The following is a 72,089-nucleotide window of genomic DNA, read 5'->3' on the forward strand; positions in this document are numbered from 1 at the left end:
AAGACACTGTTAGAAAAAAAAATTGTATCAAAATCCAAAACCCGAGTAATTTCGCACACGTACGCAACCCGACTGATTAGTATAAGCCAGTACTACTAAGGCAAAAGAAGAGAAGACAAGTTGTAAATATTGTAGGGGTGGTACATGTATTGGTGAATAGAATTGAACGAAGAATTGCGTGAAAAAGAGAAAGCAATCACTGATCTTGAGAAAAAAAATATTCCTGCTCAAAAAATGTGAGAAAAGACAACAAGTTACAAAGACGTAGGGAAAACAGAACCAAAGTTTTTGGGAAGGGAGTCAGTCGAAAATGAATAATGCTACTTTTGTGGGTTACACTTTATAGAAGGGCTAGCAGATCACGCGGGACGAAGAAAGACGGGGAAATGGTGAATCGGATTTCAAAAGAGATTGAAGAAGAGGCGTGAAGTGGAAATTAGTGTGAACGCAACCACATCAGATTCAGAGAGCGAAGGCAATAGTGGGGGAGATGTAGAGAGCGATGAAGGGGAAAGCAAGAACGAAGATAGCAGCGAAAGTGAAGAGGAGGCTGAGGAGCAAAAGGTGCCATCCCTCAGGATGCTAGTGCGCCACCCATCTACTGAAGACCAATTAGGGGTGACATGTTTTGTCAAGAAGCCCAGCCTGGGAATCACAATGCTGAAATGCGTATCCATTACTATGGAGACTTTTATAAATGTTCGGGGACAAAGCGTGCTGCACGAAAGAAAGATCAGCAAGTTCTACCCGCACGATGAGATGTCTGATTCTGAATACTTAAAAAATAATATGTTGTTTTCACTTGAAAAGTGGATGCATTAATTATGCAGACAGTCATTCCGAGGATGAAGGAAAAAAAAATGAAAAAATAGAAGAAAAACTAGATGAATGCAGTGTGAGGCTTGTCAAGGCATGTGTTCAAAATAGAAACACAAAGAAGAGGAATGAGAAAATGTTGAATGGTAGAAAAGAAAAGAAAGAAGAAAATTGTTTTGTCTTGGGGGCAAGAGCAGGGTAGGAGGTACAGCTGAAGAAATGCTTGATACAATGAAGACAGTTTTAGAGGATGTGTGTTCAGCTATTGGTAATGGTAGTAAAGTAAATGATGTAGTTAAACAAATAAAAAATACAATCAGTGATAGACACATCGTGCAGAAAAAAATTCAACAAACTTCTGCAAAACTACAGGCGAGAGATCTTGCCAACAGTTGTAGGAGAATGGGTATATTCAACGGATTTGGAAAGGGAGTCACTGTCGAAAATGAATATTACTTTTGTGGGTTACACTTTATAGTAGGGATGTCAGATCAGGCGGGACAAACAAAGTATGGGAAGATATGGTATTTAACAGAGAACACGTAGGGGCGCAGAAGGTCAGAGTGGCCTCAAAAGGGGGAGAAGGTGGAGTAGTTAGATTAATAAGAACGGTGTATAAATCAAGGGGCAAAATGTCAGTTCCATGAGAACCCTAAAAAGGGTAACAGGTTAATCATGCTATTTCATAATGAAGGGGGTGTTTATTACTTAAGACATGATTTGAAGGATTTTTTTGCAGACCATAAGGAAGAAACCTTTCACTTAAAGCAGGTAGAATTTCAATTTAATTTTATTTTCCCAGCATAATTGTCCCATTGAAGACACTGTTAGAAAAAAAAATTGTATCAAAATCCAAAACCCGAGTGATTTCGCACACGTACGCAATCCGACTGATTAGTATAAGCCAGTACTACTAAGGCAAAAGAAGAGGAGACAAGTTGTAAATATTGTAGGGGTGGTATTGGTGAATAGAATTGAACGAAGAATTCTGTGAAAAAAAAGAAAGCAAACACTGATCTTGAGAAAAAAAATATTCCTGCTAAAAAAATATGAGAAAAGACAACGAGTTACAAAGACGTAGGCAACAGAACCAAAGTTTTTGGAAAGGGAGTCAGTCGAAAATGAATAATGTTACTTTTGTGGGTTACAATTTATAGTAGGGCTAGCAGATCACGCGGGACAAAAGAAAGACGGGAAATGGCGAAGCGATTTCAAAACAGATTGAAGAAGAAAAGAAGAGGCGTGAAGCGGAAATTAGTGTGAACGCAACCACATCAGATTCTGAGAGCGAGGGCAATAGTGGGGGAGATGTTGAGAGCGATGAAGGGGAAAGCAAGAACGAAGATAGCAGCGAAAGTGAAGAGGAGGCTGAGGAGCAAAAGGTGCCATCCCTCAGGATGCTAATGCGCCACCCATCTACTGAAGACCAATTTGGGGTGACATGTTTTGTCAAGAAGCCTAGCCTGGGAAACACAATGCTGAAATGCATATCCATTACCACGGAGACTTTCATAAATGTTTGGGGACAAAGCGTGTTGCACGAAAGAAAGATCAGCAAGTTCTACCCACACGACGAGATGTCTGATTCGGAATAATTCAAAAATAATATGTTGTTTTCACTTTTGATATTTGTAAATATTTGGACTCTTTATATCTGTATTTATATTACAGAATAAGAATGTATAATATATTCGTTCGCTGAAGACAGCAAATTTTGAAAGGCGGGGGTAATAAGACGGTTTCCCCCTTGAAAAAAAAGAATCTTATTATGAACGATGCTGTTATGAAATGTTATTATTTATTGTATGATGATTATGTAAAGATGTCATGTTGAGTCGTCACCCTGTTATCGTGAACTGAAGAATCTATCGGGTGATAGAGAGATTTTGAAAAGGAAAAATTGATTCTAGAACCCCGGATTTTTAAAATGAGGGTTTTGTAGGAAATTACATTCAAGGGGTACTTTAATATTTAATGGATATAATTTAAATGATCTTAAAAAATGTAAATGATCTTAAAAAATGAAAATACATATTTCTGCCATCACTTTCATAGGAACCGGAGTCAGCATTTGGAGTTGAGACTGGTGAAGGTGACATCAACGAACTCCTGGATGCCATCAGATGTGGTTTCCACGAGATAGAAGAGAAGAAGCTGGCTGCTGAGAAGAGGGCTCAGACCATCGAGCAAAAAAACCTTGATTTAGCCACAAGCATTCAGATCTTGGAGCAGGAGCTAGCTGAAGCCAGAGAACAGGGTTCAAGTCTTAAGAAACAAACATGAGTGGTGGGAGGCACAGCAGTCGGAAAGTTAGCAATCACAAAAAGAATGGAAGAAGAGTTCTTACAAACAAACTCATGAGATAACTAGTTTGATATCAGACAAGCATTCTCCAAAGAATTTGTTTAGGTATGACAGTCCATGGTACAAAGGCCTATGTGTCCATACATTTTTTTTTAATTTATTTAAAACGGTTTAATTCAACAAGGGTGTCTATAGCGGCTGAAAAGCCGAATTGCATTACCCTTTACAATCATTTACATAAAAAATACAATCAAAATCAAACAAAGAACAACTGAATTTACACGAATTCTACATCTTAAATACACTTATATCACGATATAAATTAAATTAAATAATAAATTGATACTAATACTGATAGTACATGGTTGCTAATTCCATCTTACCTAATAAGAAATGAAAAAAGGAATAGAAAAAAATATGTAAGAATATAATTCAGGAAGAATGTTTCAAGTGTGTGCCGTCAGTGCAGACGAAGCTCTGTTCGCCCTCGACAGAGAAGGGGATTGAAAGTGGATGCATTAGTCATGCAGAAAGCCATACTGAGGATGAAGAAAAAAAATAGAAGAAAAAATAGGTGAATGCAGTGTGAGGATGTTCAAGGCATATGCCAAAAATAGAAACATTAAGAAGAGGAACGAGAGAAATATTGAATATGTTTAATGTTAGAACAGAAAAAGAAAAGAAAATTGTTTTGTCTTGGGGGCAAAAGCAGGGTAGGAGGTACAGGAAATGCTTGATACAATGAAGACAGTTATAGAGGATGTGTGTTCAGCTATTGGTGATGGTAGTAAAGTAAATAATGTAGTTAAAAGATTAAAAATACAATCAGTGATAGACACATTGTGCAGAAAAAATTAAATGAACTTGCCAACAGTTGTGAGAGAATGGGTATATTTAACGGATTTGGAAAGGGAGTCACTGTCCAAAATGAATAATGTTACTTTAGTGGGTTACACTTTATAGTAGGGCTAGCAGATCATGTGGGACAAAGAAAGACGGGAAATGGCGAGCGAGGCGGATTTCAAAAGAGATTAAAGAAGAAAAGAAGAGGCGTGAAGCGGAAATTAGTGTGAACGCAACCACATCAGATTCAGAGAGGGAAGGCAATAGTGGGGGAGATGTAGAGAGCGATGAAGTAGAAAGCAAGAACGAAGATAGCAGCGAAAGTGAAGAGGAGGCTGAGGAGCAAAAGGTGCCATCCCTCAGGATGCTAGTGCGCCACCCATCTACTGAAAACCAATTTGAGGTGACATGTTTTGTCAAGAAGCCCAGCCTGGGAAACACAATGCTGAAATGCGTATCCATTACCCAGAGACTTTTATAAATGTTCGGGGACAAAGCGTGCTGCACAAAAGAAAGATCAGCAAGTTCTACCCGCACGACGAGATGTCTGATTCTGAATAATTCAAAAATAATATGTTGTATTCACTTGAAAAGTGGATGAATTAATTATGCAGACAGTCATTCTGAGGATGAAGAAAAAAATAAATGGAAAAATAGAAGAAAAAATAGATGAATGCAGTGTGAGAATGTTCAAGGCATATGCCAAAACTAGAAACACAAAGACAAGGAATGAGAGAATGATGAATATGTTGAATGTTAGAAAAGAAAAGAAAAAAGAAAATTGTTTCGTCTTGGGGGCAAGAGCAGGGTAGGAGGTACAGCTGAAAAATGCTCGATACAATGAAGACATTTATAGAGGATGTGTGTTCAGCTATTGGTGATGGTAGTAAAGTAAATAATGTAGTTAAAAAATCAAAAATACAATCAGTGATAGACACATTGTGCAGAAAAAATTAAATGAACTTGCCAACAGTTGTGAGAGAATGGGTATATTTAACGGATTTGGAAAGGGAGTCACTGTCCAAAATGAATAATGTTACTTTAGTGGGTTACACTTTATAGTAGGGCTGTCAGATCAGGCGGGACAAAGAAAGACGGGAAATGGCGAAGCGGATTTCAAAAGAGATTGAAGAAGAAAAGAAGAGGCGTGAAGCGGAAATTAGTGTGAACGCAACCACATCAGATTCAGAGAGCAAAGGCAATAGTGGGGGAGATGTAGAGCGATGAAGTAGAAAGCAAGAACGAAGATAGCAGCGAAAGAGAAGAGGGGGCTGAGGAGCAAATGGTGCCATCCCTCAGGATGCTAGTGCGCCACCCATCTACTGAAGACCAATTTGGGGTGACATGTTTCGTCAAGAAGCCCAGCCTGGGAAACACAATGCTGAAATGCGTATCCATTACCCAGAGACTTTTATAAGTGTTTGGGGGCAAAGCGTGCTGCACGAAAGAAAGATCAGCAAGTTCTACCCGCACGACGAGATGTCTGATTCTGAATAATTCAAAAATAATATGTTGTATTCGCTTGAAAAGTGGATGCATTAATTATGCAGACAGTCATTCTGAGGATGAAGAAAAAAATAAATGGAAAAATAGAAGAAAAAATAGATGAATGCAGTGTGAGAATGTTCAAGGCATATGCCAAAACTAGAAACACAAAGAAGAGGAATGAGAGAATGATGAATATGTTGAATGTTAGAAAAGAAAAGAAAAAGAAAATTGTTTTGTCTTGGGGGCAAAAGCAGGGTAGGAGGTACAGCTGAAGAAATGCTTGATACAATGAAGACAGTTATAGAGGATGTGTGTTCAGCTATTGGTGATGGTAGTAAAGTAAATAATGTAGTCAAAAGATCAAAAATACAATCAGTGATAGACACATTGTGCAGAAAAAATTCAACGAACTTTTGCAAAACTACAGGCGAGAGATCTTGCCAACAGTTGTAAGAGAATGGGTATATTCAACGGATTTGGAAAGGGAGTCACTGTCGAAAATGAATATTACTTTTGTGGGTTACACTTTATAGTAGGGCTGTCAGATCAGGCGGGACAAACAAAGTATGGGAAGATATGGTATTTAACGAAGAACACGTAGGGGCGCAGAAGGTCAGAGTGGCCTCAAAAGGGGGAGAAGGTGGAGTAGTTAGATTAACAAGAACGGTGTATAAATCAAGGGGCAAAATGTCAGTTCCATGAGAACCCTAACAAGGGTAACAGGTTCAACATGTTATTTCATAATGGAGGGGGTGTTTATTACTTAAGACATGATTTGAAGGATTTTTTGCAGACCAAAAGGAAGAAACCTTTCACTTAAAGCAGGTAGAATTTCAATTTCATCTTATTTTCCCAGCATGTTTGTCCCATTGAAGACACTATTAGAAAAAAAAATTGTATCAAAATCCAAAACCCGAGTGATTTCGCACACGTACGCAATCCGACTGATTAGTATAAGCCAGTACTACTAAGGCGAAAGAAGAGAAAACAAGTTGTAAATATTGTAGGGGTGGTATAGGTGAATAGAATTGAACGAAGAATTTCGTGAAAAAAAGAAAGCAATCACTGATCTTGAGAAAAAAATATTCCTGCTCAAAAAATGTGAGAAAAGACAACGAGTTACAAAGACGTAGGCAACAGAACCAAAGTTTTTGGAAAGGGAGTCAGTCGAAAATGAATAATGTTACTCTTGTGGGTTACACTTTATAGTAGGGCTAGCATATCACACGGGACAAAGAAAGACGGGAAATGGTGAAGAAGATTTCAAAAGAGATTGAAGAAGAAAAGAAGAGGCGTGAAGCGGAAATTAGTGTGAACGCAACCACATCAGATTCAGAGAGCGAAGGCAATAGTGGGGGAGATGTAGAGAGCGATGAAGGGGAAAGCAAAAACGAAGATAGCAGCTAAAGTGAAGAGGAGGCTGAGGAGCAAAAGGTGCCATCCCTCAGGATGCTAGTGCGCCACCCATCTACTGAAGATCAAATTGGGGTGACATGTTTTGTCAAGAAGCCCAGCCTGGGAAACACAATGCTGAAATGCGTATCCATTACCACGGAGACTTTTATAAATGTTCGGGGACAAAGCGTGCTGCACGAAAGAAAGATCAGCAAGTTCTACCCGCACGACGAGATGTCTGATTCTGAATAATTAAAAAAATAAAATGTTGTTTTCACTTGAAAAGTGGATGCATTAATTATGCAGACAGTCATTCCGAGGATGAAGGAAAAAAAAAAGAAAAAATAGAAGAAAAACTAGATGAATACAGTGTGAGGCTTGTCAAGGCATGTGCAAAAAATAGTAACACAAAGAAGAGGAATGAGAGAATATGTTGAATGTTAGAAAAGAAAAGAAAAAGAAAATTGTTTTGTCTTGGGGGCAAAAGCAGGGTAGGAGGTACAGCTGAAGAAATGCTCGACACAATGAAGACAGTTATAGAGGATGTGTGTTCAGCTATTGGCGATGGTGGTAAAGTAAATAATGTAGTTAAAAAAATCAAAAATACAATCAGTGATAGACACATTGTGCAGAAAAAAATTCAACTTCTGCAAAACTACAGGCGAGAGATCTTGCCAACAGTTGTAAGAGAATGGGTATATTCAACGGATTTGGAAAGGGAGTCACTGTCGAAAATGAATATTACTTTTGTGGGTTACACTTTATAGTAGGGCTGTCAGATCAGGCGGGACAAACAAAGTATGGGAAGATATGGTATTTAACGAAGAACACGTAGGGGCGCAGAAGGTTAGAGTGGCCTCAAAAGGGGGAGAAGGTGGAGTAGTTAGATTAATAAGAACGGTGTATAAATCAAGGGGCAAAATGTCAGTTCCATGAGAACCCTAAAAAGGGTAACAGGTTCAACATGTTATTTCATAATGGAGGGGGTGTTTATTACTTAAGACATGATTTGAAGGATTTTTTTGCAGACCATAAGGAAGAAACCTTTCACTTAAAGCAGGTAGAATTTCAATTTAATTTTATTTTCCCAGCATAATTGTCCCATTGAAGACACTGTTAGAAAAAAAAATTGTATCAAAATCCAAAACCCGAGTGATTTCGCACACGTACGCAATCCGACTGATTAGTATAAGCCAGTACTACTAAGGCAAAAGAAGAGGAGACAAGTTGTAAATATTGTAGGGGTGGTATTGGTGAATAGAATTGAACGAAGAATTCTGTGAAAAAAAAGAAAGCAAACACTGATCTTGAGAAAAAAAATATTCCTGCTAAAAAAATATGAGAAAAGACAACGAGTTACAAAGACGTAGGCAACAGAACCAAAGTTTTTGGAAAGGGAGTCAGTCGAAAATGAATAATGTTACTTTTGTGGGTTACAATTTATAGTAGGGCTAGCAGATCACGCGGGACAAAAGAAAGACGGGAAATGGCGAAGCGATTTCAAAACAGATTGAAGAAGAAAAGAAGAGGCGTGAAGCGGAAATTAGTGTGAACGCAACCACATCAGATTCTGAGAGCGAGGGCAATAGTGGGGGAGATGTTGAGAGCGATGAAGGGGAAAGCAAGAACGAAGATAGCAGCGAAAGTGAAGAGGAGGCTGAGGAGCAAAAGGTGCCATCCCTCAGGATGCTAATGCGCCACCCATCTACTGAAGACCAATTTGGGGTGACATGTTTTGTCAAGAAGCCTAGCCTGGGAAACACAATGCTGAAATGCATATCCATTACCACGGAGACTTTCATAAATGTTTGGGGACAAAGCGTGTTGCACGAAAGAAAGATCAGCAAGTTCTACCCACACGACGAGATGTCTGATTCGGAATAATTCAAAAATAATATGTTGTTTTCACTTTTGATATTTGTAAATATTTGGACTCTTTATATCTGTATTTATATTACAGAATAAGAATGTATAATATATTCGTTCGCTGAAGACAGCAAATTTTGAAAGGCGGGGGTAATAAGACGGTTTCCCCCTTGAAAAAAAAGAATCTTATTATGAACGATGCTGTTATGAAATGTTATTATTTATTGTATGATGATTATGTAAAGATGTCATGTTGAGTCGTCACCCTGTTATCGTGAACTGAAGAATCTATCGGGTGATAGAGAGATTTTGAAAAGGAAAAATTGATTCTAGAACCCCGGATTTTTAAAATGAGGGTTTTGTAGGAAATTACATTCAAGGGGTACTTTAATATTTAATGGATATAATTTAAATGATCTTAAAAAATGTAAATGATCTTAAAAAATGAAAATACATATTTCTGCCATCACTTTCATAGGAACCGGAGTCAGCATTTGGAGTTGAGACTGGTGAAGGTGACATCAACGAACTCCTGGATGCCATCAGATGTGGTTTCCACGAGATAGAAGAGAAGAAGCTGGCTGCTGAGAAGAGGGCTCAGACCATCGAGCAAAAAAACCTTGATTTAGCCACAAGCATTCAGATCTTGGAGCAGGAGCTAGCTGAAGCCAGAGAACAGGGTTCAAGTCTTAAGAAACAAACAAGAGTGGTGGGAGGCACAGCAGTTGGAAAGTTAGCAATCACAAAAAGAATGGAAGAAGAGTTCTTACAAACAAACTCATGAGATAACTAGTTTGATATCAGACAAGCATTGTCCAAAGAATTTTTTTAGGTATGACAGTCCATGGTACAAAGGCCTATGTGTCCATACATGGTTGCTAATTCCATCTTACCTAATAAGAAATGAAAAAAGGAATAGAAAAAAATATGTAAGAATATAATTCAGGAAGAACGTTTCAAGTGTGTGCCGTCAGTGCAGACGAAGCTCTGTTCGCCCTCGACAGAGAAGGGGATTGAAAGTGGATGCATTAGTCATGCAGAAAGCCATACTGAGGATGAAGAAAAAAAATAGAAGAAAAAATAGGTGAATGCAGTGTGAGGATGTTCAAGGCATATGCCAAAAATAGAAACATAAAAAAGAGGAATGAGAGAAATATTGAATATGTTTAATGTTAGAAAAGAAAAAGAAAAGAAAATTGTTTTGTCTTGGGGGCAAAAGCAGGGTAGGAGGTACAGCTGAAGAAATGCTTGATACAATGAAGACAGTTATAGAGGATGTGTGTTCAGCTATTGGTGATGGTAGTAAAGTAAATAATGTAGTTAAAAGATTAAAATACAAACAGTGATAGAAATATCGTACAGAAAAAATTCAATGAACTTCTACAAAACTACAGGCGAGAGATCTTGCCAACAGTTGTGAGAGAATGGGTATATTTCAGGGATTTGGAAAGGGAGTCACTGTCAAAAATGAATAATGCTACTTTTGTGGGTTACACTTTATAGTAGGGCTAGCAGATCACGCGGGACAAAGAAAGACGGGAAATGGCGAAGCGGATTTCAAAAGAGATTGAAGAAGAAAAGAAGAGGCGTGAAGTGGAAATTAGTGTGAACGCAACCACATCAGATTCAGAGAGCGAAGGCAATAGTGGGGGAGATGTAGAGAGCGATGAAGGGGAAAGCAAGAACGAAGATAGCAGCGAAAGTGAAGAGGAGGCTGAGGAGCAAAAGGTGCCATCCCTCAGGATGCTAGTGCGCCACCCATCTACTGAAGATCAAATTGGGGTGACATGTTTTGTCAAGAAGCCCAGCCTGGGAAACACAACGCTGAAATGCGTATCCATTACCACGGAGACTTTTATAAATGTTCGGGGACAAAGCGTGCTGCACGAAAGAAAGATCAGCAAGTTCTACCCGCACGACGAGATGTCTGATTCTGAATAATTAAAAAATAATATGTTGTATTCACTTGAAAAGTGGATGCATTAATTATGCAGACAGTCATTCCGAGGATGAAGGAAAAAAACATGAAAAAATAGAAGAAAAACTAGATGAATGCAGTGTGAGGCTTGTCAAGGCATGTGCCAAAAATAGAAACACAAAGATGAGGAATGAGAGAATGATGAATATGTTGAATGTTAGAAAAGAAAGTGAAAATTGTTTTTTTCTTGGGGGCAAAAGCAGGGTAGGAGGTACAGCTGAAGAAATGCTCGACACAATGAAGACAGTTATAGAGGATGTGTGTTCAGCTATTGGTGATGGTAGTAAAGTAAATAATGTAGTTAAAAAAATCAAAAATACAATCAGTTATAGACATATCGTACAGAAAAAATTAAATGAACTTCTGCAAAACTACAGGCGAGAGATCTTGCCAACAGTTGTGAGAGAATGGGTACATTAAACAGATTTGGAAAGGGAGTCACTGTCGAAAATGAATAATATTACTTTTGTGGGTTACACTTTACAGTAGGGCTAGCAGATCAGGCGGGACAAACAAAGTACGAGAAGATATGGTATTTAACAGAGAACACGTAGGGGCGCAGAAGGTTGGAGTGGCGTCAAAAGGGGGAGAAGGTGGAGTAGTTACATTAATAAGAACAGTGTATAAATCAAGGGGCAAAATGTTAGTTCCATGAGAACCCTAGAAGGGTAACAGGTTGAACATCTTATTTCATAATGGAGGGGGTGTTTATTATTTAAGACATGATTTGAAGGATTTTTCTGCAGACCATTGGAAAAGACAACTTGTTACCTAAAGCTGGTAGACTCCGATCTAAAATGTTCCACAATTCTTAACTGGGTGTAGGGCTTTCGGGTTAGTCAATAAGTATGTAACAGCGCCTTTGTGGCGAGAAATGGAGGGTATTAAAGGACAACAGAACTACCATGGACAAGAGATACAAAATAGTGTTGACAAAATTTGAAGAAAACAAGGGACAGACAGACTTTGCATTTCAGACAGACAGACTCTGAGTTCATCTTTCTTGTAAGAAACAAGTAAGTGATTGTTGGAGGCACTGCATTTGGGAAGTCAGTAAACACAAAAAGAATGGATGAAGAGTTCTTGCAAAGCAAGGGACAGACTTTCTATCTGAGACAGATTCTGAGTTCATCTTTCTTGTAAGAAACAAGTGATCGTTGGAGGCACTGCAGGTGGAAAGTAAGCAATCACAAAACGATATAATATTACTTTTGTGGGTTACACTTTAAAGTAAGGCTAGCAGATCAGGCGGGACAATCAGTATGGGAAGATATGGTATTTAACAGAGAACACGTAGGGGCGCAGAAGGTTGGAGTGGCATCAAAAGGGGAGAAGGTGGAGTAGTTAGATAAATAAGAACGGTGTATAAATCAGGCGCAAAATGTTAGTTCCACGAGAACCCTTCAAGGGTAACAGGTGCAACATGTTATTTCATAATGGAGGGGGTGTTTATTATTTAAGACATGATTTGAAGGATTTTTCTGCAGACCATTGGAAAAGACAACTTGTAACCTAAAGCTGGTAGAGTCTGAACTATGTTCCACAATTCTTAACTGGGTGTAGGGCTTTTGGGTTAGTCAATAAGTATGTAACAGCGCCTTTGTGGCGAGAAATGGAGGGTATTAAAGGACAACAGAACTACCATGGACAAGAGATACAAAATAGTGTTGACAAAATTTGAAGAAAACAAGGGACCGCCAGACTTTGCATTTCAGACAGACAGACTCTGAGTTCATCTTTCTTGTAAGAAACAAGTAAGTGATTGTTGGAGGCACTGCATTTGGGAAGTCAGTAAACACAAAAAGAATGGATGAAGAGTTCTTGCAAAGCAAGGGACAGACTTTCTATCTGAGACAGATTCTGAGTTCATCTTTCTTGTAAGAAACAAGTGATCGTTGGAGGTACTGCAGTTGGAAAGTCAGCAATCACAAAACGATATAATATTACTTTTGTGGGTTACACTTTAAAGTAAGGCTAGCAGATCAGGCGGGACAAACAAAGTATGGGAAGATATGGTATTTAACAGAGAAAACGTAGGGGCGCAAAAGGTTGGAGTGGCATCAAAAGGGGAGAAGGTGGAGTAGTTAGATAAATAAGAACGGTGTATAAATCAGGGGCAAAATGTTAGTTCCAAGAGAACCCTTCAAGGGTAACAGGTGCAACATGTTATTTCATAATGGAGGGGGTGTTTATTATTTAAGACATGATTTGAAGGATTTTTTTTAACACCAAAAGGAAGAAACCTTTCACTTAAAGCAGGTAGAATTTCAATTTCATTTTATTTTCCCAGCATGTTTGTCCCATTGAAGACACCGTTAGAAAAAAAATTGTATCAAAATCCAAAACCCGAGTGATTTCGCACACGTACGCAACCCGACTGATTAGTATAAGCCAGTACTACTAAGGCAAAAGAAGAGAAGACAAGTTGTAATTATTGTAGGGGTGGTATTGGTGAATAGAATTGAACGAAGAATTGCGTGAAAAAAAGAAAGCAATCACTGATCTTGAGAAAAAAAATATCCCTGCTCAAAAAATGTGAGAAAAGACAACGAGTTACAAAGACGTAGGCAACAGAACCAAAGTTTTTGGAAAGGGAGTCAGTCGAAAATGAATAATGCTACTTTTGTGGGTTACACTTTATAGTAGGGCTAGCAGATCACACGGGACAAAGAAAGATGGGAAATGGCGAAGCGGATTTCAAAAGAGATTGAAGAAGAAAAGAAGAGGCGTGAAGTGGAAATTAGTGTGAACGCAACCACATCAGATTCAGAGAGCAAAGGCAATAGTGGGGAAGATGTAGAGAGCGATGACGGGGAAAGCAAGAACGAAGATAGCAGCGAAAGTGAAGAGGAGGCTGAGGAGCCAAAGGTGCCATCCCTCAGGATGCTAGGGCGCCACCCATCTACTGAAGACCAATTTGGGGTGACATGTTTTGTCAAGATGCCCAGCCTGGGAAACACAATACTGAAATGCGTATCCATTACCACAGAGACTTTTAAAATGTTCGGGGACAAAGCGTGCTGCACGAAGGAAAGATCAGCAAGTTCTACCCGCACGACGAGATGTCTGATTCTAAATAATTCAAAAATAATATGTTGTTTTCACTTTTGATATTTGTACTCTTTATATGCATTTATATTACAGAATAAGAATGTATAATATATTCCTTCGCTGAGGACAGCAAATTTTGAAAGGCGGGGGTAATGTGACGGTCCCCCCCCCCTTAAAAAAAAATCTTATTATGAACAATGCTGTTATGAAATATTATTTATTGTATGATGATTATGTAAAGATGTCATGTTGAGTCATCACCCTGTTATTGTGAACTGAAGAATTGGTATTATATTTCTCAGTTATAATGTATTCCAGGGAAGCTGGCTGATTGTTAAGTAAGCAAGTTTCAGGAATCATTGTTTTATACGTCCCGTGATAGATAGGTATTTGGACTCTTTATATATGTATTTTTATTACAGAATATTACAGCCACTTTATATGTTTGTCATTTTGCCTCCGACGAAGATTCTGCTAGGATCGAAAGCTTAGGCCCCTTTTTGACTTTATAATTTACTCCATTGGCTCTCTTTTATTAGATAAGCAGTTTTCAGCAGCTTCTTTTTGCCAGAATAAGAATGTATAATATTGTAACCACCAATCAGAATAGCCATCTCACTGCAAAAGAGTATTTGCATCATATCCTGAATTGAATTACCATTTAAGAAGGGTACATCATATGACTTGCCTTATTCGCTGTGAGAGATGTAATTATGAGACAGACAGACAGACGATAGACTATGAGGCAACATTATAAACAACACCACAGAGCACATGTTAAGGAAGTAGACACACTACGATCCAGCCTAACATCGCCTAAGGAAAAGATGGAAGAGCAGAATCGACAGGAAAGAATTGAGAAGAGGAGAAAGGAGATCGAAGAAGAGAAGGAGGAAGAGAGGAACAGACAAGTGCACCTACACCTCTAGGACTCCTTGCTTTGAGAGTAAGTGTCAACTTCAATATTATTTGCTGATAAAAGATATATTTTTGTTAGTATGTATTCTTGTTAAGCTAAAGAATGACTTTTATATAAATAAATATTTTGCATGAGTGAATATAACAAGCAACCTTTCAATCGCCTAATCAGAACAATTTAACATTGTTTCTTTACAGGCAACTGAGGAAAGAAAAGGTGAAAATTGGTTTACGGTACGGGAAGAGGCAGGGTCTCATTTTAGTCAGGAGATAGAAAATTGTGAATTTGAAATAGGGTCCAAACCATTCCATGTGGGTGGGAAATGTTTTGCTGTGGTAAAAAAATTCAGGGATGTCCCCTACATAAACATTCGGGAATATTACAAATTGAAGGGCACCAACAGAATGCTTTCGGGAAAACGGGGAATCAATTTGACGGCAGAAAATTGGTGGAAGTTGATTCAGGCAAAGTTTGATATTAGTAAAACTGTAAGAGACTGACCTATCCGCCAGGGGAATGAGAAACACACTTGTGTTCCAAGGCTTTCCAGAGGGTGCTGAGAACAAGAATTGTGAAAATTTGATCCAGTCATTTGCCAAGTCACATTTGCAGATTGAAGCTGAAGTAATCATCGAAAGGGCACATCGCAGCAGAAGCACCTCATCACCTCGACCAAGGCCGATTATTGCAGCTTTTAATCGGTACTCGACCAAAAATATGATCCTGGTAAATGCACGTCGCTTCTTGAAGGAGAAACCCTTTGAGCACAACGGAAAGCATCCTATTTACGTGGATGAACCAGTGACGCACATGGTGATCGATGGGAACGAATCAGAATTACCTGCCTCTGGTCTGTCACCTCAAACACCAATGATTATCAACATACCCGATGATACCCCACCACCAACCCCAATATGCAAATATGGGCAGCTGTATTGGATGTGAGAGAGGCAGGACATGCTTTGTTGGTGCCCATGAATTCAAAGTTTTTTAAATATTTTTTTACCGCTAAATTACGTTAGACTGTTAGACGATCACAATCTTGAAATCTTGGAGAGCAAATCATGTTCAGGTGGATTTTCTAAATTGCTCTCCTCAAGGTTACTTGAGGGTGGGTCAGAGACACGATTCTCGGCCCGGTTCTCAGCGCTCCTCTGGACTTGATACGTCGGCTAAAAATTGTCTTCTGTACATGAATTTCGAACATTGTCTCTGACCTGAAGTCAACAATCCATCTCACTGCTTGAAAACTTATGTGCGCTATCAACCTGTGAAATGAAATAGACAAGGTACGCACCAGATCGACTAGATGGCGCTCACCTTTGTGACGTAACAATGGCCACCGACTATTTTGAAGCCCTTCACGATGAGATGGAAATCAAAGTAAAAGGCACTCCTAAGAAAGATGGCACTAGTATGCTGTCAGTGCCAGAAGGTGATATTGTGGCTAAGGTTCTCTTGGCTGTCCAGCCTCTCATAGTGGATTCTGTTACAAAGGCTGTGATGGCAGCCATATCATTGATGGTGGAAGAGCTGAAGTAGAGCTTTAAGCCCAGCAGGGCCTGATCGCCATGGAGGAGGTCAACCGGCTGGAGCAATACGGTCAACACAACAACACTCGTGTCTTTGAAGCGAAAGAGCAAAATAAATTGAATTCAGTGGAAGGGCAACGAGAAAACAACAGAGTTTCAAACTCTGTCACAAGTTGGGCCATACTGTAATCGCTTGGGCATTTATGAAGGAGATGTACAGGCTGTGTTATGTTGGGAGTACGAAAGAGAGAAAATGGGGTGGGAGAGCCTCGCAAACGGAGCTGTGATCGAATTATTCTTGTGGGTAAGGAAACAAGATTTGACTACTGCACAGTTTAAAATACTATTAGAGGGGTTTTTTATGTTGACACGACCGTCGTTTCCAACCAATTATTGTATAAAACATTAGGAATTTTTATGATAATGTACGAAGGGACAAGAAAGGTGTGAAAAACATGAAGGTATAATGGAAGATTTGTTTGTGAGAAAAGAAATGAAAAAAGGAAACAGAAAAAAATATGTAAGAATAGAATTCAGGAAGAACGTTTCAGGTGTGTGCCGTTGGTGCATACGAAGCTCTGTTTGGCCTCGACAGAGAAGGGGATTAATAGTGGATGCATTAATTATGCAGAAAGTCGTTCTGAGGATGAAGTTTCCAAGGTCAGCAATTCTAGGTGGAGTGTGCAGTCGTCAGATGGTCAGCATTATTATCTTGTTGAGAAGGTGGCAGCCTCATGTTCGCCGATATGCCAACTCGCCTGTAAGGCATGTGGCATGTGTGTCCATGGATTTTCGTTCTCGTGCATTGACGGAGTTGTCAGGGGTACCCTGTGCAAACATGTCCACTTAGTTTGTCGGTCGCTGTTGAGTTCAGAGGAGGAGGCGGAGCCAGCCATAGATGATAATCACAAGGCATGCGCAGGTCCCCAAGGTGATGTGGTTATTTAGGAAATTGTCAGGAATAGAGAACGATCTCCTCGTGGTCAGCGTTCAGTGTTATTCGGAAGCTCAAGGAACTTGATGATTTGTTAGGTGCCAGTACTGCGTGCATCACTTTAGATGCCGTGTACAAGCACATTAATGCTGCAGTTCAGGTGTTGAAGGCTGCTGGTTCTCCTTCTCAGTCTTTTTCTCCGGTTGTAGTCAATGTCCCTCAATTGTTACACCTCAGCGACCACAGTTCAAGTCAACGAAGAAGGCTCACAGCTCCAGTCTAGTCCCACTTTCAAAGCCTACATGAGAGGAGAGAGAACAGATTGTGCACAGGATTGAGGAGAATGAGGTTGTTGTTTCGACAGGAGATGATCATTCGTATACGCCGCAGATTGCAACTGTCTCTGATAGTGTGACTCCTCCGAGCACGACTAGAAAGCATGTGAAGCAGCTTCGTTATTTTGTTTCTGCAGAGTGTATTTCTCGAGTTAAAGATGGTCACATGGTGCAGGAAGATGAGGTTGAGGTTATACCAGAGAATGTTCAGGATGCTGTGGTTGACATTTCAAAGGAAGAGTTGACTGATTTGAAGCAGTTTTTGGAAGATGATTCTTGGCTACTGGTAATGCAAGTGACGGATGTCAAGTACAAGCTTTGGAAGTGTCATCTCTGTCGAGTTGTTCGGTCAACATTGAACATGATCGATTGTGAGAAATGTTCAAGGTGGTACCATTGGAAATTTTGTTCATTGAGGAGAGAGCCAGAGGGGATCTGGCTCTGTAACTTTTGCAAGAGCTAGTTCGTCATCGCAAGTTTCTCTTAAAGAAAATTCAATCCCATTGATGTTCACTGAAGTTTACCTTAATTGCACAACATTTTATATATGCCTGTCAGACCCAAAGTTGCTCCAGATCTTGGTTTTGTGTGCAATTCAATGCAAATTCGGTTTTCTCCTGTTATTCATTAAGATATGATTGTTTATTTCATCAGCGGATATCAAGTTATATCATAAGTATGCTTAAAAAAATCGTGAGAAAAGACAGAGTTACAAAGACGTAGGCAACAGAACCAAAGATTTTAGAAAGGGAGTCAGTCGAAAATGAATGTTATTTTGTGGGTTACACTTTATACTGCAGTAGGGCTAGCAGATCATGTGGGACAAAGAAAGACAGGAAATGGCAATCGAAGCGGATTTCAAAAGAGATTGAAGAAGAAAAGAAGAGGCGTGAAGCTGAAATTAGTGTGAACGCAACCACATCAGATTCAGAGAGCGAAGACAATAGTGGGGGAGATGTAGAGAGCGATGAAGAGGAAAGCAAGAAGGAAGATAGCAGCGAAAGTGAAGAGGAGGCTGAGGAGCAAAAGGTGCCATCCCTCAGGATGCTAGTGCGCCACCCATCTACTGAAGACCAATTTGGGGTGACATGTTTCGTCAAGAAGCGCAGCCTGGGAAACACAATGCTGAAATGCGTATCTATTACCCAGAGACTTTTATAAATGTTCGGTGACAAAGCGTGCTGCACGAAAGAAAGATCAGCAAGTTCTACCCGCACGACGAGATGTCTGATTCTGAATAATTCAAAAAATACTATGTTGTATTCACTTGAAAAGTGGATGCATTAATTATGCAGACAGTCATTCTGAGGATGAAGAAAAAAATAAATGGAAAAATAGAAGAAAAAATAGATGAATGCAGTGTGAGAATGTTCAAGGCATATGCCAAAACTAGAAACACAAAGACGAGGAAAGAGAGAATGATATGTTGAATGTTAGAAAAGAAAAGAAAAAGAAAATTGTTTTGTCTTGGAGGCAAAAGTAGGGTAGGAGGTACAGCTGAAGAAATGCTTGATACCATGAAGACAGCTATAGAGGATGTGTGTTCAGTTATTGGTGATGGTAGTAAAGTAAATAATGTAGTCAAAAGATCAAAAATACAATCAGTGATAGACATATTGTGCAGAAAAAATTCAACGAACTTCTGCAAAACTATAGGCGAGAGATCTTGCCAACAGTTGTGAGAGAATGGGCATATTTAACGGATTTGGAAAGGGAGTCACTGTCAAAAATGAATATTACTTTTGTGGGTTACTCTTTAAAGTAACGCTAGCAGATCAGGCGGGACAAACAAAGTATGGGAAGATATGGTATTTAACAGAGAACACGTAGGGGCGCAGAAGGTTGGAGTGGCATCAAAAGGGGGAGAAGGTGCAGTAGTTAGATGAATAAGAACGGTGTATAAATCAGGGGCAAAACGTTAGTTCCACGAGAACCCTTGATGGGCAACAGGTGCAACATGTTATTTCATAATGGAGGGGGTGTTTATTATTTAAGACATGATTTGAAGGATTTTTTGCACACCAAAAGGAAGAAACCTTTCACTTAAAGCATGTAGAATTTCAATTTCATTTTACTTTCCCAGCATGTTTGTCCCAATGAAGACACCGTTAGAAAAAAAAATTGTATCAAAATCCAAAACCCGAGTGATTTCGCACACGTACATGTACGCAACCCGACTGATTAGTATAAGCCAGTACTACTAAGGCAAAAGAAGAGAAGACAAGTTGTAAATATTGTAGGGGTGGTATTGTTGAATAGAATTGAATGAAGAAAGCAATCACTGATCTTGAGAAGAAAACATTCCTGCTCAAAAAATGTCAGAAAAGACAATGAGTTACAAAGACGTAGGCAACAGAACCAAAGTTTTTGGAAAGGGAGTCAGTCGAAAATGAATAATGTTACTCTTGTGGGTTACACTTTATAGTAGGGCTAGCAGATCACGCGGGACAAAGAAAGACGGGAAATGGCGAAGCGGATTTCAAAAGAGATTGAAGAAGAAAAGAAGAGGCGTGAAGCGGAAATTAGTGTGAACGCAACCACATCAGATTCAGAGAGCGAAGGCAATAGTGGGGGAGATGTAGAGAGCGATGAAGGGGAAAGCAAGAATGAAGATAGCAGCGAAAGAGAAGAGGAGGCTGGGGAGCAAAAGGTGCCATCCCTCAGGATGCTAGTGCGCCACCCATCTACTGAAGACCAAATTGGGGTGACATGTTTTGTCAAGAAGCCCAGCCTGGGAAACACAATGCTGAAATGCGTATCCATTACCCAGAGACTTTTATAAATGTTCGGGGACAAAGCGTGCTGCACGAAAGAAAGATCAGCGAGTTCTACCCGCACGACGAGATGTCTGATTCTGAATAATTAAAAAATAATATGTTGTATTCACTTGAAAAGTGGATGCATTAATTATGCAGACAGTCATTCTGAGGATGAAGAAAAAAATAAATGGAAAAATAGAAGAAAAAAAAAATGAATGCAGTGTGAGAATGTTCAAGGCATATGCCAAAACTAGAAACACAAAGACGAGGAATGAGAGAATGATGAATATGTTTAATGTTAGAAAAGAAAAAGAAAATTGTTTTGTCTTGGGGGCAAAAGCAGGGTAGGAGGTACAGCTGAAGAAATGCTTGACACAATGAAGACAGTTATAGAGGATGTGTGTTCAGCTATTGGTGATGGTAGTAAAGTAAATAATGTAGTTAAACAAATAAAAAATACAATCAGTGATAGACAAATCGTACAGAAAAAATTAAATGAACTTCTGCAAAACTACAGGCGAGAGATCTTGCCAATAGTTGTAAGAGAATGGGTATATTTAACGGATTTGGAAAGGGAGTCACTGTCGAATATGAATAATATTACTTTTGTGGGTTACACTTTACAGTAGGGCTAGCAGATCAGGCGGGACAAACAAAGTATGGGAAGATATGGTATTTAAGAGAGAACACGTAGGGGCGCAGAAGGTTGGAGTGGCATCAAAAGGTGGAGTAGTTAGATTAATAAGAACGGTGTATAAATCAGGGGCAAAACGTTAGTTCCGCGAGAACCCTTCAAGGGTAACAGGTTCAACATGTTATTTCATAATTGAGGAGGTGTTTATTATTTAAGACATGATTTGAAGGATTTTTTTGCACACCAAAAGGAAGAAACCTTTCACTTAAAGCAGGTAGAATTTCAATTTCATTTCATTTTCCCAGCATGTTTGTCCCATTGAAGACACCGTTAGAAAAAAAATTGTATCAAAATCCAAAACCCGAGTAATTTCGCACACGTACGCAACCCGACTGATTAGTATAAGCCAGTACTACTAAGGCAAAAGAAGAGAAGACAAGTTGTAAATATTGTAGGGGTGGTATTGGTGAATAGAATTGAATGAAGAATTGAGTGGAAAAAAAGAAAGCTATCACTAATCTTGAGAAGAAAATATTCCTGCTAAAAAATGTGAGAAAAGACAATGAATTACAAAGACGTAGGCAACATACCCAAAGTTTTTGGAAAGGGAGTCAGTCGAAAATGAATAATGTTACTTTTGTGGGTTACACTTTATAGTTGGGCTAGCAGATTACGCGGGACAAAGAAAGACGGGAAATGGCGAAGCGGATTTCAAAAGAGATTGAAGAAGAAAAGAAGAGGCGTGAAGCGGAAATTAGTGTGAACGTTACCACATCAGATTCAGAGAGCGAAGGCAATAGTGGGGGAGATGTAGAGAGCGATGAAGGGGAAAGCAAGAATGAAGATAGCAGCGAAAGAGAAGAGGAGGCTGAGGAGCAAAAGGTGCCATTCCTCAGGATGCTAGTGCTCCACCCATCTACTGAAGACCAATTTGGGGTGACATGTTTGGTCAAGAAGCCCAGCCTGGGAAACACAATGAAATGCGTAATCATTACCCAGAGACTTTTATAAATGTTCGGGGACAAAGCGTGCTGCACGAAAGAAAGATCAGCAAGTTCTACTCGCACGACGAGATGTCTGATTCTGAATAATTAAAAAATAATATGTTGTTTTCACTTGAAAAGTGGATGCATTAATTATGCATACAGTCATACTGAGGATGAAGGAAAAAAAATTAAAAAATAGAAGAAAAACTAGATGAATGCAGTGTGAGGCTTGTCAAGGCATGTGCTAAAAATAGAAACACAAAGAAGAGGAATGAGAGAATGTTGAATATGTTGAATGTTAGAAAAGAAAAGAAAAAGAAAACATTTTGTCTTAGGGGCAAAAGCAGGATAGGAGGTACAGCTGAAGAAATGCTTGATACAATGAAGACAGTTATAGAGGATGTGTGTTCAGTTATTGGTGATGGTAGTAAAGTAAATAATGTAGTTAAAAGATCAAAAATACAATCAGTGATAGACATATCGTGCAGAAAAAATCAAAGAACTTCTGCAAAACTACAGGCGAGAGATCTTGCCAACAGTTGTGAGAGAATGGGTATATGTAACGGATTTGGAAAGGGAGTCACTGTCGAACATGAATATTACTTTTGTGGGTTACACTTTACATTAGGGCTAGCAGATCAGGCGGGACAAACAAAGTACGAGAAGATATGGTATTTAACAGAGAACACGTAGGGGCGCAGAAGGTTGGAGTGGCGTCAAAAGGGGGAGAAGGTGGAGTAGTTACATTAATAAGAACAGTGTATAAATCAAGGGGCAAAATGTTAGATCCATGAGAACCCTAAAAGGGTAACAGGTTCAACATCTTATTTCATAATGGAGGGGGTGTTTATTATTTAAGACATGATTTGAAGGATTTTTCTGCAGACCATTGGAAAAGACAACTTGTTACCTAAAGCTGGTAGACTCCGATCTAAAATGTTCCACAATTCTTAACTGGGTGTAGGGCTTTCGGGTTCGTCAATAAGTATGTAACAGCGCCTTTGTGGCGAGAATCAGAGGGTATTAAAAGACAGTAGAACTACCATGGATGAGAGATAGAAAGTAGTGTGGACTAAATTTGAAGAAAACAAGGGACAGACAGACTTTGCATTTGAGACAGACTCTGAGTTCATCTATCTTGTAAGGAACAAGCAAGAAGTGATCATTGGAGGCACTGCATTTGGGAAGTCAGTAAACACAAAAAGAATGGATGAAGTGTTCTTGCAAAGCAAGGGACAGACCTTGTATATGAGACAGACTCCGAGTTCATCTTTCTTGTAAGAAACAAGCAAGAAGTGATCATCGGAGGCACTGCATTTGGGAAGTCAGTAAACATAAAAAGAATGAAGAGTTCTTGCAAAGCAAGGGACAGACCTTGTATTTGAGACAGACTCCGAGTTCATCTTTCTTGTAAGAAACAAGTAAGTGATCGTTGGAGGCACTGCAGTTGGAAAGTCAGCAATCACAAAAAGAATGGAAGAATTCTTGTAAACCAACTCACAGCACGACATACATGTACATGTAGCTAGCTATCAGACCAGCATTCTCCATAGAATTTTAGGTATAGAAGTCCATGGTACGAAGGCCTACATGGTTGCTTCTTTCATCTTACTCAGTCAATGCGGATGAAAGGCGCAGGACTCATCAGGTCTTGATAGTCAGGTGCAGAGGCTTATCAATGTCTTGCAATTCATGCAGAGTATAACGGTGCAGGACTCCGACCTCAAGTACTACGACTTGAGGTAACTCCACTAAAATGGACAATGGTTGAAAAGAATAGACATATATTTCTTCCTTTAGGAGAAACACATAAATGTATTCTACAATGACTAATATTGGTAATGTACTTGAATTTGTCATGTTACATTTGTTTATATTTTGTTAATATGAAGCGGGAATGAATTAAATCTATAGTATAATCTATATTTATATATGGTAGTAGTAGGCTTTTTCTGTGACTAGTTACAAGAGATGGATCTACCAGTTAAAAATTCACTCTGGTGAAGCCAAGGATATGTTTGTAAATCACAAACAATTTATCTTGTTTATGTAAGACAAAATAATAGGAACAAAACAGACAAATTCATGAAAATCCAATAACTGTCACAAACTGGATGTAAGAGATAGTGAAGAAACTTATTAGTTAGGATCAGTGTTGGATAAAAAGTGAGGTGACACAAGAAAAAAGATTGTCCCATTTGGCTACCCATACGTACAAGTAAGCCCCATATCCATGGAATGTGGATCTGAAATTCAAGATAAACATCATTCATGAAGCCATTTTATTCTGCTTCAAAATCACACATACCATGAAACCTGTATCATAGAAACAATTCAAAGGAGAAAAAGTGATCTTCAAGAGCAGGTGGTTTTTATAGACAGGTTTTTGTAATGTTTCAATGGCAATTGTTCTATCTTAGGAAAATCATAATTGTGTTTTTATAGACAGGTGGTCTTCAATAATATTATTATAAATAATTATTCTATTATAAATAATTTTCATATTAAAGCAGAATATTAATTAGAAGCTTGTGACTGGTAATTATAATTCTTGTGTATTGTATATTTTACATGAATCATGTTAACCAGGGAAAAATATTTTTCTTCTGTTGCCATGTAACCATCATTTTATGTTACATCTATGTAAACCAGTGAAAAGGAATTTCCTTAATGGACAAAGTTATTCTACTCTTCAAATACTTATTCATATATCATTATTTCCTATGATCATAAGTACGTGTACTATTAAACATCAGTTACCAATAATGTTGAAATATGACAAAAGGTCTAAAAAAATACAAGCACATAGAGTGTAGTACTTAAGGACTGTAAACCAGGAGTGGAAAGCTTGAGTAGTAGGTACATGTACATGTAGGATGAGCGGCTTGAGTAGACGGTTGATTGATTTGGAGAGGTGAGAGGCTTGAGATTAGAGAAGGCTGGCTAAAGTCAGCAAAATAAGTAGAGTTGCAGAGCAGGAGCGAGAGAGAAGACTTGACGCTTCGGGTACATCGACTGTCCATCTTCTTCTCGCCTTTCCATTTAAATTCTAACTTAAACTTAAACTTAAATTCTAATTTAAATGTCTTACTTCCATCTGGGAAGTGGCATCTATTTAAGTACTTTTATTATACATATTATATACTTATACTATATTAGTATAAGATCAAGCCAGATACAATTCTCAAAGATTTACCCCAAACTATCGTCAACTACTGGATTAGTTGTTCTGTGGTGAAGTTCTTCGTGTTTCTCTTCCAAGAATTCCTCTGTTAGATTGTGCCTGGTGATGATTCCCAAGATCTGAGAATGGAATAACAAAATCCAAATAGAAATGAGAGATGGGCAACTTAGTTAAAGCGACCTTCCATTGACAAATAATGGGGAAATCAAGGCTAATCTCAGAACAGAGAAGGAATTCAAGCCTTTCACTTGGCTGCACGCCTGGGGGTGTTATGTAATAGACGCCGGCATGTCTGGGATGTTGATTATATATAGGAGAGCAATAGTTAGTAGACTAACCAACCAGAAGTAAACTGCGTGTTTTCACTATGAAACATGTAACTTCACAGAGGTTATTTATTTTGGTTTAGCAATCAAGAGACCTGCTAAGAGTCTAGGAATTGGGATTGTTGGAAACTACATCTAGAACTGCGACGAACCGAGTTCATGATCGCAAGTTCGGTCAAATTTGTGCTGTCCAGACTTTTATCGCATTAGTCCGACAGGCTCTCATGACAGACGGATTATATTATGCAAGCCAATTGGCCCTTTGCAAATTTCGTATTGATTCTATTTCCCCATGATTTGTCAATGGCAGGGCGCTTTAAAGCAAGAGTAAGCTATCATCAGTCGTCAAATCTTATTAACATCTTCTTCATCACCATCACTACCACTACCTCCATATCATCAACCTTCACCACCACTACTACTACCAAAATAAACACCAAGCATCACCATTGTTTATGTCATCACAATCATCGTCACCATTAAAAATACCAGCATCCTCAATATCATTCCCATAATCATAACAAATATGTCCTCCTCTTCTATATACATCAATCATCACAAATATCTCCTAAATAGCAATATCATCATCACTGTTGTCCTTATCATGATGATGATGATCATCAATATCATCATCATCACCAAAATCATCATCACCATCATCATCAATATCATCATCATCATCAATGTCATCATCATCATCATCAGCATCATCACCATCACCATCATCATCATCATCATCATCATCATCAGCATCACCATCATTATCATCATCACCATCATCATCATCATCAATATCAACATCATCATCACCATCATCATCATCATCACATCATCACCATCACCATCACCATCACCATCATCATCACCATCACCATCACCATCACCATCATCATCATCATCATCATCATCATCACCATCATCATCATCATCAATATCATCATCACCATCACCATCACCATCACCATCACCATCACCATCACCATCACCATCACCATCATTATCATTATCACCATCACCATCACCATCACCATCACCATCATCATCACATCATCACCATCACCATCATCATCACCATCATCATCATCATCATCATCATCATCATCTTCATCATCATCACTTCTTTACCTCTCCAAAACAATTGACAACGGGGAGATGTCTGAGTCCCATGGTACGAAACAGATTGAAGACCTTTGGTGCGGGTGTGTCCGGATAGACAGTGTAGGGGCATGGTGTCATATACTTGCTCACATCCTAAATCATGAAAGGACAGGACAGTTTACAGATAATCTCTAAAGAGGTTCCTCTGATAATAATGATGATGTAAAGGACACATACGTTTCTAATAATCATTAAAATACACCTGTTTTGGTAGTCTTTCACTTAGGAGGTTTCAAGCTTCGACCTCTGAATTTCTATTGTTCATATGTAAATTTACATTATACTTTTTTAAGGCACCATGACCAATGAAAGTGAACCTGGTGCTATATTATAAGAACTAGAACAACAACTACTACTACTACTACATTTTTTCACTATATATTTTTTTCTCTGAAAAAGTGCTTCTGTGTCGAACTTACCACTATCATATTAGCATTAATGTTAGAAACATCAATGTCGTAGATGTCTAGATATCTTGGATACCTGGCCACCATATCTTCATATGTCACACCAGGCTGAGTTGAACTCTGTGATTGAAAAAAAGTACCATAGATCAGGTTGAATGGACATAAAATGAAGATGACAACATTCTTGTTCTCTTTTTTAGTATTTCCTTATTTCCTTGCTCTTTTTTTTTCTGTTCAATGTTTCCCTTTCCCATTCTCTACCCTTCTTTCATATCTCTAATTGTTTCTCTTTCTTTTTTTCTTTTTCTTCCTGTATCTTGACTTCTCCCTTCCTTCCTGTTTTCTTTTTTTCACATCTTCCTTCCTTAATAATCTCCTTCCACAAATCCTCCTTTTCTTCCCTTCTATTCAGAAATTTCTCTCTTCTTTCTCTATCTTAATTTCACATTCATTTTGTTTCTTCACTTACTTATTCTTAGCTTAGATTCTTTCACTCCATGTGTTTACCTTTTTACCTTTCACCTCTCTTCCTTTCCTCGATATATCGCTACTCGTTGAAAAATGCCATTGATTACCTGTACTGACCGGTTGCTTGCAACAGGAATTGGCCACTCATTGAAAATTGCAACTCATACGCCTGCTGCCAATTATCCATAAATGTAGGTATTCGCAAACAATTGCTACATAATTTTCTTGCAACAACCAGGGATGAAGTCACGCCCGGGGGAACTGAGGGACGAGGATGCTAGAGAGAAACTCCATTAGACTTCGCACACAGGACTTGCCCCGGGGCCAAGACCATGGCCGGCCAGGGCCCCCGTCTTACAAAGAGTTGCGATTGATCCCATCAATCACAACTATGGATGGCCAGCGACGTCAACATCTATTACGCATGTTTGATCAAAATATTTTCTAACTATGATGTATTTTCATGCATTAATCGTTTTCTTGAAAATTCACTGTGCTTCTCTTTGTTTACAAAGGACATTGTGCAAATTTCCTGGAGAAAAAATTATGACACTGATGGATTTCCATAGAGTTACGATTGATTGGAAGAATCGTAACTCATTTGTAAGACTGGACCCAGGAAACAACCCCTCTGATCATATACTCACAGAGACATTTTCAGGATAGCATGCCCCATGTTGCAGCAGGGTCACCAAGTTATCCCTGAGGAGGAGCCCGTGGAAGGTCAAAGGTCGATACTCGTCCTGGAAAACTTGTTCACTCTCACGGTCAGGTTCAGCGGTAGCCTCTTCAGTGGATGGATTTGAAGGTGAGCTGGAGAATGGAGGAAGAATAATTAAAGAGGACAAAGGAAATGCAAACATACAATTAGTGATCTTTGTTAGTCTTTGAAGTTGATATGTAATTTTTATCATACCGGTAACTGAAATTTATGTGTTAATGAAGGCACCGTAAAAGAAGTGTTCAGGCCACTGCACATCTTAAGATTTGTCTGGGACCCAATATTGAAATAAAACGTAGTAGAATTCGATGCTAATATTGAGACATGGAATATCTTACTGTGTAATGTTCTAAATCAACGTACGAACACCTACGTTCAAATCTGTTACTAGGCTATCATCCTTATTAGAAAAAAAAAGTGGATTCAATATCTAGTCGTAATGACGTCATAGTAATCATACGATTGACTACGATTTGAAACTAACTTGGCCTTTACTCCAATTAAAGGTTTGCCATACTCCAAAATAGTTATATTAGCATTCTTTCAGTTAATTTGAACATCAAATAAAAAGATATTTATCATTCACATCTTTAGAAAATGAGCAAAATGCAATTTGTTCCCAAATCGGATGGTGAACCAGTCGTAAGGTGTGCGGTGACTTTATATACCAATAACAATTATGGCAATGTGCAGTTTTCATTTTATTTATCTGGGCAAGGCATACATGTCTGTTGACTTTGAGTGACAATGTTGACTAGGGATTATATAATTATGGTGAGTCAGTTTTTTCTTCAATTTTCAGGATTAAATAACAAAAATAAGAGTAATATACATGCACACAAGTACTTAAACAATCTGAATGACAACAAGAAAGGCAGGGTAATGTGTCATTATATTCACCTGGGTGATGCATACGTTGATTCTGAGTGAAAGCGTCGTCTACCAGTTGTTGCATATAGTTCGTTGACCTGGTTGACATCATTCAGGAGAACGGACTGACCTCGGAGCTTCCTCTCTCCGGCCCTCGTCAAAGTGGCATTCTGTGAAGAAGAGTACAAATCAATGATAATAACAATAAGAACAACAACAATAACGATATTGATAAAAATATTACTGAATTAAAAAAAATATCTTAAAAAATATGAAAAAAATTTAAATAGATTTATAGTGCCCTTTTTGCCTGAGGATACAAACGGCAAACATTATTCCCTCGGCTTAAGCTACAATTTTTTCAGCAAGGCTCAATGCATTAAAGGAATCAATCCTGCCAGTATCCATTCACTTCTCCTGGGTCGAGTGCAGCACAATGTAGATACTTTTCTTGCTGAAGGAAGCATGCCATGGCTAGGATTCAAACCCACAACGAAGTGTTTGAAAGACAAGAGTCAGAACCACTAGACCATGACGAGCCTACAATACCAAACCAAATACCAAATATAACTGAACATTTTGTTGGTTTTCTTTAAATGGGATAAAAAGGCATTTTAAAATAACGTATAAATATACATGCTTATCATCTCAGTGATTTAAAAGGCACTATTTTGATACACAGCCAATGACCTTCATCGGCTCATGCGCAAGTTGTAATTACAAAGTGGCATATGATAAGACATTCACTATGTGCTATCATACTTCAACCTCAAACATGGAATACCTTAAACATCATGTTCCTACTCGTCACGGCATCAGCTGACCTCTTGACCTTTTGCCTGGGCGTTGTTTCCGTGACGACAGGAAAGGCATGATGGGTAGTGGTTCGCAGGATGTTGACCAGCGAGTGGACCCTGGTGTGAGGGTAGATATAGACCAAGTCTGGCTCCATGATGTCGTGGGCACAGAGTCTGGAGACGAATCAGAATGATGAAAAGGAATGAAATGTATGCTGAATTACAAGATGCAAAATCTGACAGCTGCTTTCTTCTTAATTGAGCACACTATTGATTCATTTTCCTGTTTTATATTAGTGAGCAGCAAGAAAATGCAATTTTTAATCACTTGGACTACATGCAGTTGGTCCACTTTTCATAAAACACTTGATCTAATACCCGAATCGTCTATTGTAATGTAGTCTAAATAAATCTCAGATAGTCCAATTTCCACCATATCTAATAATTATTTTTTCACTTTGTAGTAGTTCATCTAATCAAATAGACTAAGTGGATATTAAACAAAATGTTATAGCTTGACTGGAAATTAGACAAAATGGCAATTACATGTAGACCGAGAGATTATCAAACCAACTGGTTCTAGGAGAACTAGGATTAGACCATGTGGGATGAGACCAAATGGAAAGTAGACAAAGTGGGTGTAGACCAAGTGGCACTTTATTGAAAAAAAATAAGATACTGTACATAATCAGGATAATTAATACATAAATGGGAGGAGAGAGTGAGAGAGAAAGAAACAAATTCCAAAACTGATACCTTTCAATTTTCCTGTTAGTTTCCCATTCTAGGAGCGGCACCCCTCGTAGCTTGATGTGTATGTCGTAGAGACCTTCGTTGAAGAGATCACCCGACCACTTGGCAACCTGATAAGCAAGAAAATTAGTAATTAATCGTACTGCCCTACCATGGTCAAATGAAGAGAGTGACAAAAGCAACAGTATCCTGCTATGCTAGGTTGACACCTTTGCCTATCGTGCTGTGCATTGCTGCATTTATGTATGCTACTCATGCCCAGAAATCGAAAGGTGCAACTATTGGGTAAAGAGCAAAAATTACCTAAGTCAATCCTATGTATTCCCGAAAATACATATAAGATTTTACGGCAAATTTACTCTTGCCGTCCATAATGTCCGTTATACGGTCAGGATCAAGGTAACGTCATTATAAAAATTAGGATTCAATGCATTGCGCTGCTTCAGATCAGATGCGCGTTTGAGGGATTTTGCTTTTTTGTATTCAATTATTCATTCTTCTTTTCATAGGAAAAGAAGAATGATTATTGTTCGTATTTGCACAACGCGAATAGCAAATATTCATTTTGTGCAATGGTGAGACATTTTGCATTCGTTGAGACACTCTATTTTATATGCCTCATTGAATAGAGCATCTTTCTTTCATCTCATGCGAAATCTCGCACCATCGCACTCATGCCTATTCAATATATATATAACAACTTAAGGTTCAAATCTTGCGGTTCCAAAAATTTTTCTGACTTATTTTACAGATCAAGTATGCAATCTATTTACTGGGTCCAGTCCAGAAATTACATCTCCAATATCAAACTTCCCCAGCAAACCTTAACATTCCACATTATTAAAGAACTTGACAATAACGTCTCTCACCATGAGGGTGACCATGATAGGCAAACCATAGCTGATCTCGTTGGTAGATTCGATCAAGATAACAGTAAGGCTGATTGTCATACGGACCACGCCCCCGAGGAAAGCAGCAGCGCCTACCAGTGCAAAGGTGCCGGAGTAGATCCGTGTGTAGGATAGGTAACTGTGCAGGGAAAAACAAAAACTAAATGCTGATTGACCCAACGATTACTTATAAATAATAATAATAATAAGTGTAATAATGATAATAATAATATACTGATTTGCATATCACATAAAGTATGTGCATATAATCTACTGCGCTGTAATTAAGAGCTTATGACGATGCTTGAGAACAAATTTAGAAAAGGGGGAAAAAAGAATGTATCAGAATTAATTGAAAAGATAGGTTTTCAGTCTAAGTTTGAACGTTTCTACTGATGGAGAGGATCTTATTACATATGGCATTACGTATTCGAAAATGAAATTTTAGATACGACTGGTTCTTGTAAAATCTGTACTTAAAAGACAACAGGCATTTAAAATTGTGTGTATGGTGTCTTTAAAACAAAGACAATGTTTGCTGGATACCTTTTCAATGCATTTCCTATGAAGCGACCATAGGCAGCTCCACACAGCAACGAGGGTACAAAGAGACCGCTAGGTACAGCCGACCCATATGTCCAACATGATAGGAAGAAGAAATACATGAAGAAGAGACCGAGCGATTGAAGGCTGAAGGTACCTGATAGGAGCAAACAAAAAAAGATTCTGTAGACTCTATGGTAGCAGTTTTAATTTATCCAATCCAATCCCATCCAATCTGATCTAATAGTCATCTGGGCCCCGTCTTACAAAAAGTTGCCATTGATCCGATCAATCGCCACTATGTATGGCCAGCAACGTCAACATGTATCATGCATGCTTGTTCAAAGTTTTTCTAGCTATGTTGTATATTCATGCATTCTTTGTTTTCTTAAAGGACTAGTCCACCCCAAAAAAGTTGATTTGAATAAAAATAGAAAAATCCAACAAGCATAACACTGAAAATTTCATCAAAATTGGATGTAAAATAAGAAAACTTTAAAGTTTTGCTTAATTTCACAAAGCAGTGATATGCACATCCTGGTGGGTATGCAAATGAGGAGACTGATGATGTCATCCACTCACTATTTCTTTTGTATATTTTCATATGAAATAGGGAATATTCTATTTTTCTCCTCATTGTCAAGTGAAAAAACGATTAATTCCTTCCTGAACATGTGGAATGAGCATTGTTTAATACTATATGATTCAGTCAAGTTGGTCCTTATTGTCAAATATATAAAAAATTAAATATTGTATAATTCAAAAAATAAAAAACAAAAGAAATAGTGAGTGAGGGACATCATCAACTTTCTCATTTGAGTTGAGCATATCACTGTTTTGTGAAAAATAAGCAAAGCTTTAAAGTGTCATAACTTTGTTATTTTACATCCGATTTTGATGAAATTTTCAGCATTTTGCTAGTTTGATTTGTCTCTATTTATTGAAATCAACATTTCTCTTGGGTAGACTTGACCATTAAAGATGCACTGTGCTTCTCTTTGTTTACAAAGGACATTGTGCAAATTTCCTGTAGAAAAATTTATGACACTGATGGATTTCCATAGAGTTACAATTGATTGGATCAATCGTAACTCTTTGTAAGACAGGCCCCTGATATAGCTCTTTTTCCTTTCAGTGTACTGCACACACTCCTTGTTTGCGCCACTAATTCAATAATTCAAAACCTCAGAATGATTCATCGTTAAAAAAAATTGTCAAAAATTAAAATCTGTTTATAAACATTCAAAACTGAACATTTTTAATAAATTAAATGTGCTAACTACATGTAGTTGAACGCCTCTGGCAGTCGCACCTGCATTACGTGATTCAATATAGCAAGTGCTGACTTTGAAAACAACAATTAATAATAATCCACAAAAAATACCATTCATATAAAAATAAAATATTATGATATGAACTTAAATGACTTTGACCTTGATCATGAGATCCAAGTCTTGTGCAAGATGATCAGTGATACTTAATTACCCTTATGTCCACATTTCATGAACTAGAACTGCAAACTTTCAATGTCATAATGGCAGTTCAACAAATACCCAAAACATGGACAAAGTTCATTGATCTTAAATGACGTTTGACCTTAGTCATGTGACCTGAAACTCACACAGGATATCCACTGATACTTAATTACTCTATGTCTAAGTTACATGAACTAGATCCATATACTTTCAAAGTTATGATGACATTTCAAAAACTTAACCTTGATAAACATTCTAATGTAGACGACGCTGCCGTCGGAAAAGCGGTGCCCAAGTCTTGCTCTGCAATTATGGTTTATTAATATTATCAAGACAAAGAGAATTACCTTCCTGATGAAAGAGTTGTTTGATGGCTTGTTCTTGTGGATTAAAGAACAGAGTAGCCATGTCATTGTAGTAACCATCAGGACAGAAATAGGTCCTCACTGAGGAGCTGATCTCAGCAGGAGATGTGGAATTCTAATCAGGAAAAAAAAAAAGACATGGATATCGATAGTTTTATCCATAAAAACAAATATACGCAACATTTATAAAGAGCTACGACAGTGTTTCTACATGTATAAAGCACTGCATACCATTACCCTAGCTCAAGCACAGCTAAACCCTTAACTCTTATCAGCGCAATAGACCAGTTCGTAGTTACTGGACGATTTTGTGATAGGGAGATTTCAAAGCAAGATATTACGTAAGCATGCCTTACATAGCAGGATGAAGAAATTGAATAGACCAGGTCACTAGAATAGCACACCAATGAATACTCTACTTTGATTGCGTATTAGACATGTTGTACAATGTACTTGGCAAACTGTGAAATACTAGTCGTTCGTGGACGCATTATTATTTTTTTTTTTATGTAAATAAAAAACACAGTTCAAAAGAATAAATGAATAATCAAGACATCAAAGACATTAAATTTTAAACCACCATGTCACTTTAGTACCAATGACCTTCCTCTGATCATGCGCAGAATCTTCTTATCATGCGCAGAGTGGAACTACGAACTGGCTTATATCAAAGGCATTGTGTTCCATGAATATGGGCATAGGCTGAGATACATGTGTGAGGAGCTTTGAGGGATGGGCAAGAGTCTCATACCTAAAGCGTAAGACTTAATAATTAACGGTTGCAGACATTTTTCAATTATGCAGACATAATCATCAAATCTTGAAATCTACACGAAAGTCACATGACTCCATGTTACTTACTGTTGACGGAAGTTGTATACATTGTCCCATTGTCATGGCAGCAAGAAAGGCAACTAAAGTCGTGACCGTGGCAACTAGGATTGCCTCCAAAACCCTGTCGAAGGAAGAATCGGAAACAGAGGTGAATTTGCATCGCATAGAGCAAAAGTAACATTAAGTTACATACAAACTGCTTTACAAAATAGAAAGCCATACATGTTTTTCGTAAAAGTGTGAAAATCTCGAAAGCAGCTAAGAGGTGGAGCGTTGTGGCCCAGTGGATTAGTCTTCGGACTTTGAAACAGAGGGTCGTGGGTTTGAATCCCAGCCATGGCGTAATTTCCTTCAGCAAGAAACTGATCCACAATGTGCTGCACTCAACCCAGGTGAGGTAAATGGGTACCGGTAGGAAGTAATTCCTTAAAAAGCTGTGTGCGCTATGAACGCCTAGCTTAGCCAGGTAATGTAGGAGCGCCTTGAGCACCTAACAAGGTGGATATGTGCGCAATATAAATACCCTGTATTATTATTAAGAAGTAATGCAATTTATTGATAAGGCAACAAAAAAAATAGCAAAACTTTAATTGGTGTAACCCAACCAACCCTACCAAAATATGACCCACCAAATAAAAGTTGTTGCCCGATACTAATTTTCATACTTTTCCTCTTCTTTTTTATAATGTTGGTAAAATCAAATAATAATCAAAGGAAACATGTGCCTGAGCAACCCTTAATCTCCATATAAAACTGAACCAGGAGCTCTATCATACCATACTTACCTCCCCACAAAATAACAACGACCGACTGATCCATTGACCCTATTGTCTCCCCAAATAACGGCAAACATACAATTTTTAAAGGGCCTATTCAAGAAATAAATAAAAATATTGTTGGCTCACCTTGCCGCTTTCCGTCTCATGACCGGATTCTGGAGGCGACAGACTGTGATGAACGTATTGATGGCATTGAAGAGCGCCCCCAATAGTCCACCAACAAAACCCATGGCAATGAAGATTAGCAAGTCGAATGCTGTCCATAAATTGCACTTTCCTGAACCACACTGAAAAATATAAATTGACACATAATTCACTAGCTATTAACACATAAATTGAAAATATATCTACTTGTATATAAAGCCCAGCTCACACTATGCGATCCGGTTCGACCGATTTTTCAAGAAAAGGCATTTTGCATTGAATATGAAAGTTCCAAGAAGTAAAATCATTTTATTTAAAGTTTGGCATATTGTTAGGAAAACTAAAATCATATTTTTACTTTGCGGCAAGCCCTATGGTCGGAGTAAAGTCCAAATCGGCTTCAAGTCGCAGCCGATGATGACGTCATTACGATTTGGAATTGAATTTGTTTTTATTCATTCAGGGAGGCTCTAACTGGACTGAATTTCGATTTCAGTAGTCCTACCACCATTCTGAACTCTGATCTGTAATACTTTATTAGTTTGAATATCCATATCAAAAGTTATCACAATTAATTTGAAATTCGGATCGCAACAAATTGCACAGTGTGAGACGGGCTTTATGTAAAGTTACCTCTCCAGTGTGAGTCAGAATAAACCTTACACCTCAAACACCTGCCAATTTAATGAAAATGCCCGTTAGACCCATCCATACTTTTTATATCCTAAAGTGAAAGAGTATCTCGTCCAAAATAACCTGATACCAATTAATATGATACAAGTATATTTACGCTTGGATAGTCAAAAGATATTCTTTTTTGTGCAAGTCAATGTAAGGAAGGGCTGCAGTGAATGAATCAAAATGTCCATGAAGTGATAACCATACAAGATTTTGCAGTAAGACATCACTGCGAAGACCTTTTTGCTGAAACTGACATGAAAATTGATTAATAACCACTTTCTAGCATAAATTTTCATTGAAATTTAATTGAAAAGGTATCTTGGAATAAATTTTGCTGCAACCAACATCGAATTATGACGTTATGGACATCTGGATTCATTCATCACATTTATAGCAGTAGTGACTTACTGTCACAAAAATTCAATTCAAATAAATTCAAATAAACATTTATTTTCTTCCAGTTCATTAAATTTTTCGTATACATTAATTCATACAAAAATCAATTTGATTTACAAAATATAAATATGTACATGTTGGGTTTAAAGAAGAAGGCGTATACCCTAACTGAATTTTAGTTCATAGAAAATAATACCAGCTGACTATCCAAGCGTAAAACATATACCAAATAAAAATGGTATCAAGTTATTTGGGTCAAAATCCCGGGGGGGGCCACTTCCATTGACGAGCGGATACCATGCGCGACCATGGGGTCTCGAAAAGCACCCTAAACAAGTATTTTCAACATTCTGAAAATGCACCCCTTACCAAGTATTGGCGTGCGAAACCCTACCCTTAACAAGTATTGGAAACAAAACGATACTCTTGTCAAGTATTCCCTGAATTGACCCCCTAAACAAGTACAGCGATATTTTATGTCACGGACGTCGGTCGTCGGTACCTACATCATTGGGTTTAGTACAGCCCCACCTTGCGCAAATCGTACTCTAAACATGTATAGTGTTGACTCTTGGGGCAAAAAGTACATCCTTTATAAAACATTTTAGTCTTAATTTTTTTACACCCTTGCAAATTTGACCCTAAACACGTAGCTTTCTTAGCGAAAATAGATACCTTTTTTCATTATTTTAGTGTTTTTGACACCCTTATTATGTTACGTACGTAACGTGCCCTATCTTGAAAAAGAAATCCTTTTTACGTGTTTTTTTGGTCGCGCATGGTATCCACTCGTCAATGTAAGTGGCCCCCCCGGGGTCAAAATACTCTTTCAGAACATATATAACAGCTTTGTATTCATGATGTGTGTACTCGTTAAATTGGCAAGTTCTGAGGTGTAAAGTTTTTTCAGACTATTACCTTAAATAATCCAAAGTCAATCAGACCTGGCTGGCTTAGTCCTCCCCAATCTCCAAAGTTGATACCAGACATCAAGAAATTGAGGGCAAAAGTTGCACACATTGCACAGAAAAACTAGAAAAGAAAATCAATGAACATTATAAGTACAGGAGATGATAGAAATGTTTCCATAATTTAAAACTTTGACAGGAAACTAATAATCATTGTTATGAATAAATTTCATCCTCCATATTTAAATGGGGCAAACTGAGAATAGTCTTGCAACATTTTCTGTATAATCATCAATATTACTATTATGGTTATTATTGTTCTTACTATTCATATTGTTATTATTTTTATTATTATCATTATTATTATCATTATTATTATCATCACCATCATCATCATCACCATCATCACCATCATCATCATCATTATCATCATCTATTATTATTATAATTTATTATTTTTATCATTATCATGAAACACACCAATTAGTTGAACTCACTGTTCTCCATGTTAATGCTTGGTTCCAAAATGAAGACCCCTCTTCTAAGCTGAATAATACACCACCTATAGGAGATCCAAAGGCAGCTATGGTGCAAATAAAGACCGACAGGAATACATTAAATCAAACTTTAATTTTTAACTTACTAACAATTTTTCTTTAATCCACTGTTTAAATTAAAGAATCTCCCTTAATGATAACAATAGATTTCAATTCAGCTGACAGTACAATGAAACTTGCTGATAAATATTGAAAACAAGATTTTGAAGTCCTGAAGGTGTTGCTATTTTAAAAATTGAAAAATATGTTTGATATGTTAACAATGCAATAAAATGACGCCTAAAATGTTTACAAATAGAAATATACATGTACAAAATGATACTTGTCGAATATACCTCATTTCTGAGAGATTGACAAAACAATCATGGCATTAAAGATAAATACCAGCTGTGGAAACAATCTCAAAATGAGTTCGAACAAAATCCAATGAAATTATCACCAAAGTGTTAGCATGTATAAATAACAAAATATCTGCCAGATAGCTCTGGAAGAAAATGAGTAATTGCTAAGAAAAAAGCAAAATAAGCACGGAATTCCATCAAATGTCTGGTATTTTTTGAAGCAATATTAATACACTGTCCCACATTTGCTTTTCTGTGTTAGTGATCATCAGAATTATTGATTTTGAGCAAAGATTTCATGATTTTACAAAGATAAGTCTACATTAATGTATCAGATCTAGTTTATGATGATATTTTGACAATTAACCTTGATTTAAAAAACTTTCTTTTGAAATAATTGTTTGCTGCAACTACTGTCTTTTACCTTTAAGCCGGATGCCTGGGCTTTTTAAAACATTCAAACATAAACTTACCTGCCACTCCTGCTGCTGCTCCACCCGACACAAAATCCCTCTTATCTCTGTAAAAAAAAACCAAATGGTTTCGTTTAAAACATTGCCCCAAAAGTCCTCCAAATTATCAAAAATTCTGCATCGGCTGTCTTATAACATCTACACTTGTATCCAGTGCAGTTTCCAATCAAATTTGTCTTATCAATGTTTGTATACACAGTTGGATGATTAATTTACAGTTTGATTGTGACACTGATATAAAGTATACATTTGATCAGTTTGGTAAATTAAGTGAAATAGTTGATTAGTGAATTAGTTCAGAATTATGTTCATTGGTTCACTCACCTCACTCACTAACCATCCAAACGACTGTCTGTCCTGTCTATACATAAGGTTTTTTTTTACAAAAAAATAAATTATCTTCAATGTTGAGGCTTACCTATCAGTTCTAAAATATGGGAAGTTAAAGTTGAGCTTGCGGAATGTGATGCTCTGGAATTGTGGGATACCTGCTCCAACGATAGCACCGCTGTGGATCATTGGCCCTTCTTTCCCAACAAATAATCCTGAAAAAATGAAAATACTTTCGTGGTGAAACTTAATCCTTTCATGGAAAGCATTATCTGGAAAAGACAAGACGCCTGTCCATCAAGTAAGCAAACAAATAGTCACTCCGCTTTTAAAATTTTGTATCTCAAATTAAATAAAAATTGAGGGCAGCTCACAAAAAGCTGTATTTTAGAAATATGACACATTGGCAACTTCATACTGACTGAAAACAGTTGCCTAATTCATGTAGAGAACTGTTTCTAGGTAAAAAAAAAAGGTTTTAGCAGCCCAGCGACTAAATACTACATTAATACTCAAATATCTCTGAAATATATTGTTGAAAACTTGAAATACAGTTTATCTTTGTAGAAACATTGATGGCAGGAAAAATATAGTTCTCCAATTAACAATGGTCTCCATTTAAAGTGACACATTTTTTTTTGCTCCTGAGAAAATTACTTTGGGTTTTATTTTGTCTAGGATATAGGGTGAGGGGTGCGATAGGGTTTAATTTTCGATTTAGGATAGGGTATACTTGTGTTAAATCTAGGGTTGAAGTTGGCGATTCCATTAGTGTGTGGAATTCACAGCAGAGCAATTGTCACCAAAGCAAACATCATGGAAATCCATTTCATGTTTTTTTACAAATATTGCTATTGTGAAAATTATAACTTTAAATAAGTCAGCAAACCATCACCAAAACATAAACATTCTGTAGAATGACAAGTTCTGTTAAGCTCACCTCCTGCCACACTGAAGAGTACTCCAACAGCCTTGGACACCAGGGTCTTGAGACGCACTACATGAGGTACTTTGACACCGTTCAGGTAACACTTGATCTCTGGTATCCCGGATCCACCAGCAATGGGCTAGAATAATAACAATAATGATTTATTAAAATTATCTGACTATACACAGCGCTTTAATAAAACATCGGGATTGCGTCCTTAAAGGGGTACCACGGTCTGAATAAACAGAGGAAAATTCATCAGGCAAAACATTGAAAATTTCATGAAAATCCGATAACCAATAACAAGATTATTAAATTCTAAAATTTTGAACAAATTTGTTATATGCACAACACTATCTAAAAATTCTTGTCAAGTTTGATACAGTGTTATGCATAGGCACTCTACAGAGTAGTGCCAAGCACTATGGGCTAGATGCCATACTACAGAAAGTTGTACAGGACATAAGAATTCTTGAAGAAGGAGATCTATGTCGCATTGCAGTTGCTAAAGCGGTGGGTGACAATCTCGTGAACAGAAAATTGGGATGCACTTAATCATTTTGGGGGAATTACCCATGTCATCATTGCAAAGTGCTAAACAATGTATTGAGGAAACAATGTGGAGCAGACATGGCTCTTGAGAGAAACGTTCAAAACTCAGATGAAGATGTTGCACAAAATAATCTACATGAGAATGGAATTCGGAAAACATTGATTTTGAATGAGTTACAAACATTTCAAGATACTATGAATTATGCTCCAGTCATAATGCATGACATGTTAGAAGGCGTATGCATGTGTGAACTGAGGCTAGTGATAAAGCATCTTGTTACTTCTCAATCACTTACTCATGCAAAGCTCAGTGAGAAAATAACAACTTTTTGATTATGGATTCCAAGATGCATCAAATAAACCAAACTGTATAAATGATGCAGACACCTGGAGACTAACACATCTTGCAACCTAGGCAGCACTACTAGCATGAGAGAATGAGAGAAATCTACCAACACTATCCTCAAGATGACAGGTCCTGAAGCTATCTTCCTTCTTCAAGGTGGTCAAAGGGTTGATCCAAGCCGTTCCTGTATAAAAATTTTTGATCAAAGCAAGACCCAAACGACCAGTCAAGACCAAACTATTTAAAGACTTTAAAATGCAAAATATTATAGAAAGTAGTGAACCACAACACAGGTTACACGATCCATCCAACAAACACTGAGCAATTGAAACAATCATTTTTTGTAAGTACCCCTTTGGCTTGGAACCATCTCCCATCAGAGGTAGTGAACAGCACATCACTAGAGGTGTTCAAGTCAAAAATTGAAAAGAGCCACCTACGATATGACTAGATATCACCAAGCCCTCTCTCACCCGCAGAATTTATACCAATTGGTCCAGCAGTGTTTACATCCAGATCCAGAATCAATCCAAAGCTGCTGGTCAAAGTGCCTCTCAGAGTTGGTGCCTCATGCGCCATTTTTGCCTGATGATGGGTGATCTTGTGGAGGCGGACAAAGAATACTGAGAGGTAACTGTTCTATTACAGAACATATATAATATATTTAATATATTAGGGGATCCACGCTCTACAAGCAGTGCTTCTTAATGGATCCCCTCATTTCCAAACAAGCTTTTGTTAATACTATATAATTTCTCATAATCAATCTGTAGCTGATTTGTAACTACATTTTATCTGTATTTGTATAAATATATATGATGTATATTTGATTTGTATTTGTATATGTATACGATGTATATGATAGAAATGGAAAACTTAACTTTAACTTGAAAGAACATAGACATTACATTTTCTCCAGGAATAGCTAGGGAAGACTAAGAGCAACTGACAAGAGACCACCATGAATTGTATCTCCAGGTCTTTGGGGAGCACCTAATACTGAAACACCACTTCATGATTCATTACCCAAAGGCTATTAGGTTTATTTGACAATTGCGACAGTACTGGACATTCAGGCTCAAAGCGAAACACAATATCCTAACGCAAAAGCTCATCTGAATTGTAACTTAAAAAAACAGGTGTTATTCATTGGGTTTTTATCAAGACTTCTCTTGAAAGTCCTTATTCCAGATTTCCACACCTCACCAGTTGTTGTTTGAGTGACTAGATCTAACGTTAGGCTAGATCTAACGTTAAGCTGATCTACTTCTTTTTACTTAGCAATAAATATAACATATTACATAGTTTCTTACCAGACATATTTTGTCTTTTTATGCCAATATGGGGTCTGCCAAGACTAAGCGTGACCACGATCCACCTTCTCAATCTCAGGTTAGCTATTCTGCCGCACAAACAGGTGGTAGATCTAGGAAAAAGCAGCTAAGCAGAGCCAAACCCAAAGGAAGGGGAATTCTTCCCCGATAGTACTACTGTGCTAGTAGTGGTGCTCCTAATTTCAAAGTGAAACGTATGGAGTCAGGGCCTAATATTAATGATGTGTCTGGTGAAGCTACAAATTCTTGTGGAATGAACCTGTCTATTGTTGAGTCTGGGCGAGGGATGATTCAATGCGATTGTTGCTATCTCTGGCTTTGTCTCTTTTGTGCAGATGTGTCCCCTGACTTGTATGGGACTTTGACCAACACTCCTAATCTAATTTGGTGTTGTGCTTTAACCCAAGAGCTCTATCAGCTATGAAATGTGATCATGATATCGAAAGTCGCTGCAATGCATATCTTGAAGAGGTAACTGGACGTATCGAAACACTCGAGAAAAAGATATCAGGCAAGGTTGACCGGTGTGACACAACTCCTTTAGTTAAGGCGTCAATGCAGAGTGTTCAAACAACATTGCAAAATCTCTAGCAAAAAGGCATCAATTTAAACTTTGCCAGGACATGATCAGAGAGCGACGATTCAGTGATTCATCCTTGGAAGTTGGCCCCGAATCAAGTGTCCTGCTCATCCGAGTGGACATGGACCTACTACTCCGTAGGTCCATGGTGTAGATAACACAGAAGTCATATCTAAGCAATGGGTGATATCCCGTGTAAGAATTAACATAATATATCTCAGTTTTGGAGATCAAATGCTCCCCAGATGATCAAAGAACTTTACTTGTTTTTCCCAACTGACCACATAATCAGTATATCTTTACATTTTGAGAAAATAAAATCACCGAATTCAGTAGAAGGAAAATTACACAAGGACTCTGGGCTAATTTGCCCCAAGATAGAGCCTTGGAAAACTGAAGCAACGAGCCTTTGAAATTCTCTTATGGTTAACCCTCAATCTCCCGGGGTATTTTGATTCTTGTCATTCCGGATGGGGGGGGGGGGGCCATTATGGCCCCCCCTTAAGATCTCAGCCGTGGATTGCGCGATCACAACGAAAATTTGCATGATGGTAGAGAATGACGTAATCTACGCAGTTGCATTGGTAAATTTCACTGAATTCATAAATTTTTATTTTATATGAATTAATTATGCTAATTTATTCATGAAATCATACTTTTTGCTCTGATTCACTAAATAAAGCTCCTACATGTAGAATGCTATTTTTGGTGAAAATATTCTTTATAGCATTCCTAACAATTGTGAATGAAAAAAATTATGGTACCAAGACCGATTTCTTATGTATTTTATTGTTTTTTAAATTTCTTATGTATTTCTTTGTTTTTTTACTTTATGTTTTTTATTGTTTTTTCGATGGAAATCGTTCCAGACTTAATTCTGATCATAAACAAGGCAAAATTAATTAAGTTTAATCATCAAAAGTAGAAATAATGATACATTTATGAATTTTGGCCAAATACACAATTTGCATTGGATTTGTACATGAAATCACGTTTATGAGCAATTTTGGGTCTGACATGCACTTACATAATGTTGCGTAATGTCGTAACCGGGTACCCGGGCGTCACAAATTTGGTCTCAAAATTTGCGCGAGACTTGAAAGTAAAAAGTCAGTGAGCGGCGAGGTCAAAAAATTTTGCGCAGCAGATATATCGCAAAAATTGTCGAGGGGGGGGGGGCCATAATGGCCCCCCCCCCCCGGGAGAATTAGGTTTAAGTCAAATACAAAATGTAAATCTTGAGTGGTGAGGTAAAAACAGCCCCAAAAAGTTTTTGAATGATTTTCTTGCTGCTCAATAGCAAGTTTATTTCAGAAACATTTACCCATTGCATGTATTTCCAACTAGGTTTGATTCAATCTGTTGGCTACCAAAACCAATGACCATTGTTTTGGAAAATAGTATTGAACAGATGAATGTAGAACTTACCTCGAGCGCTACCAACAGACTTGCTATGAGGACAAATATAACATTGAAGGCTAGGAGGATCATGAGAGGCACACCAAGGCACTTGTACCTGGAACAGTCACCCAAGTCTGAGCAGTTATTCAGTCAAGTTTATGTGAATCAAAATCAAAATTAGAAAAATAAAATAGAAATCCAGAATTGTTCAGGGTGCACTCAAGCATGTTATGTGCACACTGAGAGAAATTTCCAAGCAGTCCAGAAAAAAAAAGATGTCAAATAAACTCTTGCATCTCGTCTTCTCATTAAACCATCTACTTTTAACAGTATGGAGAAAAATAATTACTTTTTTAGATAATCTCATTTTTTCATTTGTATTTTGAAGGCCACACTACAATTTTGGATATTAGCAGAGAACCTTTCTTGGTTTTGGGGTGGCACGTCACAAATCATTATTTCATATAAACATGTGCACCCAAATTGGGTCCTAATTGTGATGTCACCCATATGCATTAATCACTGGCTGGTCTACTCTGAGCCAAACAGATCCAAGGATTTCACTAATCTAAAACAGCAAAAAGCATTGACGACTTGCTGTTGGAAATGCTTACCCTGTTTCAAAAGAGTTTATACAACTATATGGTATCTTTGCCCTTATTATAATTTCCATGGCAACATTGATTGTGACTGGTGGCTGAGCCCTGTTGCCATGGTTATTGCCATAATGGTAAACATTACCATAGTTGTAACTCTGTATGAAAAGGGCCCCTGATCTTTTCTCATTATTATCATGAATGTAGCATGAGTGGGAATGTAAGAACAATCGATCAAGTGTGTTAGTGCAAGTGTAAATATAGGTGTAAATGTTTTTATACCTTATAGGAAATTAAAACAATTATCTTATTTTACTTGATTGCAATGTGAATCTCCCCAACATGTGAGGGAAGCAGTCAAGATTTCAAAGGATACAATTATCAACTGTTCCAAGTTTCCAATCACTCAGCAATCCAACAAAGTAGTTGATGAAAACAGCTACCTGAGGAAGCAAACACAATGATTATAACTTATAAGGCATCTAAAAAAGGTTATAGATCAAAACTAAGATTGACTACACATGACTCTACATGTAGACGTGTATATGGCAATTTTGGTTTAATACTAAAAGAGTTAATAAACTGTCATGTAAATGATTTCTCTTGACAAAGTTGGACTAATGGGGCGTTGCAAGAAACTTGCAATCAATTGCATTTCTATTTTTGGTCCGTAAATTAATAATATGTCCTGCAATTAATTGCAAATCTGTGATTGATTTCTAATCTGCTTCTTGAAACATGTAGTGTGATCTCACTTGCTACAATTAAACTTGATCTATCTGTTGTAAAATTGCAACAGAATATTTTCAATTGATTGCAAATATTTTCTTGCAACATCCCCTAAGCCAATCAAAGGAAATAATTCGTCATCAGTCATGGTAAATTTTGCATCAGCCAATCAGACACAATGGATTCTCTTGACAAATTTGACCTCAGCCAATCAGGGGCAATGATTTCTCCTGACAAATTTGACCTCAGCCAATCAAAGGCAGTAATTTCTCCTGACAAATTTAGCCTCTGCCAACCAGAAGCAATGATTTCTCCTGACAAATTTAGCCTCTGCCAATCAAAGGCAATGGGAGTTTTTGTTTGTGAAAGTAGTGGGGCAATGATTAATATCTTATGTTTTTCTTAATAGATTAATTCTTTAATGACCATTCCCCCAAATCTTGCACACGTTTCACACTATCATAATGGGATAATTTATAAATCTCTTTTATCTTATATGGGCAAGAAACAAAGAGAAAGGTGACTAAGCGTAAGAGAAGATAAAACAAATCAACTTGATTATTTCTACGTGCTCACCAAACCGGTTAAGATACCAATAGCAGCTGTCATGATCCATCGAAAGACTTCAAGATGCCGACTTGCCCATGATGTCTTAGCCTCCAACATCTCAGTGTGGATTTGACTATAACATGTATCATAGTCAAGACTCTGTTGGGAATAATGCGAAGACCAAGTTCTCAAAGCCATCTTATTAAAGTTTTATTCATTTTTCAAACATCATTAAGTCACTGCATCAATTACAAGGATTTACAGACCTGTATCAATCAGATATGATTATTTAGGTCTGGGATTGACCTTTAACGTCACCATCTGAAAGACGTGACCTGGGGCGGTATTCTGAAAACGTTCTTATCTTAATTTTGTTCTTATCTACGTCACGTTCTCAAATTGGTATTCTGAAAACGTTCTTATCTTTTGTTCTTATCTTTTTCTTATCTTGCTTTCCATCCTATGCTGAGCGCGTAAATTTGTTACACGCGCATAATACAAAAGCGCGCTAAAAAGATAAGAACAAAATAAAGATAAGTGGTATTCTGAAAGCGTTCTTATCTTTTATCTTTCTTATCTTTTACGATATTTATGATAATATTTAAGATAGCTAGAGGGTTATCACATCTCACGATGTTCGCGTTCTTTCTTGCTAAAAAAAGATGGCCACTGGTAATAACATGTATTCTTTCCATCCTTTCTTTTATCCACCCTTTATTTTGTTTTTCACCTTTTTTTCTATCCTTTTGTCTTTCTTTATCTATTTTCAATTTTTCTTCCTTTCTATCTGTCTATCTTCCTTTCTTTCATTCTTCATTTATATCTTTTGCTTTATTCTTTTGAATTTTTTAATCTCTTCCTTATTCTTATTTTACTTTGTTTCATTTATTCTTTCTTCCTTTTTTATTTTCCTTTTTCGTTCTTTTTCTTTCTTTTAATTAACCTTTCTTTCGATTTCTTTCTTTAGTCTTTATTTTTGCTTTAATTTCTCTTTCATTGTTTCATTTTCCTTTTTTCTCTCTTCCTTCACCTTTTACATTTTTTTATTCCTTCTTTTTCTCTTTCTCTTTTTTCTTTCACTCGTTTTTTCAGTTTTTTCAGTTTTTTATTCCTTCATTTTATCCTTTTAATCTTTTTTTGGTCCTTTTTCGTTTATTCCTTTAAGTTTCTTTCTTTCCTTTTCTTCATTTAAGTTCTTTTTGCTTGCTTTCTTTCGTTTACTCTTTCATTATTTTCTGCTTTGTTCCTTTCATTTTTTTTTTCTGCTTCATTCTGACCCTTTTCTGTCTCCTTTCTTACCTACTTACTTTCTTTCTTCCTGTTTTATTCTTTATTCGTACCTGCTTTATTTACCTTTTTTCTTTACTTCCTTTCTTTCTTCCTTCCTTCCTTCCTTTCTTCCTCCCTCCCTCCCTTTCTTTCTTTCTTTCTTTCTTTCTTTCTTTCTTTCTTTCTTTCTTTCTTTCTTTCTTTCTTTCTTTCTTTCTTTCTTTCTTTCTTTCTTTCTTTCTTTCTTTCTTTCTTTCTTTCTTTCTTTCTTTCTTTCTTTCTTTCTTTCTTTCTTTCTTTCTTTCTTTCTTTCCTTATTGTGCACGTGTCTCGAAATAATAATCAGTCATTGCGTATAAAATGCCTATTTCGCGCAATGCGCCAGAAACAGTGTTCGCGCAGTGCCCATGATATTCTCTTGACATAAGGAACGCTTCTATTGGTTAAACTGACAATATAAAGCGCATTTTGATTGGTAATATCCTAAAAAATGGGCGTGTTGAAGATAAGGAGGCAGTCCTTACAGAGATAAGAACGCGTTAAGAAGATTTTCAGAATACCGATTTGCAATGATTTTAGCGTCTTCTTATCTCATTGAGATAAGAACAAAGATAAGAACAAAGATAAGAACGTTTTCAGAATACCACCCCTGGGCTCTAACCAGTCACGAACCTCTGAATCAATTTGTAACTTCCCCATGCAGCTTTGGGTTACAGACGTAAGCCACAATGTCCAGTCAAATAAATATATATGTTAAAAATTATATAATATTTACTACTTTATTGGTACAATATCAATCCAAATAGTAATACCACCAAAGAGGCTTTACTTTGTAGACTTGGAACGATTCCCCCATTCCACGTCAGTCCCAGATGCAAATAATTGTATCTGATTCTCAATGGTCCGTACCCTCCCCCACCCCTCCCTCAAAACCAAATTTATATTCCAATTGGTATAAATTTCTTGGCAGAATTTTCAAGCATTGCAAGAAGGTATTTTACTTGAAATTTATGTAAAAAAATAAATGATGAAAAATTATATCGATCCCAAAGCCTTAATCCCAATTGATATTGAAATTATATAAGAAAGCTTTCTTACATCATAGTCTTTCGTAGGCAAGTGTGAACGGTGTCCATGTTGGTGTGATGCTAGAGATTCCTGGATGAAACAAAGACAGAAAAAGTAAAAGCAATGTCACTCAAAACCATGTACATTTTCACAAAGTGAAGTCACATTGCATTACATATAGTGGTTTCAATGGAAGCCACTTTAGTAAGTCATGAGAGGTACATACAGGCTCCCAGGCTCCCAGGCTCCATGGGGAGTAAGCCTACGTCAGTAAAATGACTGTTCTCTCCAGGAGCCTCCAGGGGCCCGTTTCTCAACACCGTCATAAGTCTAACTTCTTGACTAAGTCGGAGATAGTGAGCTACTTCACTTGTCTGCTGTTTCACGTAGCCCTCGTTGCCAAGATCGGATACAACAACCTCACTAAATATTTATGACACCTCCGAACCTGTCATAACTTTTATTCTTAATGACGTAGTGGCATCACGTGGGTAGACTATGACATGCAGAAGTGCCTCGAAAGTTGAAAATTATAATCTTACGTAATTAATCATATAAGTTGAAATTACATTGCAAAACAAGTGTGATAGGTCATTCAATAATAATTGCAATACACAGAAACTATAAAAAATGTTGGTAAAACGCAACAAAACCAATCATTTTGAAATATCAAAATAATTGAATTGATAAAGATTCTACCACGTCAGGCCATCTATAGTATAATAAGTATAACTAAACTAGACTCGTATTCGTTGTTTTCAGACCACTATCAACATTTTGATAAATTATATCTCTAATTTATGCAAAGAATTTGTCAAATCGTGTTTGTGTAACTTAAGATTTCAAATATTTATGTTACACTATATTTTGATATTTCGAACCATAAATAAACGTATAATTATCATTATTTTACAAATGAAACCTTGTGGTTTACTTCCATAAACTATCAAAATTTACTCTCCCGGGGTCACCCATATCCATCTCAACGTCCACATGTAATTTTTTTAGTCATTAAATGAATTATTCATAATTTCATTTTCTCTGCAATTGATTGCTCCTGTCTTTATGGTCTAAGTATGCAAGGTACAAATTCATCAAAATAAATTAATTGAAGTTTTATCATATTTTTGCTTTTTAAAAATTATGCTATAAATATTGTGACTAAGTCTAAGCTAGGCTACGTCTCGTCTGCTAATATTTCTACCGATGGTATCGATATCAAGGGATTCTATACTATAGGAAGCCTTTCGTGAAATGGGTTTAGTAAGATTGGAACTAACTCCGAGGTTGGTGGATAAAGATATGACTAACTTGTCCTGGACTAGACCAAAAGCTTCGGTCTGTGTTATGTTGGTTGTTCAGCTGAACTCCGTTGGCTTCACTCACCAAATACAGAGACCGAAGTTCTAGCGCGATCTGTACAGGGGACTCAATGGCCATATGTTTATGTACTTAAGATCGGATAAAACGAGGAAGTGAATTTGCGCGACAGCCGAGGTAAGTCACTGTTTTTGTTCCTTTTAACTTGATTTTTCTCCGTTTTTTGGCAATTGATGCCAAGAGGGAATATTAATTTGCATTTTGGTCGCGTGAATTTTCAAAATTTTTAGTTAGGCCTACTCATTAAAGACAAAAATTGAAGAGCCCCGACGGGGGGATTTTGCATTGCAAGTCCCCTAATGGTGGCTGCACGCTAGCGAGCCGTCTGTGTATGAGGAGAAATTAAAAAAAAAAAAAAATGTTAAAAAACTCCTCGAAACAGACGGCTGCCAGCTGTCTAGTCCTGGACCTGGTGTTGAGAAACGGGCCCCAGCTACGTGCACGTCAGACAGTGGTATGACTCCAGTCAGGCCAGGAGCCTCCTGCCAGATCGGGGGCAGGCAGGTCCCTGAACTTGCTGAAGAACACCGTCACATTATTACATTTACTTTAGCTAGTAAACTCCATGAACTCACCAGCTCTTCGTCTACTGTTCTTCTAGGAGTACTGCAACATGTAAAACACGATGTTAGGCAGCAATTACGATCTGTGTGAGACATATCAGTGACTCAATTTTTATTGACTATAATCTTGTCCTGTTGCGAGAGTTTGGGCTGGTTAAACGTTTGGGTTAAAATTTCGCTGACACAGTAGTACGCGCGCGCGCTGGAGCTGCATGCATGCGCTCTGTCGATCGTAAAATGGCGCGCCTAGCGCCTGCACGAGGGGTACGTATTTAACTGATATCAGCAAAATGTGGGCGGAGACCTTAATTGCGCTGCTGTCGTCTGCTAATAAGTTCTTACAATATTGCATCCCTTTCCCTATACCATTTCCCTCGATACTTTTCTTAATCGTGGGACTTTCTTCTTTTGGGCAGGAATTAGTTGGGGTAGCCGGGCAGGACCACTCGGAGCCCCCCCCCCCCATCTGCACACCAGTGACTGAATGTATCCGCAACTCGCAAGCCTCTTCCTTTCTCACATTTGTGTTTCGCATTCCCCGCCCGGCATTCTTTTTCTCCCCTCTATTTCCACCCCTCGACCATGTCTATCAGTTGTGTAACTACGAGGGGGGGGGGGGGGGGGGCATGGGGGGGCATGGGGGGCACGTGCCCCCCAATCGGCTGCCCCCCCCAAAAAAAAAAGCGGAGAAAAGGGAGAAAAAGAAGGAAGAGTAACGTAGTGAGAAAGAAGAAATTATTGTATTTATTTTAAATTATATTATATCAAATTATATTATGTTATATTTTATATATATATATATTTTTTTTTTCTTCATATTTTGTTTTACTTTATATGAAACACAATTTGGGGCCTATGTGTTCATCATTCTTGGTGCTCGCATTGTCTGTTTAACGAGACATGATTATAATCCTGTTACACTAAAACATCCTGTTTTCAAGTCAATACACCAAATATATTTCCTCGCACTTCGAGTTATTATTGTTTTATGTAGTGACATATGCTTCTTTTTCATGACTACTCAAACTGATTGCCCGATTTTAAGGTCTGCATATAAAACATTTCCTATCCGTGCTTACGTTCGCATTAGTGGATTAGTGAGATCTGCTCTTATTGAATTCCGTAAATCAGTCCTTAAAATGTCTCTTTTTCTGATCTAAATATTAAAAAAAAATCAGCTCGCACTTCGCGCTCGCATTTGGTTATACGTATGGTCTTCGTAAAATTCTACAAATATGCCTTAAAATGCTCCTCTTCAGGTCTGAATATCCAAAATTGTCAGCTCGCACTTTGCGCTCGCAATAATTGATTAGCGAGATGCGAATGTTAATCATGATTACAATGACTAGAAGTGTTTCATCTGTTTTAACAAAACCAGCAAGCGCTTGGCACGCCCGCATTGTTTGTTTAGCGAGACAGGTACGTATCATGATTAAATTTGCTTATAATGCTCCTTTTTAGGTCTGAATATCAAAAATTTTCAGCTCGCGCTTGGCGCTCGCATTATTTGATCAGTGAGACACATATCCGTTTAATGGCACAGTCTTTTAAGATGTCTCTATTTAAGGTCAGCATACCTGGCAATTGAGCGCGCTTCGCGCCCTCACTAAGTGACTCAAAAATTTTGCTGGTGCCCCCCCCCCAATGCCGTATCTAATCCCCTTCTTTTACTCTGTTCACTTTTGTGTTAGCACTACTATCCTTGACAATTATGTTCTAACAAAACAAAGAAAGGTCGGCAAGCAGTATAAGTAGATATATTCACTAAAAGTAAAATAAATAAATATTCATTGAGATATCACAAAATTTTCATTCGCGAAAATTTGGAAAATGGGATATGTCTATAAATTAATAATCTTTACAGAAAATTATCCACAACCCGGGGGGGGGGGGCACTTACATTGACGAGTGGATACCATGCGCGACCAAAAAACACGTAAATATTGAAAAAAGGGTATCTATTTCGCTCGGAAAAATATACGTGTTTAGGGTCAAATATCCGGGGATGATAAAACAAAATAAAAATGTTTTATAAAGGATGTCCTTTTTGCCCCAACACTACGTGTTTAGAGTCCGATTTGCGCGAGGTGCATGTGGAAGGTGGGGCCGTACTAAACCAAAATAATGGTGTCTAAAGGTAAAACCGACGACCGACGGACGCGTGAAATACTTGCTAAGAGTATCGTTTTGTTTCCTTGCATTTTCAGAATATGGAAAATACATCGCGCTGTACTTGTTTAGGGGCTCAGTTCTGGGAATACTTGCCAATAGTATTTGTTTCAAATACTTGTTAAGGGTAGGGTTTCACACGCCAATACTTGTTAAGGGGTGCATTTTCAGAATATGGAAAATACGTGTGCTTTTCAAGACCCCGTGGTCGCGCATGGTATCCACTCGTCAATGGAAGTGCCCCCCCCCCGGGTCACAACGATTCCAGAAGCTCACCGAACTTAAATCACATGATTGGACGTTATATACTTTTCTTTTATTAAAGGTCAAGTCCACCCAAGAAAAATATTGATTTTGATAAATAGAGAAAAATCAAACTAGCATAATGCTGAAAATTTCATTAAAATCGGATGTAAAATAAGAAAGTTATGACATTTTAAAGTTTCGCTTATTTTCACAAAACAGTGATATGCACAACTCGGTGACATATAGATGAGACGGTCGATGATGTCCCTCACTCACTATTTCTTTTGTTTTTATTGTTTGAATTATACAGCATTTCATTTTTTTACAGATTTGACAATTAGGACCAACTTGACTGAACTATATGATATTAAACAATGCTAATTCCACATGTTCAGGGAGGAATTAATCGTTTTTCACTTGACAATGAAGAGAAAATGAGAATATTTCATATAATAAAATACCAAAGAAATAGTGAGTGGATGACGTCATCAGTTTCCTCATTTGCATACCGACCAGGATGTGCATTACTGTTTTGTGAAATTAAGCGAAACTTTAAGATGTCATAACTTTCTTATTTTACATCCAATTCTGACGAAATTTTCAGTGTTAGGCTTGTTGGATTTTTCACTTTTTTATTCAAATCCACGTTGGGGTGGACTTGTCCTTTAAAGTTCATCGACAGAAATCAATACCCGAGAATCAATATTTGTATCCTTTTACTGATACTGGACTTCGGACCCAGATCGACCGGGTTCAATTGCAACTTCTAAGTTGCCCCCGTAAAGCGAATGAACACTATATTTAGGCAAATTGCCACCACGTAAAGCACTCATCACGTGAATGAACTTGGCAATAAATATTTTATTTCATTTGCTTAAATACAGTTGCTGATATAGTTTCAGAGTATAGTCCGTATATATTCAAACGAAGATCACCGGTACTCTATGCAAGACAGCTTTATCACTATAATCGGGCAAGTAAATCGTTTTTCACGTGAGTATGAATTCAGGTATAGGCCCGCAAGATTACTGCTTATTTTCATTATCAGATTTCAAAGAAATGCCTATTCTCATGAGTAATCTGAAGTTTTTCATAAATGATAAGCAGAGTACCCGTTCTTTGGTTCGCAAAATTGCACCCTTTAAACCTCTGTCACATTTCCCCTATGGCGACCGTACGGCGAGTCGATAACAGCCGTTTTAATTTTTTTTCTATCAACTACATTTTGGTGTGAATAAAAATGAATTAAAACGGCCGTTTTCGACTCATCGTACGGCTGCGATAGAGCAAATGTGACTGTGGTTTGGGGCATATGGGCCTATGTTTCCTTTCATAAGGACATGTCGGGTGTATAAAAAGGGGTGAATTAAAGATCTGCGCCATCTGTATCAAATTGAACGCGCTAGTCATTATAATTATCAAAAAATAATTAAGTATGAGTCTAGCTCTTGTCCATTATTAATTAATTCAAAGGTGGCGATCTAAAGGGAATGAGGGTGAGAGGGACACACCCTCCCTACACTCTAAAAAACGAAGTGCTAATTCGGAATTCAGCTCTTAAAGAGCGTGACTGCACTTCGGAGTGCTGATTTTTTTAGTTCAAATTTGAACGAGAAAATCAGCACTCCGAAGTGCAGTCACTATACACGCTCCTTAAGAGCTAAATTAGCACTCCAGTTTTTAGAGTGTAGAATTTCAAAATTATAGATATAAGATAAATGGGAGAGTGTCGTCTAGCTCCCCCCCCCCTTTCCAAGTTTTAAAGAGGGACAAAAAAAATCTCACGAAATCGCCGTACATGGTACTGCCTATTATGTTTTTGATCAGAACACACTACCAAACTTGTTTTCTTTATAATGTAAAGACTTTAGCCTGATTTCAAGCACTGACAACTTTCCATTTCAAGATTTTTTTTAATGAATTTAGATAGCACAGCAGGTGGGGCTGTAATAATCAAGGAGATCTCCTTGGTAATATATTATATATTCCAACTTAATCTTGCAGCCCATATGAAACAGACTCGCATCACTGGACGTCATTTTATACTTGCAAATTTGGTTAGGAAAATTACGCCAAGATACCTCCCGGGATACCTATCTGAGCATTTCGGACAAGGGTGGATAGTCCAATATGTGAAGAATGATTCTTCTCCCTGGAGGAGGGAGAAGTAAAAGAAGGAGGGAAAGGAGACAAAGATGAAAGACGAATCATTGTGAAGGGCAGAAAAGAGAATAAGAAGGAAGATAAAAAGGAGAGCACGAGAAGAAGAATAAGAAGAATTAAGAAGACGGAGAAGAAGAAGAATTAAGAAGAAGAAGAAGGAGGAGGAGGAGGAGGAGGAAGGAGGAGAAGATCACAACAAAGAAAATAGGAACGTAGAACAAAACGAAGAAGTTCTTATATATTTTTTTTTCTTTCTTTCCCTTTCTTTGATCATTCAGGAAATACTTGGAATCACAGTAATTGTTCAAGATGTTAAAAAACGTTTTGTTTGTCACTCTCTTTGCCGTTGTGATAGCTGTCGGTGCCAAAAAACCATGTTGTGGCCCAACAAAATTTATGGCAGGCAATGGTAAGATCTGTGTTAATATCCATCTCCATGGTTAGAGGTATATATTGTAATAAAAAAGGGGCCTATACTATCGTTTTAGTGTTATTTGCTTCTGCAATAATTACTCCTACCGAAATTCCACACATTAAGCCAAATATTAATCCAACTTCAAAGCTAATCCTAACCTTAATTATCCGAATACTCATGTCGTTTGAGCCAAGAAACATTCAATTCAATTCAATTCAATTCTATTTTCATAGATATTAGCGGAGGAACATTATGGCGTATAGGCATGGTAGGAGCAATGTCATGTTACAATAAAATTTTGTTATTCTGTTGTTTGACTCGAACTTGTCTTTGATCCAGAAAGTATAAAAATAATTTGACCCGAATATTAGTGAGTTTTGTTAATTTGACTTTAATTTTTTTTAGTATACTAGAAAAATAGGATGATTAACATAATTGTTCTCATTAATTAATATGAGTCATACATTGTTTGTTTAATCGCAAGTAATGGAACAATATCATGGGGAGGGGAAGTGTTTTTTTTAAATACTTTTATGGGAGAATTTGTGATTTAATCTTCCGGGGCCCGTAACACAAAACTTGGCAATGATCGTAGAACGTTTTATACGATTGATTCCATTGACTACAATGTATACAATCCGTCGTGAAAATCAAGCTTACGATTAATCGCTAACCTTTGTGTTACGGGACCCCGATGCCTGTTTCATAATGATCTTGCAATTATGGCATCTATTTTAAGTGTTGGTTTAAGGGCTCATCTGCAGCAATGGTCGTAGTTAAACATAGTTTCCACAACCGCAAGTCCTTTCTGAAAGGTGACCCCCTGGTCCACTATTTCCACAGGTGCCTCATACCCTTTTTACACAGGATTTTCTTAACCCCGGACTATCGCTAACCCCGTACTATCCTTAACCCCGTACTATTTGTTTTCCTTTTCACACATGCCAAATTGTTATCGCTAACCCCGGATAAGAAATGCTTGCTTTTCACACACGAAACTCGCTAACCCCGGACTAGTGGTTTTTGTCGATCATTCGTAGTACAAGTACTTCACTCGTACCTTTTTACACACGCTAAAATGTCCTTAACCCCGTACTATAGGTGGGGCTAATTTGCCATTTAGCCCCACCTATAGTACGGGGTTAAGCTTAGCCCACTTTCGTTTTACACTAGCGATCTTAACCCCGTACTATCGCTCTTAGCACCGCAATTGCTGGGATAACCCTGCTTTTTTGCAGGGCCAAATAATCCCGTACTAAAGGTGGGGTTAGCCCACTTTGCAAAAATGCTGTGTAAAAAGAAAGTGGGCTAAGCTTAACCCCGTACTATAGGTGGGGCTAAATGGCAATTTAGCCCCACCTATAGTACGGGGTTAAGGAAAATTTAGCGTGTGTAAAAAGGGTATAAGTGGGGCAGGTAATTACGGACCCTGACACCAATATGTCCCACTCGGAAGGGTTCTTTACCTATCAGTATGGTGCCTTTGACTTTGAAAGGAAGATGTTTGGTTATAATATGTCAGTTACCTACCCCAACGGTACATCGACACTCATTAGGCTGATCCAGAATTACGCTCAGGTATATATAGTATGACTTGGAGACGTTATATTTCTTGCTCTTGATATTTTGTATAATAATTGCCGAGCTTGGAAGATTTCGAAAAGATGCATGGGGTATTATACGCGCACGCGACCGGGGGAATGGGCAGTTCAATCTGGATGAAGGCGCTATATAATGTCTATTGAAAAAAATGTGTAAAAAATGTATGTTTCTTGATTTAATGCGGAAACAACTGAGAAGTCTCTAAAGGGACGGAAAGAGTATATTCATTAATTGGCGTTTATAATTAATATAATTATCTATTAAACTATGTGAGAAAAGGTGAATACAGGGTTAATTTGACTAATAATCATCCCCAATTTAAAATGCGCCTGGGGTGGTTTTCGGAAACATTTTCTCTTGTTTTTGAGAACATACTTTCTTGTGTGAACAACAGCAATGTTGAGTTATCATCCCACCCTCAATCTAATTTACAAACAAATATTATAGTTAGCAATTTTAAAACTGCCATGAATAAATATCAAAGATTGTCAATTATGATTTAAATTTTTAATACATAATTTATTATTTTTTTAATTTATTTTTTAATAGTTACCCGTAAGGCGTGATATGTACTGCGACTAATCTGATTGGTTCCGGGTCAGTTTTTTTTTTAAACTAATGCGCATGTAACATTGATTTTGATTGGTCAATGCTGACTAAGATCCGATGACGGTAAACATTTACGTTATTTAACAATTGTTTTCCTTGTCAAACAGAAGTACCAGTATATAATTCTTGATGCATTGCGGTACTGCCAGAAGCAAGAGGTCACAGAGCCACAACCAACCAATTGCATTCCTAGTAAGAGAAATTCATTCCCCCCCCCCAAAATAAAAGAAATGGATTAGCGGCCCGTATTCCGAAGTCCGGTTTAAGTTAAATGGTCTAACTCTGTGCAAAAATTGTGGGAAGCTGAAAAGGTCATTACTTTGTTAACATTGTAAATTTTTCCTGTTCACTGTGGTCTTTCCGGTCTGTCACCATATGTTAGGCCATTAATGGTAAAGAAAACTAATTCACTTATTGTTCACAGACTGTTATGAATGACATGATGAGCTAATAAATCGATCCTGCATTGGCTATAGTTGAACCACAACTTTAGACCAGAGTTTAACTTATAACTGAGTTCAGAATACAGGCCATAGAGTTCAGCCTGTAATTCATATACTTTATACTATGTCATCATTGGGGTTGCCACGCAGTCAAGCTTAGCTTATAGTGGCAACCCCTGCAACCTTCTAACAATCGATACGGTATATATTAATAGAAAATGCAATTATGTTCAATGTTTTGCTTGTCAGTTATACGTATATTATTATTGTATTTTATTTGTTAATGTGTTTATGAAAAAGTGTTGCAGAAACCAATAAATGAAATGAAATTGATAACTGAAAGTCAGTTTAATCAAGTTCAGATTCACTTGAGCTATATATGGTTCAATATATTCGATTTAAAATATCAGAAATATAATATATAATACCGCCAGGACTTTGCTGGAGCGGTCCTGGAGCGGTGAAAAAAAAATCACCACCGCTCGTTACCAATCACCACCGTTTAACAGAAGTTGGCCACCGTTCAAGGCAACGGCGTATACGCTCGGCCACTGCTGATGGTCCCTCCTACCGCTCCGAAGGTTTTGAACTGCACAAAATATTGCTAGCGGTGAATGAGGAGTGGGCAATTTTCCGCTCTGGCAAAGTTCACCACCGCTCCAACAAAGCTCAGTCAAAGTTTGGCACCGCTAGACGCAAGTTCGTGGACGTTTGGGTCCGCTAGGCCAACGCATAAATATTGAACGCTGGACCACCGCTGCGGTGATTAAACGTTGCACAAACTTTGTTGGAGCGGTTGTAAGCGTTTTACGAGCGGACACGGAATTGCTGGAATGGTGTCGGGCGTTGAAGCAGCGATCCATTGCGGTGATGAACTTTGGCTTGGCGTTGGTATGGAGGTGTCACCGCTAAACTAACGCGAAAGCAACGCCGGCTTCAGCGGTGCACCGCTATGACAACGCCCGTGCTTTCGATTTTTTTTTTTCATTTTGCGCGCGGTGACGAAATTCGACCCCCTCTCCCTACCGTTCAAGGACCGCTCCAGCAAAGTTCTGGAGGTGTGACCACTACTTTGAGTCTTTAACTCAATCAATGGTGCAAGTTTTTCTGCTGAAGAAACTAGCTAGTGATTGATGACTTTGTCTGGAATGCTAGTTTCCATGACAACTAAAGAAGTGGGTTGGAGTCACATCGCATCACCTGCATCCATCATCATCATCATCATCATCATCATCATCATCATCATCATTATCATCGTCATCACCATCATCCATGTCATCATCATCATCACCAGCACCACAATTGACGCATCAGGAAACTTCATCATTAGGGGCAAGTTCTTTTGACGAGCATAATAAAGGGCCAGAGTTGACCTCAAGTTTACCAACATTTCCATTAGCACTTTCCTGTCAAAAATCCCCCCCCCCCCACCCGAAAAAAAAATAGTCATGAAGATTAGATTGTCTCTTACCCCGAACTACTAGTATATAGCTTATAATAAGTAGACATATACTTCATGTATACGAATTTTATTACAATGAGTAGTAAATTGGTAATTCGTGATAATCAAAATTGGTAATAATATATTTAGGCCTACATTATATAAATGTATGTAACTAGACTCCTTCATCTCAGTAATGATTGAAACCCCAATCGAAATTTAGAAATTTTTAAACTTGTAAAATTACTAAAAACTACAAATTTGGTGCTGGTCGGGTTGTGCAGTTTGCAATGGGCCTTAGAAATAAACTGCACTGTCATGACTGTACTGTTTTCATTGATTTCGTAGATAACGCAACATGGCAATCCAGTTTTCGCATCGGGGGCGCCAAAGGTGGTAGTCTGTTTGCAGATTCGTGGACCTATAAGTTCGTTCACCCTAAGGATGCTGTACAGGGCGACATCGTAGCAAATGTCTTTCAGGATGACTGCTCACCATTTAGTACTACCTTCATTGGTGATCGATTTCAAGGGGACCGTAAAGGTTATTGTACATGTTTTTCTTTTTTAATTTCTGTATATCATGTTTTTATTCTGTGTTTGCGTTATAGAAAGGCGGATCAGTGCGATCTGGGGCCTGCTGCATAAATGAAATACTCTGGCATTTTTTTTGCCATATGTTTTTCAATGTGCTATTGTCAATGGCATATTTTGCTGCCATAATTTTTATCCATTTCCCAGATTTTTTATGGCAAAAGTTTTATGCAACAGACCCCCTGTGGTTCTTACTATGGCCATCAAAACTGACGGTCATGGGTCCTAATCCCAGCCATTGCAGAATTTCCTGTAGCAAGAAATGTATTCACAATGTGCTGCTCTCAACCCAGGTTGGATAAATGGGAACCGTAAATTCTCACAAAACTGTGAGCACTGGAATCGGTAACATATTACTCTGGGTAATATAGAAACGCCTTGAGCACCCAGTTAACAAGGTGGATCTATGGGTAGCTTAATGACCCCATATTATCATTATTATTGTTTGTATTACTATTATTATCATTACTATTATTATCAATATAATTATTAGTATTAGCAACCATATAATCATGATTATTATTATCATTACTATATTATTATTATTATTATTATTATCATCATTATATTGAGTGAAGCATTTAAAGTCCTCGACACGATATCGGAAATTAGTCATATAGAGTCTGCACCCCTCATGGCAGGGACGAACTTATCCTTGATTTCTTCTTAACTTAACAAACAAATGTGAACGCTCCCTAAGAGAATAAAATATCACTACAAATATTGTAGTCATGAGATCCAATGATGAAGAAGAAAAGTTTAACGTTTATTGGGTTAAAACGACAGTTTATTGGGACAAACGACGTAGTTGCAATTTTTCGTCAGGTCCGAAACGTAGGACGAATCTGCTGTTCCGGTTCACCAATTTTGGACAAAGACTCCGATATATTCATTGTAATTTGACTTGCATTTCAATGCATTTGCTATGTTCTAGGATTCGGTTCGCGTAGCGGGGAAAGAAAATTGCTATTTTTTTCGCCATTGAACCAATTGAGACTCTATAAGTCGGGAACTTATGTCATGGGTATATAAATGTAATTGTTAAAAAAAATAATTGAAAAGTGTTAATGTCCTTACGGATTCCACATCTTCCCAAAATGAATTTACCAAAATCTATGGGTCTATCCCATACGGTTGCAAACAGCAAAAATAAAAATGATGAAATCTAAATAATCAAAACAGAATTTACCTAGTAAAATGCAAACAAGCAAAGCAAAACTGCTTCAAGGGACAATTTATGAATTTAAGAGAACACTTTCACAATTATTTAATTTTTATAGGATTGAATGAAAGGCAACTAGGCCTATATCCCAGAGAGTGGGAACAGCATATACGATTGTTGTTCGTGTTAAACAAAATGTTGTGTTAAACAATTGGTAAATGAAAGTAAACAGACTGTCTGGTAATTCAGAAAATTATTTTTCACAAATAAATCATGATAAAAAGCGATGTTGATCAACGTACGACTTTATTTTCATTGCAGTTCCTCTAATCAGTATGGGAGGCCTCCTGAACTTGACGAGTGGTATCCCGCATCCCGAAGAATGGTTCACTGTACCAGACTTCTGTCCTAAAGAGGTATGACGTCATCCATAATTGTCGTCGATGTGGCGATGACAGTATTCATGGTATTGTTTTATCTCAAACATCTGTTCTATTCCATGCATCTCACTCTAAATATGATTTTCAAGAATGATGTAAAATCTTGGAGTAGAATGCCTGAAGCATAAAATGTACAGTATGTTAACCTGAATAACCAAGCAAAAAATGTAACTAGTTATCGAAAGTAGTAATGATGATGATGATGATGGGCTCTTGTATAGCGCCGGTATCCGCCTCAGCTGGGCGCTCATGGTGCTTGCTCAAAAATAGGAAATATCTCACAAATTTCAATGTCTTCAAACAGTGCTTAGGATCATCATTCAGTTCAAGTACTGTCCTAGTAATACTACAATTGAGTTATTCTTGCAATAATGTTGGAGTGGGGAACAGCAAAGTCTTCAGGTAAGACTCAAACGTTGATTGGGTCTCTGCTCTCCTGATGAATTGGGGAAGGCTATTCCACAGCTTTGGTCCAGAGATGTAGAAGGCTCTGTCACCCCAAGTTGTGTGGCTGAGAGATTCTGTCAGCAATGCTTGATCTGCTGATCTGAGACTGCGTGATGGTCTATGCTGAGATAAGAGCTCTGATATGTAGGGTGGAGATTTATCGTTAAGCGCTTTAAATACGAGGACCCCAAGTTTATAGGCTATTCTCTGGTTGACAGGCAGCCAATGTAGGTCACGCAGAATTGGAGTAATGTGGACTCTCTTTCTTTGAAGGGACACAAGACGTGCGGCCATGTTCTGCAGACGCTGAAGTCTGTGCAGTTGATGTTGAGTCAAACCAGTCAAAATTGAGTTGCAAATGTCCAGTCGGGCTGTTACAAAGGCATGAACAAGGAGTTCAGCAACTTTCGATGCTTGCGGATCCTTCCAAGATTACGGATAGAGATACAGGCAGCCTTGGAAGTGCCTGTGACATGCTGCTCCATTGTAAGTGAGGAATCAAACACCACTCCAAGGTTTCTCACTTGATCAGAAGGCTTGATTAAAGAGTTGCCAATTCTTAGATGGTTTATTGTAACTTTGGCTCGTTGTTGACGAGATCCCACAACAAGGAATTCCGTCTTGTCCTTATTCATCTTAAGATAGTTATTAGACAGCCATTCCTGGAGGTCAGCTACACAGGATTCAATGCGCTGAAGTCCTAAATTGACCTCAGTTTGAGATGAGTTGACGGTACAGTAAATCTGTGTATCATCTGCATATCGGTGATACTGGAGTCCGTGCCTCTTGATGATGTGAGATATGGGCGAAGTGTACATGCTGAACAACTGCGGGCCGAGGACAGAGCCTTGATGAACGCCATACTTCAGCGTTGATGAGTCGGATCTGGCACCGTCGACGGAAACATAGCTCGTCCTTCCTGTCAGGTACGATCGAAACCACTGTAGTGCGACTCCGCTGATTCCATATAGGTCACTAAGTCGATGGAGAAGAATATCATGGTCGACAGTGTCAAATGCTGCTGAAAGGTCAAGTAGGACAAGAAGCGATATCTTCTTTTGATCCATGCCGGAAAGTAGATCATTCTGGACTCTGATGATTGCTGTCTCGACACTATGATTGGCACGATAGGCAGACTGGAATGTATCATGGAGAGAATTATCTGTGATGTAGGAACCCAACTGGTTCATCACGACGCGCTCCAGTGTCTTGCTCAAGAAGCTGAGGTTGGAGATCGGGCGATAGTTGCTCATGTTCTCTGGATCGAGTTTTGACTTCTTCAGCACTGGATTAACTTGTGCAACTCTCAGAACTTCTGGGACTTCTCCAGATTGTAAAGAGGTATTAATGATTGATGTCACAATAGGGATCACAGTAGAAGAACAGGATTTGAGCAACAGAGTTGGGATAGGATCCAGATCACATGATTTTGGTGGTGAAGATGATACAATGCGTCGTACCTCATCCTCTGTTACCTCTTCGAAAACCGACAAGTTACTAGGTGATGACAGTATTCCAGCAGAAGGAAGGCTTAGGTCATCAGCAATCTGGCATCCTTGGCGGATGTTTGAGATTTTTTCATCAAAGAACTTACAAAATTCTTTGGATAGCTGTTCCTTTGACTGGTGCTGTGGGAGAGGAGACTTGCTCTTGCGATGAAGGACTTTATCAGCAATACTGAAGAGTCGTCTCTGGTCTTTTGCATTCTCTGTGAACAGGTCATTGTAGTATGTTGACTTTGATTGACGAATGAGTCGATTGACCTTCTGCTTCTGCGATGTATACATCTGCCGATGAATCTCAAGTCCAGAGTTTCTCCACAAGGTCTCTAGGCGACGTCTTTCCCGCTTTTCAGTATGAAAGCTGCTCTTGAACCATGGAGAATGGGGTCTCAGAACCACTGTACGTGTCTTCATTGGAGCATGACTATCAAAATATTTCCAAGGATGGTGTTATACTGCTCAGCTTGTGATGACAATGAGTTAAGTTTCAACTCTGTACTGGAAAGCTTGGAAGACTTTATGTCATCACAGAGAGCCTCCTTACTGATGGCTGATACATTCCTTGTTTTTACTTCAACCTTCTGGTTCTGAGGGCGCTCAAGATACAGCTTGATGGTTATTGCTGAATGATCAGCTATCCCGTCGATGACATGCAGATCATCAAAAAAGGTTGGGTCTGATTCCCTGGTGATCAGTAAGTCCAGAGTGTGACCTTTTGTATGCGTAGGACAGGTAACACTTTGTCTAAGGTTGTGGCTAGAGAGGAGATTCTTGAAGGCACAAGCATTTGCATTTGACACTGAGTCGACATGAACATTAAAATCACCTGTGATGATAATAGGCATTTGATTCAAACATACATCTTCAATAAGTGACTCAAACTCTGCAGTGAACGCATCAAAGGAAGAACCTGTTGATCTAGTTGGTGGGCGGTACACTACAACAAGTAGGAGTGATAATGTTGAACTGACAATTTCAGCTGAGAAAACCTCAAAAGCCTTGGGGTTAGCAATACATTCAGGGAAACGCACATTCAGAGTAGACTTGTATAAGAGAGCAAGGCCTCCACCTCGTTTGTTGTTTGTGCGTGGAAAATGCTTGAACGTATAACCCGTTGGCGTGATGTCTCCGATGACAATATCGTCTCCAGTCTTGAGCCAGGTTTCACAAATGGCCACGATATTGTAGATATTGTATTTATACATACATAAATATGCTCTCTCTATCTCTCTCTCTCTGTATATATTTGTGTGTGTGATCTTTCATCCCGATTGGTTAAATACCTTGAAAATTTACATTTCACATTTTGAACCGGGCATGGTGGCCCAATGGTAGAGCGTCCGCCTCATGAACGGGAGGTCGTGGGTTCGATCCTCGGCCGAGTCATACCAAAGACTTATAAAAATGGGACCTTCTGCCTTCTTGCGAGACGCTCAGCATTTAGATTGGAGAAGGGTAATAATAACATATTATGTTATGTAGGGCCCGCGGGTAGAGCAGTATCCTAACTGAAGTGGCTACCCTGGGTAAATAAAACGTTATTATTATTATCATTACGGCATTTATATATTTTCCGAGATGAAATATCATATTGTTGATATATTTTAATTTTTTTTAATTTATAATTTTGTTTCCCCCAGATCAACAGCCTAACGACAAACATGGCACGATCTGCACCATACCTACCAAATCTGGACTTCCTTCAACTGCCTCTACTTTTTTAAAATACAATGGGCATCCTTGAACAAACTGAAATATAGTGACGAAAATCATCCCCCATGTCGACGAACAAGAAATTCATCCTTGAAATGCACATGGAACGGTGTCATCATGTTCACCGTTACACATAAAAAAATATTTATACACTCTTAAAATGTTGGCCAACATACTGTCCACACAGCAATTGGTTAAAGCTTTATCCATTTCTGGGTAGTTTTAAACCAAATAATGTGTGCTTTGGGTGAAAACTTCACAGTATTGGTTGAAAACTACCCAAAGTTGGATAAATTTTTAAACAATTGCCGTGTGGACAGTATGTTGCCCAACATGTTAAAGAGTGTATAGAATATAATTATTTTATACAATTCCATTCCATTCTCTAATCTTCCCCATGTTTCTTTGACATCCACACGCATTACGCTCACCCCTACCCGTACTTTTTTTTCTTGCAACCTCCATCTCTCTCTCTCTCTCTTCCCCCTCTCTCTCCCAGGGTGTGCACGGGTGTGTGTGAGGGAGTCTCCCTCACACACACACAAACACACTTGTGTGCACCCTCACCCACCATGTTCTCTCTCATATACACGTCGACAAATGCACTATCGTTCTTTTGACATCCTTCCGCCCGTGATATACTTCAATGAGGAATCTAAAGACAAATTTATATCAGTAGGCCTACGTTTTACTAAATGAATCGGTATGATTAAATACATGAAAAGCGAGAGCGAAGGAAGAATTATGTTTCGCTAAGTGGCTAATGTACAACAGTACCGCCCACATAAAATGCATGAAGGCAAGTGCGCATGAAAGCGAAGAAAGAGTCTGTTTCGCAATTGTATACCGTCCATTACTCGTTCAATAATCGACAAAGCTATTTTTTAACACGATTGCACATTTCAGAACGTGATGCCCTAATGGCAAAGGGCACTTTCCGTTATTGATCACAATTTTTATTGACTATATTCAAAGCAATAACGGGTTAATTGTTAATGACGGTCGGCGAACTTAAACATAGGCGTCGACTGACTGTATTGGCCTGTGGTGAAATGGAAGTCTATATGAAAGCATTAAATAAAAAGTTATAAAAACTGACGAGAAGATGAAATCACAGAACAAACTAGATTCCTTAATTCTGGATCGTCAAATGAATACTCAAATTAAAATCAAAGTCTATTTCATTCCTCTTCTTAGTTATAAAAGGGAATTCAATTGAGACATATAACGGCAATTGTACGATTATCTCTGATTGTTGTCCATGTTTTACAACCATGATTAAACCAATTATTAATAAATAAACTATATATTCGTATACCTTGTATTTGTAGTTTCTTTAATCATCAATAACTCAAAACGATTACATGAAGAGTGGTCGAATCATACATTAGTGATCAAACTACTGTGAGAGCCCCCCCCCAAAAAAAAAAAACGACACCTCACATATCACCATTTTAAGGAAAATATATCATGAACGCATAATCATTATTGCCTGAAAGAGTATGTTCTCCCGAATAATTTGATACCCTATTTATGCGGTATGTGTAAACGCTTGGATGATCAGTAGGTATTCTCTGCAGTGATATAAATTTTGACTTGCGCCAAAGTAAGACATGACTGCAATGAATGAATCGAGATGTCAATGCCATATGAGTTAGTAAACATATTTGCGAATCCCTTTTCAATGAAATCAATTTTGAGAGTTAATACTAAAAAACGTTTATCAAACAATTATAATGTAAATTATTGAAAAGGTGTTTTGAAATGGATGTTAATGCAACCGTTGTAGAATTATAACATCATTGAAATCTGGATTCATTCATTGCAGTCATGCCTTACTGTGGCGCAAATCAAACTTTACATCACTGCAAAGAATACCTCCTGATCATCCAAACGTTAACACATGGTATCAAATTATTTGGGAGAACATACTCCTTTAGGCCATATATAATAATTATGTGTTCATGACATAATTTTTCCTTAAAGTGGGGATTTGTGAGGTGTCATTTTTTTTAACTCTCACGGTAGAAAGAAAATTATATAACTGTTATATCACTGAATATCATTTGAGTTCAACAGAACTAGCTCTTCTCGAATTAACAAATACCATAATTGACTCCTTTGAGCACGACTCATTCGCAATAGGGATATTTATTAACTTGTCAAAGGCGTTTGACACAATTAATCATAATATACTTTTATCAAAACTAACTAACTATGGTATTCGTGGAACTGCCCTCGACCTTTTTTCTAGTTACCTCTCAAATCGTAAACAATGCACCGTTTATAACTCCGTTCAGTCTGAATTTAGAACAATTGAATGTTGAGTACCACAAGGGTCGTTCCTTGGCCCACTTTTGTTTATTTTATCTATTAATGACATTTATCGTTCGTCAAATCTCCTTTCCTTTGTCATGTACGCCGACGATACCAATATTGTTTATTCTGATAGTAATCTGTATCACTTGTGTGAAACTGTAAATATTGAACTAACAAATGTTTGTAAATGGTTTTGTGCAAACAAGCTTACCGTTAACTATAAAAAATGCAATTTCATTATATTCCGTAACTCCACAAGTATTGATCTTAATCATGTAGTGGTGAAACTTAACAACCAAATTATTCCCAGAGTTGAAAATACCAGTTTCTTGGCGTTATCATTGATAGTAATTTAACATGGATACATCACATAAATGAAATTGAGAACAAAGTTGCAAAAAATATTGGAATAATACATCGCTTAAGTTTTTACTTGCCTAAAACTGCATTGCGTACATTATTGCTATTTAATCTTGCCATATCTTTATTACTGTAATTTGGTCTGGGCAAACACATAATAAACCCATCTTAAGAAATTATGTTCCCTTCAAAATAAAATTGTGCGTATTATTTCTCCAGACGACAAGATACCACTAGCAAATACTAAAAATTAGTTTCATTCCCTAAAATTGTTGAAATTAGACGACATCAATAAACTTCAACAATGTCATTTTCTCTAGAGGTGTTTAAATTCTCAAATTCCACAAAAATTTCGTGATTTGTTTACGCATGTTTCCAACATACATAATTTTGATACCCGCTCAAATATTCATTCCCAAACATAGAAAAAATAATCTTCCAACACAACATTCGTTATACTGGCCCCAAATATGGAACGAAATTCCGGATTACATAAAATAATCTCTATCGTCAACTAGCTTTAATTATAAAATGAAAAAACTGCTTCTGTCATTTTATATATGAATATTTTCCACCTTACGTTTCCTTTTGACTTAAGTTAACATGATAATATGAACCATGGACAATTGTTGTTGCGGCATTTATATTTTGCCCCCACTGATGCATTTGTTGAGCATTCTATTTTATACAGTAATTCATGCCCGCCTCCTCGCTCACGTCTCCCTCTCTCGTTCCCTTTCCTTCTCTTCTTTTCTCTGCCCTTTCCTTTGTATTGTATTTTTGTCTATAGGCGTATGGGCATATCCCGCCACAAGCCTCGGCTTTTAGGGTATACGCCTTCTTCTTTAAACCAAACATATACATATTTATATTCTTCATAACAATTTGATTTTTGTATGAATTAATGTTTATGAAAAATGTTTTGAAATGGAAGAAAATAAATGTTTATTTGAATTGAATTGAAAAATGATACGCCGAATTCTCGAATGCGTTTTTCCTGATGCTACTTTCGTCAAGGAGAATAAATATTCATAATTAATTTCTGGATCCGTTCTCGGTGCTAATTTTTTTTTCATGATTTTGATATATCGTCAAAGTGATAAAGCGAACTTTATATTAGTAACAAACATCAAGTGGAGATAATAATGATAACAATAATAATAAGGATACTATGCAGCATTTATATAGCGCTTGATACAAATGTTTCTAAGAGCTGCTTACTATTACCCCGGCTCTAGCACGGCTATCCTGGCGCTCGAGCAGTCAAGGAATTCCTTCCTACCGGACCGGGTACCCATTTACTACACCTGGGTGGAGAGTGACTTAATGTAGATAAACGCCTTGTCAAAGGACGCTAGTGCTGTTGCGGAATTTGAACGCCGGACCTTGTGGTTTAAAATCCGGAGACTTATCCACTGAGCCACAACACCTCGACGAGATAACCACATCCCGCTTGAACGGACCTCCCCTTTTACATTTCATTTTCTATATTATTTTTCAATTCAATTCAATTCAATTCAAAATGGTTTATTAAAAATACTTTCTTTGCGGCAAAAGCCGAATTGCAAAAGTTTACATTTCAAACAAAATCATCAATAACAAGGTAAAAATAACTTATAGTACTACGGACAAATTTCAATATAGACATATATGTAACAAAGTATATAATAAATAAATTTAAATCGATGCTCACTGATCAAATAGGAAAATATGCAAAGTACATGTTAATATACCAGATGTGTTACAATGATCATTTTAGATTTTCTCGTTTGTAAGAAATATGTCAATTTAAACCTGATATTAGATTGTAAAAAATAATACAAGAATATGGGTTTAAGTGGGTGTGTTTGTAAAGAGAGACAGATAGAGCTGATAAATGGAATGTGAGATGTAGAAGAAAAAGAGAAAAGCAAGAAAAGGGAAGGAAGAGGGAGAGAGAGAGGGAGGATCACACCCGGTTATACTGAACAATGTCTTAATGATTTGTGTGACAAATGGCAAGATGTGATAACTTAGAATTATAAAAATTACATTCATATAATGTTCACATTTATTAGATAAGAATAAACTTATCCGAACTGAGATGAGTGGATACAGGAAATGCAGATAGCAATAGAAATAGTGGAAGAGAGAAGAGAGGCAGAGAGAGATAGAGGAGAAGAAATTGATGGTGGAAGGGAAATAGGGAGAAAAGGGCGGAGATGCAATTAGGTCACATTTGTTTTATACATACTGCAATAATACATATTTTGGCAATTTTGCGATTTCAATTAAAATTTTAAGTTTATGGCTAGATTTCAGTGAATAATTGCTCATATGAAAGAAAAATATTTTGAATAACAAAGAAAAATCAAATGAAATTTGAGTTCGCCAACATATTTGGATTTCTAAAGGAGGCCCTAACGTTTGTTTAACTGATTTTATATGTACCTTGTTTTCAACATGATTGTGTATAAATTCATTATGTATTTTTTTTTGTCACCAAAGTTTTCAAACTGATCTTATAATATAACCGTACATGTTTGTATTTGTCACAATAAACATGATAAATGATAACTGTTCCTGATTTTTTTTCAAACTTTGAACTTTTATATTGCATGCAAGGCTTACTTGTATTATGTAGTGGTGAATTCACCAAACTTTTGTTATCATGTACGTAATTCAATTCAAGAGTTCTTTATTCGCTTTAAAAAGCACATATAAAAAAATTAAAAAAAAAAATATATATATATATATACAATATATTCTACAAATAGGCACATTCACAATATATGTAAAGACAAAAAAAAAACAACATCAACAACAAAATACATGTATAACAGGGTAAGATCAGAGTGTGCATAAATACGAGATAATTTCCTCGCACTCCTCTCGGTTAAGGAAACCCTTACATAAATAATCATCCCTCGAGTTGATCAATTCCTTTACTTGTTCAACTATGCGTATTGTCTCATCATTCACTTGGCATTGCACAGCCCACTGCTTTTGAATTTCATTGTTATCCATGAAGTACTTATCATTCAAGAATCTTATGTTACCTCCCAACACAGAATGAGCTCCATACCTGGCCATTCCAGCTATATGTGCCACTGTATAATTTTTGGAATTCATAGCTTTCACAACAAAAGATAAACATCTTTTTGCAAACCATAACTCTGGATCCATAACACCTGCTAAATAAGGCAAAAGATGACAGTGTGTCTGCCATGGAATTTTCCAAACCCTTCTTATTGCAACCCGCCATTGTCTACAAATATTATCAAAACATTTATCAAACAGAGGATATAACTGTGAGCCATAGAAACTCGAACAATATTTATGAAACAATATATTTCTTATGTGAGAGTTAGCATATTTGAAATTAAACAAAAACATATTACATTGTCGATTGAAATCTCCAATACACTTTGAGATATCAAAATCATTTATATTCTTAGAAATATCATTCCCTAGATGAGTTACTTTTGATGCAATATCAATATGTCTTCCATTTATCGTGATTCCTGGATCCATAACTGGTTTACCATTACAGCTGAAAACTATTAACTGACTCTTTTCAGGGTTAAACAGAATATCAAATTTAATGGCATAATCTAAACAAGTTTTAATCATTTCTTGAAGAGCAGTCACGCTAGGTGACAGCAGTGTCAAGTCATCTGCATAACCAAATGCTCCTGCAAAGACATTGCCCATAAAGCACCCTATCCCATTGTCACATAACTCTTCTATCAGCCCATCTAGATACAAACAGAACATGCAAGGAGAGATAACTCCACCCTGTTTAACACCATTTTTAACTGTAAAATAATCAGAATATGCATTGTTCCATTTCAACCTTAGCCTTTGATTCTTATACATATTAAGCAATAGCCTGCATATCATTGGGCAGACCCCTTTGCTCAGCATAATGTCAAACAATTTCACATAATT

At 37.6% G+C, this 72,089-nt stretch overlaps 2 protein-coding genes across 3 annotated transcripts; one reads left to right on the forward strand and one right to left on the reverse strand.

The window, feature by feature from the left end:
* Positions 1 to 24,919: 24,919 nt before the first annotated feature.
* LOC129276669 (H(+)/Cl(-) exchange transporter 6-like) lies at positions 24,920 to 50,730 on the reverse strand. The gene is made up of 22 exons (XM_064109560.1): positions 50,548 to 50,730; positions 48,623 to 48,682; positions 46,283 to 46,414; positions 45,354 to 45,420; positions 44,409 to 44,515; positions 40,181 to 40,307; positions 39,329 to 39,455; positions 38,911 to 38,957; positions 38,037 to 38,122; positions 37,550 to 37,663; positions 35,537 to 35,697; positions 34,659 to 34,752; positions 33,780 to 33,912; positions 31,961 to 32,114; positions 31,394 to 31,553; positions 30,528 to 30,634; positions 29,759 to 29,945; positions 29,005 to 29,144; positions 28,031 to 28,196; positions 26,928 to 27,035; positions 26,476 to 26,601; positions 24,920 to 25,143 (listed from the first exon to the last, which is right to left on the reverse strand). The coding sequence occupies exons 1-22, from the start codon at positions 50,629 to 50,631 to the stop codon at positions 25,033 to 25,035; spliced, it is 2,598 nt and encodes an 865-aa protein (XP_063965630.1). The 5' UTR covers positions 50,632 to 50,730; the 3' UTR covers positions 24,920 to 25,032.
* Positions 50,731 to 53,678: 2,948 nt separating this feature from the next.
* On the forward strand, positions 53,679 to 66,795 carry LOC129276266 (development-specific protein LVN1.2-like). Of its 2 annotated transcripts, none has more exons than XM_064109632.1 (7): positions 53,679 to 53,943; positions 55,392 to 55,522; positions 56,929 to 57,106; positions 57,847 to 57,931; positions 59,972 to 60,166; positions 61,700 to 61,794; positions 65,408 to 66,795. In XM_064109632.1, exons 3-7 carry the CDS (start codon positions 56,969 to 56,971, stop codon positions 65,489 to 65,491), a joined length of 597 nt encoding a protein of 198 aa, XP_063965702.1. In that variant the 5' UTR covers positions 53,679 to 53,943; positions 55,392 to 55,522; positions 56,929 to 56,968; the 3' UTR covers positions 65,492 to 66,795. The 2 variants fall into 2 exon arrangements, with proteins under 2 accessions (XP_063965702.1, XP_063965703.1); XM_064109633.1 differs by having other exon boundaries at positions 53,778 to 53,923.
* The last annotated feature ends 5,294 nt before the right edge of the window (positions 66,796 to 72,089 follow it).

Source organism: Lytechinus pictus, chromosome 14 (genome assembly GCF_037042905.1).
Source record: "Lytechinus pictus isolate F3 Inbred chromosome 14, Lp3.0, whole genome shotgun sequence".
NCBI classification, from domain to species: Eukaryota; Metazoa; Echinodermata; class Echinoidea; order Temnopleuroida; family Toxopneustidae; genus Lytechinus; species Lytechinus pictus.

What these genes read in the sequence shown, in the direction of transcription:
- LOC129276669 (XM_064109560.1), bottom strand. Translation starts at nt 50,631, where the DNA reads ATGTCTCACACAGATCGTAATTGCTGCCTAACATCGTGTTTTACATGT. An exon ending in GTCTGTTGGTAGCGCTCGAG is followed by an intron (nt 40,308 to 44,408) that starts GTAAGTTCTACA and finishes TTATTATTCTAG; the next exon opens with CCCATTGCTGGTGGATCCGG. An exon ending in AAGCATTAACATGGAGAACA is followed by an intron (nt 37,664 to 38,036) that starts GTGAGTTCAACT and finishes TTTCTTTTCTAG; the next exon opens with TTTTTCTGTGCAATGTGTGC.
- LOC129276266 (XM_064109632.1), top strand. Translation starts at nt 56,969, where the DNA reads ATGTCCCACTCGGAAGGGTTCTTTACCTATCAGTATGGTGCCTTTGAC. An exon ending in TGATCCAGAATTACGCTCAG is followed by an intron (nt 57,107 to 57,846) that starts GTATATATAGTA and finishes CTTGTCAAACAG; the next exon opens with AAGTACCAGTATATAATTCT. An exon ending in ACCAACCAATTGCATTCCTA is followed by an intron (nt 57,932 to 59,971) that starts GTAAGAGAAATT and finishes TTGATTTCGTAG; the next exon opens with ATAACGCAACATGGCAATCC.